Here is a 72,089-nt window from a genome sequence, read left to right as displayed (position 1 = left end):
GCAGTGAGTAGGAGCTCAGTAAGTGTTTGGTATATTAGCCTTAAACCATCAATGGGGACAGAAAAAAAGAGGGATAAAGAAGTAGGGTAGGTAGTAAATATGGATTTTAATATTTACCAGTTCCAGAGTTAAAGTGGCCAACTCTCTCTTCTCTGCCCAGCACCCCACTTTCCAGAAAAGAATGACTCTTTTCTCATCCCATGTAATTCTAGGATGCCTCCCCTTAACCACAGACAGTCACCCAAGCTGTGTACAGAAATCAAAGAATTGGACATATAACTCAACTATAGCTGATTAGAACCTTTTCTTGAAATGTGCCACCCAGTCACAGGGTGAGAGAGGGTTTTTCTTCCTTTTGTATATCAAGCTGGAAGCCTGTCATCTACTACCTTGTCCTCTGTGTGGGGACAGCATATGTGAAGTAGCAGAAGATGGCCAAGAAGAGCGGCAAGATGCACCAAGAAATAGAATCCAGGCAAACACCAGATCCAGATTTGCAATGCATATTCTGTTTCATTTCAGCTAGAGTTATCTGTCACTTGGAACCAAAAGGAGCCTGGCCTAATGCAATAAACTTACAATAAACTGTATAGTAAACCAAATTTTCTCACAGTTCTTTTAAATTCCCAAATTATCGCCTATGATTAACATTATTATTACTCCAGTTTTAAAAATCAATAAATTGAGGCTCAGAAGAGTCAAAATATCTTGTTTATTATCTCACAGGAAATGTGTCAAATTTACCTTGATATTCTGATTTCAAATGCAATGCTCTTTTCATTAGGCATTGCTGCTTTAGGTTGGAGTTAAGACTCCAGCTCAAATTTACAAAAGCACATAACATGCTATGACACAAATGTATATAAGGGTGACCTAGGTGAGCCTATCCCTCTGAGAATGAGGGCAGGAGAACAACAACTGTCCTCATTTCTGTGCAGAGTACAGGATGGCTTTTGCTCAGAGAAGAGCATTTTTTTTTCTTTTTTCTTCCCCTCTGGCTTTCAGCAGACCCATATGAAGTTAGTCATACCCAATGTTATACGCTGTTTCAGCATGAAGCATACTCCACCCTTGAGAGGTCATATTTCAGGAATGACGTGATTTGTGTGTATATAGTGGGGGATGGGAAGGTAAGGCAAAGAAGGAAAGACTATGTATATATATTCATATAAGGAACTGGGGCTTCCACTGGGTTGAAGCACCATATAAACACATTATTGTTAGTAAAACTGAAGACCTGGTTAAACTGGAAAACCAGAGGTAAAAAAGACTTTTTGTTTTTAAATATGGAAACAGAAGAAGCCATAACTGAAAATAAAGTGGGGTTCCTGGAGAGTCAGTCTCCTGTGTTTTTGGTCGGTGAAAGTCAATAGAACCCTTTCATAGCAAGCAAAAGTTGGCTACAGGGGCAGCTGACATTGGAAACATAGCACAGAGCTTATGTTTTGTGGAGTTTATTGACTGCTTCCCAAACAGAAGAAATAAACAGAGGACTGGGTTTTTAATTTTAGGATCTATTTGCACCCTACTAAATTAGAGAACCCAAATGACGTCTGCCCGGAGGAACTCCTGGCTGCACCAGTGCTTTCTTTCCTAGCTTGACAAAAGATGATTCAGTTCTAAGCAGGCACATATCACTCTCTTGGCCAGAAGTACCAGTCACTGGGATGAAACAGAAAATCATGCTGTTGCCATTGTGTTTGTGATAATGTTACAACTTTAGCTCTGCCAATTATTTAGTTTCAATTCAGTTTTAAGGAGTTTATGCAAAAAGTAAGTTATGTACTAAAAGTCACAAACCAAGTTTGCTAACCTGCGGCTTGCACTGGGAGCTTACAGCTTCCCCCTCAAAATTCCAAATTAAATTTCATTTTGAACTTTGTTTTATAGACACTTATTGAACATTTTCCAAATATATTATTTTCTTCTTTAGATAAAAAAAATTTGTTTAGATATTTTGTGAATATATTGCCTCTTTTTTAAAGATTTTATTTATTTATTTGAGAGAGAGGAGGAGGAGCAAGGGGGAGGGACAAGTAGACTCTGCATGGAGCACAGAGCCCAATGTGGGGCTCAATCTCAGGACGCTGACATCATGACCTGAGCCGAAATCAAGAATCAAGAGTTGAGCCCCCAGGCACCTGTATTGATTGTCTTTTAACATTGGAACGAGAGCTCAAAGAGAGTAAGGAAGTTTCCTGTATTTGTAGGGCTGAGGATAGTGCCTATTACATAGTAACTACACAGAAAACACTGTCAAAGAACAGAAAAATAACACCCAGACACACACCTGTGAAAGTTGGTGTGCTTGACTTTGGAATGATACATTTTTAGCAAGAGTTTCGCTCTGTATTGTCTTATGATTTCCATAAAAATTAATAGATTATTAATACAAAGATACAACCTGGTATCTATAAAGCAGCAACACAAAATGAACTATGGATTTTTTTTTTCTTCTCAAAGAGGCTAATTTGTATAAGATTTCATGTAGTTTTATAGACCTAAAGGCTTCCAGATGATTTGAACGTTGCCTTAAATATCTGGCTTACCCAACCAGAAATAAATCTTATTCTAAAAACAGCTAATAATTCCTGGATTTTTTAGTTAACTGCTTCTATGATTGTAATGTTGAAATGGAATGGTACTCATATTTCACTACCATTTGTTTTTTACTTATGTAGCAACATAAAAGTTAAAAAACAAAAAGCAAGTTTTAAGAGGCTGTATTTTATTGCAATCTCAGGAAGACTACAATTAAAACGATTCTTCAAAATAATGATTCACAAGTCTTCCTCCTCCTCAAAATGGAGGCACTGTGAAGAAATTTGCTTTCACTAGTTGAAGTAGGCTTTAGCATGCTTTCATGTTGTGGAGCCAGCTGTTTATTTAAATCCAACTAACTTCTTCCAAGACTCAGTTCATAAATTCACAATGTAGTATGTTTAAAACAAAGAATACTTCATATACCTGTATTATATATGTATTTGCATATGCCCTTTATTGTTATAAAAAAATACCATACAAAGTTTGGAGGCCAAAGTTACTAATTAAGAAAAATAATACTATCTTTGTATCTCAGTGTTCTTATCCCCAAACAGAAATAATATTACCTAGTCTATCTACCCCCACAAAGGCCATGTAAGGATTAAATAAAACTAACTTGCATTATAGTGCTTTTAGAATTCTAAATTATGGTATAAATAAAAGATACTACTGTAGTCAATAAAAACTTGAACTTTCAGATAAACTTAAGAAGAAAAAATTCAGGAAAATGTGGCAACTAGCCAAAATTTAATTTAATTAAAATATGTATTTATCAAGTATCACTATATACCAAACAATATTCAAGCATTTGAAATATGGTGAACAAAACACACAAAAAAACACCCTGCCTTTAGGGAGCTTACCATCTTGCTGAGAGATGCATCAGAGGGTGTGTGCTTAGAGAGTGAGGACATATGTTTAAGGGTGGCCAGAGAAGAAAGAGACAGTTATTTTCAGATTTTATTTATTTATTTATTTGACAGAGAGAGAGAGAGAGAGCACACAAGCAGGGGGAATAGCAGAGGGAGAGGGAGAAGCAGGCTCCCAGCTGAGCAGGGAGCCGATGCGGGGCTCAATTTCAGAACCCTGGGATCATGACCAGAGCCTAAGGCAGATGCTTAACTGACTGAGCCACCCAGGTGCCCCAAGAGACAGTTATTTTAAATCCTAAACGTACTGTTTCTCCCCCTTGTTTCTATGAGAGTTAGCCTAATTCGTATCAAATGGAGTACACAGGTTTTTACTTCATCATACAGAGGTGTATTGAAGGAAGGGGAGAAAAATGAGTTTAAACTTCAAAACCACTCAGTTCATTTGGTTAACTAAATTAACTCAGGAGAAGCCATTACGAGTCAAGAATTATGTGGAATTGCTTAACATTCCAGGTGAGAGTATCTGAGTCTTCCTGGTAGAAAAAAGGACCCAGGTGCACCTGGAAGGCTCAGTCGGTTGTGCCTGCCTTCAGCTCAGGTCATGATCTCCGGGTCCTGGGATCCAGCCCCGCATCAGGCTCCTTGCTCACCAGGGAGTCTGCTTCTCTCTCTCTTTCTCTCCTTCTGCCCCTCCTCACCACTTGTTCTCTCTCTCTCAAATAAATAAATTTAAAAAAAAAAGAAAAGAAAAGAAAAAAGGGCCTGGAAAAGAGATTAAAAGGATAAATAGGTGTAAAGAGTTAAAGCAACCTGGCTAGAAGTCCTTTGGGACAAAATATTTACTGAATTCAAATAATGGGATGCCTAAAGGATTATTAAATAACAGGAACTTATAATCAATTTTGAATCATTTTTGTTGTTTCAATTTGAATGCTTTCCATTACCCTAGACTAAGATAAGGTCCACTACACACGGAAATACTTGGGTTTTAAGAAACTTAAGTGATTTTTTTTTAAACATCTGTATTGGTATGGAGCAAAGAGGGGAGAATAGTCCCAGGAAATGAAACATGAGTGAAACAACTGGGACCAGGAACTGGGATCACAGAGTCACCATAAAAAATAAGATCCTAGAAATGCACAGCAATCTAAGTGAAAACACTGAGATACGGCCTATCATCTTATACATACAGAAACAATATAGATCTGTGGGCTTGAGCCAAGTTTTTACAAATATCATGCAGATTTAAATGGATGGCTTCAATTAGTATTTTTTCCAACATTCTAACATGTTGTTTTATTTTTTTTATATTTCATTTTATTTTTTTATTATGTTCAATTAGCCAACATACAGTATATCATTAGTTTTTTATGTAGTGTTCAGCGATCCGGGAAACAACATGTTGTTTTATTCCAATGGACATGACTTCCTAAACCAACAATTAGAAGTACAGAAGTAAAAAGCATTACGCCTTTAGATTGTGAGATCTACAGGTACCTTGGTATTGTGGGACCATAAATTCTGGAGCCAGAGTAGCAAGTAATGGGGTTGATTGTAAAGGAGACCCATTTCATAGTGATGGAAAGCTTTATATGGATCAAGGAAGAGCTTGGAACACCCCATAGGCAATAGAGAGCCTTAGAGATTTAAGCAGAGAAGTGATACATCAGATTTATGACTTAGTAAAACCACTTGGCATTATGAATAACATGGCTATAAGGTGGATGGGTATATAGTGAAAAAGACCACTCATGAATCAGTTTAGCAATAGGATTAGCAACCTTCCGGTTATCTAACACTTGAGCAGTTTCATTCAAAATTTTCTTCAGAGGCCTAGCATCCCTGCCAGTGTAAAGTACTGAGGAGCAAGAAAATGCAGCCAAAAAAATGGAAACTCAGATTCAAGTTAAAAAAGACAAAACCACAGGAGGATGACTTTGGTATTTTCTTTTAACTAATAAAAACACCAGAAATTGCTAATACCCACAGTTTTCCAGGAAGAAAGAATTGCTTTACATGGGGCTTTCCTGACAAAGTTTTCTTCTCTTCTACCTTTTAAAAGAGAGCCTTTGGGGCGCCTGGGTGGCTCAGTCGGTTAAGCGACTGCCTTCGGCTCAGGTCATGATCCTGGAGTCCCTGGATCGAGTCCCGCATCGGGCTCCCTGCTCAGCAGGGAGTCTGCTTCTCCCTCTGACCCTCCCCCCTCTCATGTGCTCTCTCTCATTCTCTCTCTCTCAAATAAATAAATAAAATCTTAAAAAAAAAAAAGAGAGCCTTTGGGGCACCTCATACTCTATAAATTCAGTATTTGAGTAATTATTTTAGTTCTATAAATTTTGTACAGAAAGTAAATTTCCCTTGTAAAAAAATTTTGCTATAGATTGACAATTGAGAGAGCCAGAAAATTAAGATTAAAAAACTGTAGTCCAATGTGTTCAAAAGAGAGAAATGAGGATCTTTAAGCTATGATAAACTGGAAAAAAATAATCATAAATATAAGAATACTGTGAATAAAACTGAACACAGAATCACCTAAGATAAACTTCTTGAATTTCCTACACAAAAGAGCTTTTTAATCATGTGCTAAAACTGAACACAAACAAAAAGAAGAAATGCCCAATAGTTAAAGATCAAAAAGAAGGCGTATCTATTCAAATGCTATTTCCTTTCAACTTCTCTGTCAGAGTAGTTAGAGAAAATGACTAAGAGGAAATTAATTCTTCCAATCCATGGACACAGAGTATCTTCCCATTTATTTGTTTCTTCAATTTCATTCATCAGTGTTTTATAGTTTTTGGTGTCTTTCATCTCCACAGTTAAATCTATCCCCAGTATTTAATTTTTTTGATTCTATTGCAAATGGGATTGTTTAATTTCTTTTTCGAATAGTTCATTTAGTGTATAGAAATGTGAGTGATTTTTCTATGTTGATTTTGTATCTTGCAACTTTACTGAATTCATTTATTAGTTCTCAAGTTTTTTTTATTGAGTCTTTAGGGTATTTTATATATAAGATCATGTCATCTATAAACAGAAACTATTTCACTTCTTCCTTCCCAATTCTAGTACCTTTTATTTCTTTTTCTTGCCTTATTGCTCTAGCTAAGACTTCTAGGACTATGTTGAATAGAAATATGAGAATGGGCACTCTTGTCCAGTTCCTGATCTTAGAGAAAAAGCTTTCAACCTTTCACCATTGAGTATGATGTTAGCTGTAGGCTTGTCACAGATGTCTTTTATTATGTTGAGATATGTTCCTAAATTGTTAAGGAGTTTTTATCATGAATAGTTGTTGAATTTTGTCACATGCTTTTTCTGCATCTATTGAGGCCATCATATAATTTTTATACTTCATTCTGTTAATGTGGTTTATCACATTTACTGATTTGTGTACACTGATCCATTCCTGCATCCCAGGGATAAATCCCACTTGATCATGGTGAATGATCCTTCGAATGTGCTGCTGAATATGGTTTGGTAGTATTTTTTTTTTAAGATTTTATGTATTTAGGGGCGCCTGGGTGGCTCAGTCAGTTAAGCGTCTGCCTTCGGCTCAGGTCATAATCCCAGGGTCCTGGGATCGAGCCCCGTATCGGGCTCCCTGCTCAGCAAGAAGCCTGCTTCTCCCCCTCCCACTGTTGCTCCCCTGCTTGTTCTCTCTCTGTCAAATACATAAATAAAATCTTTAAAAAAAAAAAAAGATTTTATGTATTTATTTGACAGAGAAAGAGCGCACACAAGCAGGAGGAACGAGAGAGGGAGAAGCAGGCTTCCCGCTGAGCAGGGAGCCTGATGCGGGACTCAAACCCAGGACCCTGGGATCACAACCTGAGCCAAAGCCCGATTAACTGATTGAGCCACGCAGGTGCCCTGGTTTGGTAGTATTTTATTGAGAAATTTTGTATCTACATTCACTAGGGAAAATGGCCTGTAGTTCTGTTTTCTAGTAATGTCCTCTTCTGGTTTTATTATCAAGATAATGCTGGCCTTGTAAAATGAATTTGGGAGTGTTCCCTCCTCTGATTTTTTGGAAAAATTTGAGAAGGATTGGTGTTAATTCTTTAAATGTTTGGTAGAATTCACCAATGAAACCATCTGGCCCTGACCTTTCTTGATTGGGAGGTTTGGGATTACTGATTAGTAATTGGTCCATCCAGATTTTCTATTTCTTCCTGATTCAGTCTTGGTAAATTGTATGTTTCTAAGAATTTTTTCCATTTCTTCTAGGGTGTCTAGTTTGTGGGCATATAGTTGTTCATAGTAGTTTCTGACAATCCTTTGAATTCATGAGGTATCAGTTACAATGTCTCCTTTTTATTTACAATTTTATCAATGTGGGTTCTCTTTGATTAGTAGTCTAGCCAAGGATTTGTCTTTTTAATTTTTATTTTGCTTATCTTTTCAAAGAAACAACTCTTAGTTTGTTTCTTTTGTTCTCTTCTCTATTGTTTTTTGGTTCCCTACTTCATTTATCTCTGCTCTAATCTTTATTATTTCCTTTCTTCTGATAACTTTGGGTTCATTTGTTCTTCTGGTTGCTTATGGCAAACAGGTTGCTTATTTGGGATCTTTCTTGCTTCTTAATGTAGACAGTAATTTATTTTCAATCCATTTTCTGTTATTCAGATTAGGTCAATCCTTTTGATATTTCCTCAAGTTAATTTATTTTATCCTCTGACATCTCCACTCTAGTACTGAACGCATCCAGAGAGTTATGTGTTCAGTTATTGTACTTTTCAGTTCAATAATTTCCATTTGGTTCTTCTTTGATGTTCTATTTTTTAACTGAGATTTATTTTTTTTTCAGATTTTATTTATTTGAGAGAGAGCACAAGCAGAGGGGAGAGGGAGAAGCAGGCTCCCCACTGAGCAGGGAGCCCGACATGGGGCTCAATCCCAGGACCCTGGGATCACGACCTGAGCCGAAGGCAGACGCTTAACCAACTGAGCCACCCAGGCGCCCCTTAACTGAGATTTTCTATTTTTTTTCATTTGTTACACGAGAATTTTTATTTTTTAATATTTAATATTTATTTATTTTAGAGAGAGAGAGAACGTGAGCAGGGGGAGGGGCAGAGGGAGAGAGAGAAGCAAACTCTGCACTGAGCACGGAGCTGGACACGGGGCTCAATCTTACGACCCTGAGATTATGACCAGAATGGAAATCAAGAGTCGGATGCTTAACCTATTGAGTCACCTAAGCACCCCTGTTTCATGAGAATTTTAAATTGCTTAAGTGCTTTTATGATGGCTACTTTAAAATCCTCATCAGATAATTCCAACATTTGATTTGTCTCTATGTTGCCACTGTCATTCATATTGTGGTATTTTCCTGGTTCTTGATAGGATTTTTTATTGCATCCTGGACTTTTTGATTTTGTAATATAAGAAAATGAAACACATACACATAAATATATTTGTGTTATGTCCAGGGATTTCATATTTATATATATTTATATAAATTATAATATATATATATATTTTAAAGATTTTATTTATTTATTTGAGAGAGAGAGAATGAGAGAGAGCACATGAGAGGGGGGAGGGTCAGAGGGAGAAGCAGACTCCCTGCCAAGCAGGGAGCCCGATGCGGGACTCGATCCAGGGACTCCAGGATCATGACCTGAGCCGAAGGCAGTCGCTCAACCAACTGAGCCACCCAGGCGCCCTATAATATATATTTATAAAAGACTTTCCTCCTGTTGAGGCATAGCACAAGGGCCAAGTAGGTATTTAAGACTAGCTTCTTGCTTGGTCTTACCACACCACCCCACACAAGTGGGATACCCACTAGTGCAGTACTATTTCTTCCAAGTAGAGGTATAAGATCCCTTCCCTGCTGGGCCCCACGCTACTAGAGGAAGAGAAAGGGAAAAGCAGAATACAAACTAGTCCTGCGTCTTACCATTTCACCGAGCCCTGCTGATGCAGGAGGCAGCAGAGGGGTGAGTAGTCTGTTTTGCATCATCTTGTTCAGTCTCCTTGATGCTAGGTGGCAGTGGAGGTTCACCAACCACTGGACCATACGGAAACTATCTGGGTGGGGTAGTGGGGGGATAGAAGCACTGCCTGCTTCTGCTGGATGGGGAATAGAGATGGGTTTCCCACTCAGCCCCATTGCCACTACCCTAGCAAGGAAACCAAAGCATCTACTGATTATACTAGTTGAGATTGGAAGGTCAACTGCCTGTCTGGGCCCACCAATACCCAATGGGGCAATCAGAATCACTGGTTTCTACGAGGCAGGCATAGTGAGGTACAGCACCGCTCTGAAACCATAAGTATAGGGTGGTTGTTTTGTTGGTGTTTCCAACAAAGTAGGGGAGTAGGGGAGATATTTTCAAAAACATGTTCTATTGTCAGATTACTCTTTCTTTTTTTTTAAATCTGCTTTCAATGTAATGCACCTACATCATGGGTATTCTTTTATTTTACACCTATTCTTTGTTTTCTGAGTTCTTCTAGCAATATCTTATCTTGCTTTATCTTTTACATTACACATCCAGCTTGTCTAAGGTATCTAAGCTGTTCCTTAAACAAGCAATGTTTATGAAAATTTACATATCTATCCTCTTCTGTTGAATATGTTTACAAAAAAATCTGATTGAAAGGTTGATATTGGCAAGTTTTTTCTATCTTCTCCATTCATAGATGTCTACTCATCTGCTGATACTGCAAGACAAAGTGGTTTATTGTTCTCTTTTCACACAACTTAATCTGTACACATTCTGTCTATGAAAGGGGTTTGCTTAAAAATGATTGTAAGAAGTGAAATGACATTAATAACTTTAAATATTTCAACCTATACTTATATCTATTTTTTTTTTTAAAGATTTTATTTATTTATTTGACAGAGAGAATGAGACAGAGAGCACATGAGAGGGGGGAGGGCCAGAGGGAGAAGCAGACTCCCTGCCGAGCAGGGAGCCCGATGCGGGACTCGATCCAGGGACTCCAGGATCATGACCTGAGCCGAAGGCAGTCGCTTAACCAACTGAGCCACCCAGGCGCCCCTATACTTATATCTATTTTTAATGGTGTTCCTGAAAATATGTTTTTATTACAAGAGCTTAATTATTTGTTCCTGATCCTCACTGTCATCTTTCCAAAAATGAAATCTTTTAGGTTTTATTTTATTACATAAGGTATAGAATAAATTATATGCACCTAGAACATACAAATACTTGTTTTATTTATTATTACAATAGTTGTGTTATGTTAGTTATGCTTATATTATTTTTAGGAATTCACTTGTACTTTACTTAGGTTATTACCCTATAAGTAAACATTCTTAATGCAAACAAATGGAAGTATTTTTCAATGAACATATACTTTTCCTTTCACTTATTCTGTATTAGGGTTTTGAAAATAGAAAGAAATATTTTTCAACATCTGTTCAACTATCAGTCCTTTCAATCTGATACTTTTTATCAAAGTGAAATAAGTTACTTGTTTCTTATGTATGGATAAATGGAAATGATAGCTAGCATACATTTATCTATAGACATCTGAAGAAGACTACAAAGGACAAGAACATGTTGGCTAAATTTTGGCTCAAAAATGTTGAAAACAAAGACAGCATTTCCTTAACTATTATGGTGGCATGTTTCCCTGGAAGTAAAACTTCATCTTGCTCTTGGAAGAACTGTATTCCTTCTAAGTGTAAAGAATTTGTAAGAAGTCAATACTGTTGATACTTTTATCTAAACACTTCTTTCATTGTATTGTGTTGTTTTAAAAATCCATGGAAGCAGGGGCACCTAGGTGGCTCAGTTGGTTAAGCCTCTGCCTCTGGCTCAGGTCATGATCCCAGGGTCCTGGGATCAAGCCCTGCATCAGGTGCCCTGCTCCACGGGGAGCCCGTTTTTCCCTCTCCCTCTGCCTGCTGCTCCCCCTGCTTGTGCTTTCCCCCCACCTCTGTTAAATAAATAAATAAATAAAATCTTAAAAGAAAAAAAAGTTTAAAAAAAACCCATGGGAGCAATGGTTATGTGGCTATGAATTATACATGAATATTTTCCACTTTGATTCATCATTCTAAAATTTTTATTTTTTATTTTTAAGGAGAAGAATTCTCAAATCCTTTTCCCTCTTTTTTTCTGAACTTTTCCACGTCTCCTCTTTCCCCCTCAACCCAAGTTTTCACATCTATGTTTCTCCTTTCCAGTCAAGTGCTCCAACCAGTGGGCAAGGCTGCCAGTAAGCAAAGATTTACTCAACATGTGAGGATGTGGAGGAATATTGGCTGGTGCATGCACGGGCTGGCTTTCTCTGGCAGTGCTACACTAACAGCTACTGTCAAATAGAACATCATATTGACCAAAAGAGCTGGGCAAGAGCCATTAGAACCAGCAGAAACTACCTGTGGCTTAGTATAATTTTTTACTTTTTTTTTTTAACTCCTTTTTTCCTTACAGGATTGTTATAGATCTTCAATTGACACAAGGAAAGTGCTTAAATGGTTTCAATAAGATGACTCATATAAAGAGGAAAGACAATTCAACATATGCAATAAAGATTATATTTATTAATAACTATTAGTAAAGAGCACATAAAGGAATTCTTATTCATATTCTCATTTTCAAATGTTTGCAAAATCTTCACATTTATTGTATTACATGCCAAATGCTATCATTTCAACACTTTATCACCTGTGGTGTTATGAGGCAATAGAGTGTGCACAGATAAAAAGAAATAATGCATATATAAGAAATAAACTATGTCTTCTGTTCATACTTAAATGGTTCTTAGTATGTATACACTGATGCATGTGTATTCTTGTACATAAATTCTTAAATGTGCCAATATTTATGGATACTATCCCATGAACAAAAAAATATTTTTAAATGATTAAAATGTGGCAATAACCAAAGAAACCCTGATTTATATTGCAATGTCTCCTAAAGGCTGTATACATTCAAAGTAGACCTTGCATTGCAATGGACTAACATTCCCTTAGATAATCATAGGTAGGTCCACACCAGGTCAAATGCTTTACTACCTCTTTTTTATATAAAGCAGTTAGTAGGTCAGACATTTCAAAGGATTACACTATTTCAACAAAGGAAAGGTATAGTGATGAGCTCTCCTAGAATATGTGCCAGACATACATTAACACCTAACTCTGTTGTATCTAACCTACACAAGCCTCCAGAGCAGCTGCACATACATTTCTTTTTGACATTACAGACAAATAAACCTGTCCAGACGCTTAATCTCTTCTGCATTCTCCCTGTTTTTATTTTTCTGTTATGTTTACCTTACTCTATTAACTGTAGGTATTCCACACTCCCGCCTAATTTAGCAGCCAAGAACTGATCCCCACCCTTTTTTGATCTTCCAGATCTTGGATTCCCCCGGCGCCTGGAAATTATGAAAGCAAAACTTGATGACTCACTGACTTTTGGTCCTAAGTGTCTGACCTACCTGTGTGACTGTAACAGCTCTGTTTTAGTTTGGCACCAACCAAATGAATGGAGGATTACCCTCCAAGTATAGCCAGATATTTAAAATAGTATTTACTATTTACAACAATGTGATGAGTATTTGTAGCAGACAGAGAGCTGGGAACTAAGTGAGAATATTATCTAAGTTCAGTGCACAGCTCAATGTTGAAAAACATATTTTCCTATGCTATTCTTTTTGGTACTGACTACAACTTGTTGCCCATTTATATCAAGTACTTCTCTGTGATATGGTTTATACATTTATGTCATCAAAGTCCTATTTAGATGGACTAGGCTTGGTTTTTAACAGGAGATAGAAAAAGAAAAGGAGCTCTCAAGGGGCTCTGCCTGAGGGACGTGTATGGAGGGAGGAGGGACATACTAGCACATCACAAAGTGCATATGACCTATGACCTCAGGTAATAGGCTCTAGGGATACAATTGATCCAGTTTAATAAAAAGGATAGAAATAATGGTAGCAGGAACTGCAATTATGATCAAAAGCAAAAGCACAGGGTGTTCAACATTATACCTGTGTTTTTCAAACTGGACTATCTAATTGACAAAAAATGACTTTTTACACTGAAAATATAAAGATGTGAGACGAATTGGGAAAATTCTTAAATATGAGTAGTAAGCCACAACAGACATTAAAATATATTACAAAAAAATTAATAAAACATGTTAGTACTGGCTAATAGCTACATAATCAGAAGATAGCAACATACCAGAAGATAGAGCCAATAGTTATATCAAATATTTATAGAAACTTTGTTCAAATACAGCAGCATTTTCAAATTTATGTAGAGAAGATGAATTAATCAAAAAACAGTGTTACAAAAAATGGATAGCCATTTGGAAAAATATAGCTGGATTTCTCCTTCCCTCAGCCCTTATACCAAAGTAAATTTTAGATTAATTCAGCATTTTAACATAGTAAGTGAAAACTTTCAAGTGCCTGAAGAAAACATTGAAGATATTTTTTAACATATGCTTGGAGTAAGATGACCCTTCTAAGCAGATGACACAAAATTCAGAAATCATTAAGGAAAAGATTTGATAAATTTAACAACATACAAAGTGTAAAAATGAAAAGAAAAATGGTAAAAGTGGTTTAAATTAATAAGGAAGTGTTAATTTCTTAATTAGAGTAGCATAATGTTAAGAGTTCACATGCATATATGTACAAATTCATAAATACATACAAAGACATGCGTATCTGTAATTGTAAATGCATACAAAGCTTAGTTGAATTTATAAAGGGAAATGGGGGTCAGAGTAATATATTTTTCATTATATAGCTTTCAAACTTCTATATTCTTTTTCATTGTCATCATGAGTTACATTACCTTTATGAATAAAGTACAATTTATAAAAATAAACATGTGTGACCTTCTGGTTCCAGCCATAGTAAAATAGCTTATTTTGGACTAATCCTTCAGCACAAAACATCTATAAAAGCGGAAAAAATTTATAAAGCATGGATTTGAAGGTTTTGGAAAACATCCAATATAGAAAGGACTCGAAGAGCTAACTTCCTTCAGAGAAGGGAATGTATAATGTGAGATTCATATTCTCTCTGGCCTTCCTTGTTCACTAAAGTCATTTTCCAAATATCAGACAAGGGAAGTAGAGCATAGGCAGGAAGTGCAAGTCTTGCTGCACTGAGCAGAGTGAGAGCAGATTTTGGAGCTCCCATACTGACTGCCATTTAAAGGGCAAACCCCAGGGGAGAAGGAAACCCCAGAGACAGAGTTCAAAAATTCGTACACAAATCTCCCCTAAATCATTGGCTAACTTCTAAACTGCACTGAGAGAGTAAGACTTAGAAAAATCTTTTTAAGTCTTAGTAGAGACAGCATGTCGGGGGCTAAAATGCTAAAGCAGAGATCACAGCAGCCACATGGTGTTGGGATAATAGCTGGAGTTCAAACCCTGCCAAGGTGAGTGGCTTTGGTAAGACCCAAAGCTTTAATCTGAGACCCCAGAAAGGCAACACTGTAATATTAAGGGCTACACCTTAGGAATAAAGACAAAAATAAAATAGCTCTAACAAAGACTAAAACCAAGCCTTAATAGGACCAAGGGGATCCACTAGTGCTCTGGCTGTTTTCCAAAAGAAAATTTAGCCCACCTGGAGGAAGATAACATCATTTTGAATTGCTACAATTTTGATCCAGTCCAAAGTATGAGGCATGCAAAAGGAAAATAAACAAATGACCAAAAATCAAAGAAAAATAAGAAAGAAAAAGAGAAATCTATGGGTGATTTCAATATTTTAGTTACTTGTTACTTACTAGTTAGGTTGCCAAAAAATAAAGAGAAAGAGAATATTTTAAGAGCAGCCAAAGAAAATCACACTTTGCTTTCAAAGGAGCACCAAAAGAAAAAAAAAAATTAAAACTTATAGTTTAAGGATCATCATTAGTATGGAAGGCAAAAGACAATGGAATATCTTTGAAGTGATCAAAAAAAAAAAGAGAATTCACCTAGAATTCTAACAAAAACATCCTTCAAAAATGAAGGCAAAGTAAAGACGTGTCAGATAAATAAAAACTGAGCAAATATACAATCAGTGGGCTTCACTACTGGATATGAAAAGATAGGCCCTCATATTGAATAAATATGACACTATATAGAAACACAGAATATCAGAAATAATGACAAACATTGGAAAAGGTAAATGCAAATGAAATTGACTACATCAGTGAAAAATAATAATGTCTTGTAAGGCAGATCACAAACATAGAAGTAAAATTTAGTACAACAGAAGCACAAAAGGCAGGAGTGGGGTAAACAGAGTGAAATTGTTTGAAGGTGCTTGCATTGAGAAGTGACAAATGTGTTAATTTAAAGGTAGACAGTAATACATAAAAAAATGCATATTATGTTCTCTAGAAATTACCACTGTAAGAAAAATAAGAGAGTTAAACTGTTAATGGAGAAGGAAAAAATGGAACTGTGAAAATCAATTTTAAAAAACTTTAGAAGGGAGTCAAGGGACCAGCATGGAGCTCCTCTGCCCTACTATTCAATTGCAAGCCCAATAGGAAAGTTGCAAGTTCATACTATTTGAGTTACTACTTCACTACACCAGCAGGAGGAAAAAATTCTTCTCTCCTCCCTACCACAGCCCAGCCAATGAGAGACAGTCCCAGCTCTGACAATGAAAAGCCCCTATAGTTGGAACTCCCAGTTTACTCCAGTGGACTTTTTGTTTATAACAGCCCTCACAATATCCCCCTTTCTTCTATGAACGTCCTTTGTTCTGCGGACTTGCCTATGGTTTTTTAGCTTGCTTGTCCCAGATTGCAATTCTCTGCTATTCCCCCCAAAAAACCTATTTTTTTCCGGTAAAATAACTGGCAGTTTTATTTATTTATTTTGACTTTTTAAGAGATTTATTCATTTAGAGAGAGCTGTGGGGAGGGAAAAAGGGAGAGGGAGGTAAAGTCTCAAGCAGACACCCCGCTGAGCGTAGAGCCCTACTTGGGCTCTATCTCACACCCTGAGATCAGGACCTGGGCCAAAAAACAAGAGTCGGAAGCTCAACCAACTGCACCACCTGGGCACCCCAACAGGCAGTTTTATTTTTAAGATTAACAGAATAATTAAATTAAACCTGACTCATCCAAAAGTAGACAAGAAAGGAGGAATATATACCAACCATAGGGGGTAAATATATTTCAAGGAAAAATATATAACCACAGGTGGAAAGAGCACACACAAACTTACTGAACAATGAATGCTTTGACTTGTTTGCATGTGGGGGGATAGCCCTCACAACATGACACTGATCAGAAGCAAAGTAGGGGGAGAGGAGAAGACAAGGGAATATAATCAAGAAGCCAAAGGAGTGCATAAGGGACTTACATGTCTAAGTGATGTCCCTTAGGAGTCCAGCGGGGCATTTGTCTGGTTACTGGAAGCCTCCTTTGCAGTAAATGACTTCTTCAGGGCATTCGTTGATGACAAAAATATCTTCACACTTTGTACTTATTCTGAAAAAAGATGTTTACATAAAGAGATTAGACTGTCTATACACCTAACGTAAAAGATGCTGGCTATGGGAGGGGAAATAATTACTTAGAGCACAGAATCCAGAGCCATATTTTAAGAGTTTGAATCCTGGCTCCAACATTTATTTTCTGGGTGATTTTGAGGAAGTTACTGAACTCCTCTTGTCATCCATAAAATGAACATGATAATAATAGTACTCTCCTCACTGAATTACAGTGTGGAATGTGTGAATTTAGGTAAAAACTACTTAGGACAGTGCCTGGCACAAATAAGCACTATGTGAAAATGGCTATTATTAGTACTATTTTTAAAAAACATTCAATAGGGGGCTCCTGGATGGCTCAGTCGGTTAAGCTGCTGCCTTCGGCTCAGGTCATGATCCCAGGGTCCTGGGATCAAGCCCTCCATCAGGCTCCCTGCGGAGCGGAGAGCCTGCTTCTCCCTCTCCCTCTGCCTGCCGCTCTGCCTACTTGTGCTATCTCTGTTAAATAAATAAATAAATAAATAATCTTTAAAAAAAAAAAAAAAAGAAAAAAGCATTCAATAGGCTTCTAGTTTATACAGAAATACTACTTGTCTTGTTGCTTTATAATGTCTTTGAGAGTGCATATGCGGTAAAAGATGTATTTTACTTTTTAAAAAATAAGTTCTCATGCAACAAATAAATATGCTCCTAAATTGACACATCTAAATACCCAATTAGGTTTATTTCTTATTAGTGTGGCACTCACCCTTACACATACAGTATTGGATTACATTGCAATGACTTGGTATTTTCTTAAGTTTGTGAGCAAGTATTTAAAGTATTTAGGCATCAGGACTCTAACATTTGGTTTGTGCTCTTATTCCTGGCTGTATCTCAGGGAAATATAGAAAATATGATTGGAAATACAAAGAATTTATTTGAAATTAGTCACAGCTCTATGTGACTTTGGCCAAGGTAGTACATATTCCATTTTTTTTTCCATCAGCAAACTGAGATAATAAATGGTAGTTAGATGAACTCGAAGACATTTATCTAACACAGCATCAATCTGTGACAAATATAAATTTATACACACACATAAACCCACATACAACATAGGCAGAGGTTATCCAACTACAGTTCTCAAAGGAGCCTAAGATTTTTTGTTTTGTTTTGTCGATTAAAACCCTATCAGAGTTATGGGACAATTTCCAGCACATCTGTTCTGGATAATATTACCATAATTATTTCCTTCCATTGAACATCTCAGCAGTACCAAAGCAATAAGCCAAGTAGAAGCAAAAATCTTATTATTAGGCAGTAATAACGGTCTCCAATTTTCTTCCTCTAATGTACGGTAACTGAAGTCAATTAAATACTTCTGGTGGAATTCTTTGAATTAAATAAAGGTCACTTATACTTAACAGCTATAAATGAACACTCACCTCTCAGCTAAGTGTAAATACAGGATCTGGCCTATTTTTATTACTGCAAGGTCCAGTCTGCCCCCCATCTGGGTCTGGGAAGTGGATAGAGCAGGCCACAGGCAGGGACTTCTGGGGAACACACCAAGCTGCCAAGGTCCAGAATGCCCCAAAACAGAGATGCCTGTTCCCCTGCAGCCAGATCTCACAGGAGCTCCTTAGTCTTGCCATCCAAGGCACTGTCAGCATGTCTGCTGATGAGGAACCTTGGAGACCTGACTCCCACAAGGCCCTATGCGCCAGCCCGGCACCTCTGGCTCACGTGGCCTTCCACGCTAGGCATGGGGAACGCAGTAGGAGGAACCTCTGGCCCCAGGAGGATGACTGGGTAGGCTGCGGTGGCCCCTGTTAACTCAGGCTTAGAGTTCCAGGATGCCTGAAGAAGGCACCGGAATAGTGAACTCTGCACGCGCGGTTCGTTCTGACTTGTCATCCAGGCTTCCTGAGATCTTCCAGAATCTGGGGAGCATAGAGCTAAGACAAGCCAAAGGAGAGAGGCTGTCCAGAATACCCGGAGCTACCAGGGTCCCTTCTCCTCCACAACAGGATAGTTAAAACCGCGAAAACCAGATCTCGCGATACCTCAGAGCCAAACCTCCCGTGATCTCAGAAGCTAGTGCGGCGACCGGGGCTAAAGGAGATGGGAGGCACCTGTGAATTACAATTGCTTACGTCAGCAGGACCTTACTCAGTATGATGTAATCACCTTTCCAGACTCTGAATCCACGAGAAAGTGGGCGTCCCCTGGTGCCTTTCAAAAATACTAACTGATCTAATTTAGCCTTGAATTCTAACAAATTAGTGAAAGGATCACATTATTTGGCTAAACTGTTTCTTCAGCTCCTGAAAATTATGGTGCCAGGGTTGAAATACCACCTAAGTGTTTTAAATCAACGTAAACAATATGACTGTGCAGTAAGTTAGTTTAAGCCCCAAATCTGAAGTTTGGTATGTTTGCAGAAATGATAGCTGTTTGTTAAGCTCGCTATGTTCTTCAAGAGTTTACAGTTCTTTTAAAAACATTTTAGAAATGCTAGAGAAGTCAATGTTTCAAAATACAATACTGAATAGAAAAGCATACATTATAATGAGCCAATTATCTAACAGATTAGGAGAGAAATCTTTCTGGAGAATTCGTCTTTGCTTGAAATACACAGATCACTTTTTTTTTTTTTAAATTTCATTTATTTATTTGAGAGAGAGAGAACACATGAGAGGGGATAGGGTCAGAGGATGAAGCAGACTCCCTGCCAAGCAGGGAGCCTGATGCGGGACTCGATCCCAGGACTCCAGGATCATGACCTGAGCCGAAGGCAGTTGCCTAACCGACTGAGCCACCCAGGTGCCCCGACAGATCACTTTTATTAGATGCAGAACATTAAAGAAATAATTAACACATGGTCTGGTAAACTTTCAAAGTTGCAATAATAATGTAAATACCATTTTATAAGCATTAACCTCTGTTTTAGATCCACATTTAGAATGTTTATCAATGATCTAGTTTCATTAGCTGTAGTATCTTCTGCTGATAGTACGCAACAATATTCATTTGTCCTCAAGAATAAAATTTATAATTGTTGGAATATTCATTTAGCGGTACTGACCAACCATTTATAGAATGTAAAAATCATTGTATCTCTGCGGTAAAGAGATAAGAATGTTACAATTCTCAAGGAGCTTATCCTTAAGTTTAAAGAACTAAATATAATACAAGGCAAAATCTAAAAATTAGTATGGTCAAATTAAAAGGACATATTAGAGAGCATTATTTAATTCTTACCAAGAGAATTGCATGAAAATTCCTAGAGGATTTCATATTAAGTGCTGAAGGATCAGTAGTCTAGCATGGCAGTTACATAGTTTCCCCAAGGTAAGTAACTGGAATGATTATATTAATAATAAGAACTAACAGATATTGGGGTGCCTGGGTGGCTCAGTTGGTTAAGCGACTGCCTTCGGCTCAGGTCATGATCCTGGAGTCCCTGGATGGTGTCCCACATCGGGCTCCCTGCTCGGCAGGGAGTCTGCTTCTCCTTCTGACCCTCCTCCCTCTCATGCTCTCTGTCTCTCATTCTCTCTCTCTCAAATAAATAAAATCTAAAAAAAAAAAAAAAAAAAAAAACTAACATGTTTACCACATACTATGTGTTTAAGTATGTTATATATAATATCTCAATTAATTCTTAGAGCAATCCCTATGAGGTATTATTCATCCCATTTTTCAGGCGAGGTAATTAAAGTTTGGAAAGTTAAGAAGCTTACTCAAGGCCACACCTTGTATAGAAAAGCATAGGTAAGCAATATGGAGCAAGACTATGGAGGTTCTTAAATGTTTTTATAAGATGATTAGGTTTTCTTAAATAATGGAAACTTATGGAAAAGAGTAATTCCAGTGAAAACTTTAAAGATGGATTGAAAAGGCATGGAAAGAAACAAAATAAGGCTCCAGGTGGAGACCCTGTAATACTACAGGAAAATTGACGGTGAATATCTAAACTAGGGACAAATATGAGAATCTTTATACTGACAAGAAAAGATGGGGCTTCCCTACTGCGGGGGGGGGGAGCAATGGAGAGCAGAAGATGAATCTGGGTAAAGTTTTTATTTCAATCATGCTATTTAAGAAGGTGTAATGTGTCTTTTGGGAAAAAAATGTTCTCACAAATCTGATTAAATTTTGATATTTTTAATCTACAAATGCTTAAGTTTTGACTACCCATATTTTGAATCGCTTAATTTCTGGCCAGTGCTTGATAAGTGATCAAGGTATCATTTTCTTTACCATTTGTTCTCCAGCAATGGTCTATATGAGCCTCTCCTTTCTTGTTTTTCTATTATCCAGCTTTCTTGCTTTTCCAGATCTCTGCATATGATTTATCTCCCCTTTATCTGCTCCTGAACACGTAATCATTTATTTTCTGAAAATATATGAAGTATTTACTGTCTTGTCAATTCTTTTATAATTACTTTATATCCTTCAGATTCTTTCTTCATTTTATTCAAATTTTCTCTTGATGCAATGCTCCTAAATATATGATTGTCTTCTCTTTCATATACAAATATCTAGTCAAGTTGACTCTACAGACTTCTGGTATTAAGGATGTTCTTTATATTGTCAATAACCCAAATTTAAAAGACTTACAATAATTTCGTTAATGTAAAATGATTTCTAAATCAAAATAAGAAGGGACTAAAATATTTTGAAACATGATTAATTTTAATACGTTTACAGGGAAAGAGTAAATTCACCAGCAAGAAAAAAAATATCAAAATTAACATTTTACAGGTTTTTAGTCTCAAAGCACAATACATTTTTCATAGAAACAAGTATATCACCATCACAGGTACAATAATATGGCAACATTTATACACAAAGCCATTTACCATTAATAAAGTCAGTGGCAATGGTGATGCAATACGTTAGTATATCTTTGTTAAAATTTTTGCTATCATACTTCCTGGCCTGCAGGAGTATTTGCCAGGATACAAAAGAAAAATGTGTGACCTCACTTTGAACAATACATAGAAAGCTCTGGCTGCCTGTGCTTAACCCTATATTTACTATATTATCACTAGGAATGTTTTCATACCACTACTCTACCATGGAACAATAGTTCATTCCATTTACTATTAAAGCCATTCCCAAGGAATCAAACATTTTAATAGATTCATTTGGATATTAAGGAATTAGTTTATACAAAATAAGAAGTGCAATATCAGGACATAATATTTGATATGCCTAAATTTAACAGAAGAGAAAAACTATACAGGTATTAAGTGGAAAACAATTTCAGATTATTTGGAGTAGGTAATGGCACAGTATTGAGCTGGGGGAAATGTGATACTATGGTTCCTTTAATTTTTAAAAAATTGATTATTTTTAAATGCACCAGATGATTTTCTGAAGGCCATTCACATTCAATGTTTAGATTCATTTTATTAGTGGCATATACAAAGCACCATATAAAATAACATGTGAAATGTAGAACAATCATGACTATGTAATTAACTATAGAAATAACTGCTAAGAAAATATAGCAATATTTAACACAGGATTTCTAAAACCATTACATATTCATTACTTTTCCCAAAGTTAATTATGTCCCATGTTTAATTTTTACAGATTTTATCTATCAAGATTTATATGCATTTGGCACTTTTTGGGGGGCTGAAAATAGTTGATATCTTCTGTACAGTAATGTTACAATTTTATACAAACTTCAGAAGTATGGCATTTGGAATAGTCTTTACGATCGTCTTCCAAGTGTTCCATTTCACACAACAGCAAATACTCTGAATGCCTTTCCTCCTGGAGGATTCTGTAAACTGCAAAAAAATACAGAAAGTATATTGATGTCATCTCCACATATAATCCTCCAAATAAATCATGCTTACTTATGACAGTCAAGAAAGCAGCTCTATGAATCCAGATGGCCAACTCTCTTAGGCTACTATAATTTATAGTTATTGGAAAGCTTGAGTGAGGATGACGTAATTCTTTAAATCTTGGTTGTATGCTGGGCTGCAAGTTTACTAAAATTTAAGGTGCACAGTGGTAATAATAGTATTTTATATATAACTTAACAGATTCCAGATCATGTTTTCCTGTATTACCACCTTTGATTTTAATAAAGCAGAGTTAGGCAGCCGTAATTCCATTTTACTGGGGGAATATTAAGACCCAGGTTTACAACTGACCGATATGGTTAAAAGTTAGCTGCAAGTTAAGAAGATAGTGATATTTATGCAATACTCTAGAGTAGTATTATTTTTGAGCACCTACTATGAATTTCCCAGACGCATAACAGATGCTAAATGCAAAGCTGTCTTTTTATAAAGATGGCACTCAGATGGTTATGTGAAAGGCAATCTAGATACCTTACACAGGACCATCCTTTGGTGTCCTTTATAGAAACTTTACTGTATGTACGAAACTTGCATTGGCAATTTTAAAGAACCCAGTAAATGTCTAAAAGTAAGGAACTTTTCTGTATCTATACAACATACATGAGAGTTAATGCTACTTCCCCAAGTACAAATGATTTCAAAAATCACTATAGGTTCTTTGCTCTTACCTTTTTTTAATACTTGATAAAGTAAGTCATATGCATTTTCCCAAACCACTGAAATATGTAATAATGGACTGAATAGTATGAGATGACCAGAAGGCATTCATTTATGTCATACTAGGTATCCAACTTCTAATCAAAAAGAGAATTTGGTTCTGGGAAAAATCAGACTCGTTTTTTTGCAAATACTTCGTCATATAACTGGATTAGAGAAATATTCAGTGCCCTGCTCACCTAGAAAGAATTACATATAAGAATATAAGAACTAATCTAGAAAGTCCAAAAGAGGATGAAAGAAATTTCCTTACTATAAAATCAATTAACAAAAGAGTGGTTCTGACTCATAATCCGATTTTCATGTTGATTTTTATAAGCCTGTAGGAGACAGGCTCCTCTGGTACTGCAGCTTCTCCCATCCCTAGAAGACCAATATTACACAGGGTTTAAAGGAAACATACTGGAGCAGCCACGTAACTCCAAACCCATACTAAAGTGAGTTGGTTGTAAAGTAAGCATAAACGGGTGTGTGTGTGGGGGGGGGGGGTGTAGAGAGAGAGAGGGGAAGAGAGAGGGGGGAAGATAGAGACTATAAATATATAAAATACAAAATATATATGTATACATTTTTAAATTTACCTTTCTGAGAAGATTCCATTTTGAAAAGAAGCAGTGTAAGTCTTTCTTTTGTCCACAGGCATGACGTCAACATAACCACCATGATTTCGCACCACCCCAGCATGTACTGCTGCTCTGCAGATACTGGACAGCTGAGGGGACAAGGAAAAACCCATCGTTATTAGGAAATTCCTGCTGAACTTGTCCAGTCTACTCTTCCACTGGACTGATATTCAGCAGTTACAGGTGGATGTTTTGTGCATAAAGGAATGTTTCAAAAGTCACAAAGTCAAAGCCCATTCTGAGGGAGTCTGAGGCAGATCCTAAGGGTAGCTACAATGGTAAAATCCCTTCACCATTTAATCTAACAAACATTTGCCTTTCCAAATAGCAGGCTTTTGCTATAGTGAAGCAATCAGATGCAAATTTGCTCCTTCTATCTCTTGAAGGGCCTATTTATCATTCTTAAATTTCAGCCTTTGCTAGTCCCTACTGGAGTCACTCTGACCAAATGTTCACAGGCTTATTACCTGCACCTCATTTATGTTCAGTTTGACTTACAAACAAATCATAGTTCTGTGTATCTTTACAGTCCCTTTTCCAAAATACAAGTGTGTATTAAATGGGGAGTTTTCTTCTAATGTAATCTATGCAGAGAAAATCTGCCCAAGGAGAAAAATATAAAGAACAATCATAGCTTCTTACCTATATTGGCAATGGCTATCACTTTGGTTTGAATGGTCTGACATAGTACTAGGAAAGTGCTACGATTACACTGTACCAGTTATACAGTCTGCATTGAATTGTATTTCTATGGAAGAGAAAATTATTTTCAGGTCCAACACTTTAAAATTATTAACTGGATTTCTGGAAGTCAACTCTTTTCCTTTGTCCCATTAAAGTCTTCTCCAGACTTTGATGTTTGCGCTTTAATCCTAATGTTCTACCAAAATTTGTCAATAGCTGAATACGGCCTGAGGAAATCCCACAAAATGAAACACTTGAACTGTTTCAGTATAAAACAATCCCCCTCATATCCGAGGGGTCTCTTCTGATCCCACTGGTGTGTTCTTTTTTTTATCTCTATGCACATGTGCATGACTTAATGTGCTTTTTTTAAGTTCACATAAGCATGTGCATCTTACATGACCTTGCTTTATTACTGTGCTCTGAACTTTGTGGCATCAGTCAGAACTTATTAGATCAGAGAGCCTGAATGCCAAGCTGTTTAATCCTTTTCATGTTTTTGTTATATCACAAAATACCATATATCTAAAGTCTTGAATCCTTACTCTAAAGAGGAATTTTATTCAGTTTAAAGTCCCTCATTGAATTAATGTTTGTATCCAATATGGTACATAACAGATGAAATTAAAAATAATTCTGTACACATTTCAGTATTTATCTTGCTCTGTTAAAAGAGTATTATCAGCATTTTCCCCAAGGCAATAAAAGTGCTTAGATATAACATTCACTAAATCCAAGCACTTAATATGTTTTGAAACTATTGTTTTGCCCATAACTATGCAGTCAGCAGGCATTCCTATTTGAGCTCAAAGGTCAGAAGAGATTTTCTTTTTATACCCGCACTTTGTAAGAATTAATATGTCACGAAAAGAAAAAGAATTTATCTGTGAAAACAGTGAAACATTTTTAATGAATGCAGAAATTAACTTTATTTGTAACAAATGAGAAAAGTTCAAAGCAATAGAATGTACAAGTTGTAGCTGTATAAACAGAAAGAGAGAGACAGAAGGAAATGTGGGAAGGGAGGGAGAGAAGATATCTTTCCATATCTTGTATTCAAAAAGATAATGTATTTTGTAGGGGGTGGGAAGATTGACAGTTAATTCTTGAATCTCTGACTCTGTATTGACCTCATAATAGTGATCCTTATATTTCCAACTTACTTTTAAAAGGATCTACATAATAATACATAATCACCTATATTTATTGCCCTAAGGAATATAAAATGACCTCAGGATATAAGTTCTAATAAAACATTAACTCTAGAAAAATAGATGGCTGATAGGTATAGAAGTGTATAGGATGCTTTGAAAGATTTTTCACCAGCCATGACTAAAATGAAAAGTTTTGGTGTTTAAAGGGACAATCTAAAAAGAATAATTTCTTTTGAAATCTCTGATAATTTTAGCTAGGCTTATTCATGTACACTTATTAATGTATTTTTTTTGACAAATATTTATGTGCAAGATTATTTGCTTAATTTCTGATGTCACTGTGTGCTCTAAGTTTGTTAAGGCAGGATGTAATTCTGTCTTGTTCACAGGCTGGCACACATCAAATTATTGATGAAAAAATGATGCATGAATAGCCCAGCTGTCGCCCTCAGGGAACTTCAAAATAATAAAAGAGGTGGAGAAACAATCATGACACTAACAGAATCAGCTACATGCTAAAAGGAAAAAAAATAAAGTTATAGGGGTTGAAAGAAGGACTACGTTATACATGTATTAGGAGATCCCGCAATACACTCCACAGAGAAAGTGGCAATAATTTAGGATGTGAAGAATGACCATGATTTTAACAGACAGGAGGATAAGAAGATAAGCACAAATATGAGAACTAATAAATTAGGATACCAGTAAGACATTTAAGCTGCAGATACGTATAGTGCAAAGCTGAAGCCTGGGAAGGACTCAGATGTGGAGAAAATTTCAGAGCTAACACTGAACTAAAAACAAAAACAAAACAAAACCCTGGACCTCAATGAACTCACCAATAGAAATAAGATGGTAAATACTATTTTAGACCTCTTGTCACAAACCTATTTCCATAGTATTCTATTGAATATGTGTTTCAAGAGTGTATTTCCTGAATTTGTTTTTGCATCTCTCTGGCTTAGAAATTTGTAATGGTTTCTAAATGTCTGCCACATAAAATCTAAACTCATCAGCATCCATTTAGACTCTCCATTTACATGTTTCAAGAGCCGGATCCCTCCATCCCTCGCACAAAATTGGCTGCAGTCCCTTTGAGATTCAATGCTCACCTGTTCCGAGCAAGCAAACCTATGTGTTATGCGTGCATCTCACCTGCTGTCACCTCCCTGTCTTTGTAGATGCTGTTCATCCCACCTAGAATGTGTCCCTAATCCAATTTATCAACCCACACTTGAAACCTGGCTCAAAGAGCACTTGTCCATATGCAAGCCCTCCCAGCTAACAGTCCTTGTCCAACCCAGTAATGTTGTCCATTATAACATCCCTCAAGTGGTGTCCTTTTGTACATATTTTAATGTGTTATCTGTCCTTGATTCTATGCTACTTTTTAAGTGCTCCTTTGCCACAATATGAAAGATATTGTTCATACATTATAATTTCTTAATTATCAAGTTTACACTATAAATTACTGAAGAAACAAAAGGAAGATTTTAAAAAAGCAAAATGAATTTTCCTTCAGAAAGATGACACTGGACTATTTCATAGGGGTCTGATGTACAATGTATGGGTAGGATATAAAGAAAAATTTAGTAAAAATAAATTATTATGCACTCGTATTTGCATAAGGATAGTCATTTTGTAGTGTTATTGCTGACTAGCTTCTCTGAGAATATGTATATCCACATAGAATCTGTTCCCTATTTCTATATATAAATGTACATACATTTAAATGTGTGTATACATATATATACATGAATACTGAGAGCTGAATAAATTAAGATACTTACATCAGAATAAACTCGAGTTCCAATTACACGAGCATAATGAGGATTTGCCTGCATACAGTTACGAGGACAGTAGACTCTGAAAAAATATATATATATAAATATTAAGTAGCTGGTTACTTTAGTCATTCTCACTAATAAGACCACAGACAGGCACACAAAAAAGTTAACAGCATTCTCAATCCTACTCATCTTTTTTTTTTTCTGAAATAGGTCAAGGTACAAGCCAGGCAGTAGATGCAATTGCTTCTGCTTAATTTACCCACTTCCAGCTTTTGGCACAAATGAGTTCTTTTCTTTTTTAACTTAATCAGGAAGCTTTCTAGTTTCTGGATTAAGCAGAAAGAAACATCAGGGTGCATTTCTGAGTATCTGGGAATTGGGACCCAATGTGTCTGTAGAATTTAGTAAACCGATAACTTGAAAAATGTGACTCATTGCCTCACACATCTCACAGTTTCTTTCTTCTGGTTTCACATCTTTGGTATCTCCTCTAATTTCATGGTTTTAATCATGACTATAAATTATTAGTCAAATTAATATCTCCAGTTAAGACTTCTTAATTCCAAATTTGTATGTCCTATTGCTTATTCAATATCTCTACTTAACTCTAATAATCATTTCAAACTTAGCGTGTTTAAAACCAAATTCCTAATCTCTTCCTCCGGCCCCCAAATCTGTTCTTTCTGTAGGCTTCCTACAATAAAGGGCAACTCCATTACTCCAGTTGCTCAGGCCAAAAACCTTTATTCTAGCCTCAATCCTTCTCTTTATCTCTCACACCTTACATTCAGTCAGCCAGCAATTTCTCTTGCTCATACGTTAAAATAAAATCAGAGCATTCCTAAACACCTCAGTTACTATAACCCTAGACTTTATGGTGTCTAGCTATAGGTTCCCCTGTGATCTCCCTGCTTCCAACATTGCTCCCTCCACTCCTGTTTTTCCCCATTTATATAAAAGCATGCCAATCCAATCATAACATTTCTCTGCTCCAAATACTCCAGTGGCTTTCCATCTCATTCAGAATAAATGACAAGATCCTTACAATGGCCAGTAAACCCTTCATATCTTGTTCCCCCCCCCATTACCGTTCTGACCCTATATCCTCCTCTTCCGCTTTCTCCCCCAGCTCCACTGATACTCACCTAATAGTTATTTCTCAAACATACAAAAAATAGGCTCTTCCTTAGGGCCTTTGCACTTATCTTTCTCTGCACCTGGAATATTCTTTCTCCAGATAGCCTGTTGCCTTACTGATATCTGATTGGCTTAGCTCATTTAAATAACATATCCAAAAGCCCTTTATTTAAACATGGGGTCCAATTATCACTGTTTAATCACATGTTTAAAAACTCCACTCTGAGAGTTTAAGAAACTATAAAGTGGCACCTTTTTTTAAGCAATGGGCTCTTCAAGTCACACACACACAGACACTCGTGCACTAAAAGGAAATTAAAAACTAAAACTGGAAAAAAACAGAATTCATTTTAGTAAATAGTACACCAGAGTCTCAACAAAATGACTACATGAAAATCATTGTGTGATGAAGGAATCAATGATTTTCCCAAAAGTATTCGAAAAAAACTTTAATCACAACTACCTTTACCAATTGAAAAAATTCCTTAAGATAGCTCTTAAGAAATAGCTGCATTTCTTATTTCTAAAACTTATATAATGTTGTACAGCTTATCTGTTACTTATAACATCTAAACTAGAACCATTTAAATATAAATAATAAATGAGTCCCAGTTTTTATAACTTTAAAGAGCTGATTTTTATAAAAGATGCTATTGGGGATTTCTATAGGAGGAAAGTTGTCCCCATTGACTGTGAAATTTCCCCCATGTGTTTGAGAGCAGTTGGGCATTCACTGCCCATCCTATGGTAGTAAAATCATCTGCTCTGCTCTTAGGATCACACTGCAGGCTCTACCTTGACTATATTTAGCACTTGGTTTGTGGAAGGCCAAGGTCGGTTACTTCAAACTGAGTTTCTACTTAGGCAAGTTCAGGTCAAAGAAAGACTGAAGGAGGTTTTTACTTGCTTGTGTTCTAATCTCTGGTTTTAACACCCTGTTATGTATTACTGAGAATGTAGATAGTGACCTGGTAAGCATTCCTTTATATATAATTTAGTTGTAAGTTTTTAATAAAAATGTTAACACATTTTAATGATACCTGCTTTTACATCTTGAACATTCAGTAAGTTTCAAAGATCAAGTTATTTATAGATTATATGTAAATCAGGATATGATTTCTGCCCTCCACCTCATGCCCCATCCCCAGGTCAGGAAAAAAAAATTTTCTAGTAACACACACAAACACATGATATTTACAAGGTTATGGAACTAAATAATAGAGACTGCTTATTTGGGGCTATTCTGCCTGCTATGGAACCTCTTAAGGACACAACTGTACAGGGAAATATTGTTTTTATTCATGCTCGTCTTGAGCTAATTTCCTTTCATTTATTTGTTCTTGGCATTTTCTCTGGAATAGATTTATGTCTCAACTTATTTAAGTCACATGAAATTCTGAAACAGATGTACCAACCACATGGTTCCTTAAAAGTTATAAACTGCTATATAAATCATACCATTATAGCATAATTTATGAAACTATTAAAAATTTTGTATGAAAAAAGACAACCCTTTGTTTCACTAGTCTTTAAAAGAAAATGGGGGGGGGTGGTTCCAGACTACTTAAGGTCAAATTATTTATAAATCATTACTTCTACCAATTTGTTATGTTGGTAACAGTAAAAGATAAAATTAATTTTTTTAAAGATTTTCTTTCTTTATTTATTTAGAGAGAAAGTGTACGCACAAACAAGGGGAAGGGCAGAGGGAGAAGGAGAGAGAGAATCCTAAGAAGACTCCATGCTGAGCACGGGGCTCAATCCCACGACCCTAAGATCATGACCTGTGCTAAAATCAAGAGTCGGATGCTTAACTGAAGCCCACCCAGGCACCCCAGTTAAATTTAATTTAAAAAATTTCTCTCTTGGAGGAATATTTTCCTTCCTGGAGTAACCAAAGAAATAGGAAACATTTATTAATATTTCACTTCAGTGATTTTTATTTCTTTTGGAACAATACTGCTATAAATTATTCCACAGATATTAAAATAACCATTTACTGAGCATCTACTAGAGGGAAGCTTTATCCTGGGGTGCCTCACAGAGATTATCCTTACTATTTGGTCCTCACAAGCCTAGTCACATGGCTGAGATAGGGCCTAGCATAATACTGTACATAGGGGGTATTTAATAAATATTCATGGATAATTCTAAAATTTTTTTTCATTATATCATAATGGTAAAATTTTTTAGCTTCACCTACCTTAAGAAGTAGCTACTTCTTATATTATCACAGTCTTTTAGTACCTTGTGAATAACCAGTCTCATTCTTTAAGTGAAACACTGCTTTAGTTTTAAAAGGCTAAGTGATGAAGCTTTTCCAAAATAAATAAACTTTTCCATAAAAAGCTCCCTCAATTTTTAGTAATTACAGGTTATCAATTACAATTCTACCTCTAAATCTTACTACTGGTTCTTAGAATTAACATGTGATTTCTTTGCATTAATGGAGGAAGTGTGGATAGAAGTTAAGAATGGATGTGAAAAGACATATTTCATTTTTCCTATGTATGGTTATGATGTGGCCATAATACTTCTAACAGTTTTCACCTTAGTGTGGTCAAGATAAATGAACTATTTTTTCTTTATTGTAGAGTAGAGAAACTCCATTATAATTTTTAAAAAGATAGTTTAAAAACAAAAGTAAAAGGAAGGCAGAAGATGGGCTTTTTGACTTACCAATCGCAATTAGATTTATCCAATTTAGGAACTGGATGGAAATGCTTAAAAATATGTTACATCATTATAGTTTTTGTGGTAACAACTTGTTATAGACTGTTTGTGTACCTCCAAATTCTTATGTTGAAGCCCAACTCCCAGTGTGACTGTATTTGGAGATGGGCCTTTATGGAGTTAAATAAGGTTAAATGAGATTATCAGGGTTCAGCCCTGATCCCAGGAAAGGAGAATCTTCTCTCTCTGTCTCTGTCTCTCCCCATCCCTACCTCTCCTGTCTTGTGAGGACACAGAGAGAAGGCAGCCATCTGCAACAAGGAGACAGGCTTCAGAAGAAACCAAACCTGTCCACACCTTGATCTTAGTCTTCCATCTTCCAGAATTAGGTGAAAATAAATTTCTACTTTTTACACCACCCAGTCTGTGGTATGTTGTTATATCAGCCTGAGCAGACTAAGACGGAAGTCTTCACAGCACATGTGAACATACAGAATACACCCAACAGCCCGGGTATTATGGAACAGCCAAAAGCACCCTGGCCTTTGGAGAAAGCACACTGGGAGTGCCTGCAGTGCAGGTAGTTTGTGACGACCCACCACTCCTTTCCGCTTTGCAGCTCAAGACCATACACCTTTCAAAGCCTTCACACAGCAGAATTCCAGGCAAGAACAGTTATCAGAGAGTAAAAGCCCCATGCATGTATGTTCACTGGTCAAGAAGAATGAGAAAATTTAGAAAACATTACCTTGGGCAATGTGAAGCAGGCTTATGAAATGGACAGAGCTGTTCCACAGTTGTTTCACAAGTGACAGCCTGGACTGAAGAATTGAAACACAAAACAATAAGCAAATCTTTGGCAACAATAACATGCAACATGGTCGTAAGAAAATAAGATTTAAAAAAGTGCTAACCTGTTACTTTAGAGACTGTGAAGGAATTAGCAGACTGATATTTGCTGAAGATAAAAACATAAACATGTCAATCATTTTTTAGATGTATCATCATCAACATAATTTCTGGTATTATTTAGGTCTATGAATACTTTGTTTCTTCTTAAACATTCTTACTTAAATATCTAAATAAGTAGTAGTATAAGAATATATCATCTATTTTATTCTAAATCTATATTACCTTCAAATATGAACCAAATCAATACCAACCAAATTAATCATTCTTGATATTGGAAAATGGTCTCTTCCCATGATCAATCTCAAAATATATAAATAACAGCATAAAACCACACAGATTTATATCTATATATTTGTTTCCTATTAAAATTAAAACTCTAAATATACTAATCCCCTGTCACCATAGAACCAAACTATTTAATCTCTCACAATAGTAAATACAAGGTAGTATTGTAAAAAGACTACTAAATCATAAGTACCTTAAAGGAATGTGTGTTATTCATTTTTTGTCCCAAGTGTCTAATAAAGTGTCTGTGATGAATGAATTCCTCCTTATTATATGCATCATGCATCATTAAAAAGCAGGAATAGAAGAATAGGTATACCATTATATATCAAAATTTTAATTGGTTTATTTATACCCAGATTTTCAGAAAAATATCTATTACAAAAGATAAAGCTTATTTGTGATAGTATTTTAATGACACACCTTCACATTTCAGAAGAGTTTTTGTAATAAACATAATCAAAAACTAAGTTCAAACAAAAAAGTAAATAGGATAAATGTTCTTTAATCCAACACCCAGTGTTTGGCTTACTAAAGCTAATGACTTTTATTATTCATTAAAGGTAATTAATAAATATCTGCAGAATTACTAAGTTAATCAATAAATGCTTCTATAAAGCTTTTACTTAAGAGAGTAATTGCTAATGACTGAAAACCACACACAAAGCCTTTGAACAAAATTGTATACATAGAATGTCATTCTACCAAATTTGCAAGGGTTTTTAATAAATTCTTTCTTATCATTATGAATCTTCTACTGTGGAGTTTCATGCAATTCTATAGTTACAAAGAAAAGAAACTATGTCGTATATCTTAAGAAGAAGCATTCCATATGAGGCCTAATGTTTGTTTTTTTACATAGAAGAAAGACACTAACAAAAAGTTATTTCAAAAGGCCATACTGTTCTAATTTCTATAGAGTATATATCAAAATATATAGTCTTCTAAAATAATGTTTCATATATTTAATATGAGAAACATTTCAAAAGTTAATGCTTTTATGTTAAGTTACATTTAGATGGACAAAGGTACATAATATATTACATATTTAAAGAACTTTTCAAAATGCTCGTAATTTTACCTACTAATCTAATTTATCTTACTAACAAAGTTATTGTTGCATGAAATAAACCATTTATCCATAAGCAGGGCAGGGAGAATATGCAAATCAATTAGCTTTCTCTGGGGTATTTTCTTTCATAGCTGAAAAAATCTGTTTTTTCACATCAAGAAAAACTGTAAATTTGTACATTCTCAATGAAACTCCAGAAAATGTGGAGCTTTAGCATGTTCTTTATAAGTAAAACTGTTCAATTTTGAATTCACATACTTCAGCTCCTTTTTGTCTTCAGAAATTACAGAGCTCAAATGAGCCTTGGCAATTACCAACTTCCATATAAATCCTTCTATGCTTGGCTCTGAAAGAATTTGTCAACTCATTATTACAATTTAAAATCATCTCATCCAAAAGATCGTTTGTGTACTTACCCAATTGTTTGAACACCATTTCTATTGGATTTGATGAAATAATGTTTTCTTCCTTGTCTAGTGATATCTACCCAACCGCCATCATTGTCTATTATACCATAATGAATTGCAGCTCTACAGATGCTGGATTGCTTGGAGAAAAAAGAAGGGAGCAAAGGATATTAAAATATTAAGAGTTCTCCATAGGACACATCTAATTACTATTTACATGACTTAAAATTAAATGAACATATCTGAGCAAAATATCTATACTTATATAAATTGTTATTTTTGCATTTAAAAAATCCAATATGTAACAAGATCCTATTCCCAAATCATTATATTTATAGTACTTACCATTTCATAATGTACACTGCCAATAACCTTAGCTTTACTATCCAAACAGCCAGCAGGGCATTCATATCTAAATGAAAGAAATTGGGAACAAATTTATTTTCTCTGAATGTCAGTGTAAAATGAAAATACATCATATTTTGCCCAGGTAATTTTGAGAATAATAACAAATATTACCTATTGCAGGTTGTTCCTTTGCACTGATCTCTTAATCTTACTTCACAAGAAACAATTTGGGCTGAAAAAAGAAAAAAATACCAAAATAATTTAGATAATGTAAAAGCTACTGTAGTTCATAACATATATTCTAATGTCAAGCTTTTGCCATTTTAAAACTGTCCCAATTAATAAAATATAGTCGCATATGCCATCTATGTAAACCCTAAAATTTGTGTAAATCATGCAGAGCTCTTACACATTTGCTGTGTGCTTATGACTTCATTTCCGTTACTATCATCTGCTCTTGTCCGAACATGGCTGTCATGGACTTGTGACTGCTGCCGTTCAATTTCATTTGTTTCTTCTTCTCGAGGAGGGTAATACCTGTCTGATCCTTCTGTTAGAGAGAATAGATATAAGAAACATGAGCCCACCTTAAATGTACACAAATCATCAAATAACGATATACCATTATATGCCTGGGTAACACTTAAAACTAGAAAACTAGAAAAATCTGTAGTTTTTTGGCTTAAGGTGGTCGTCTTATGTAATGCATTGGAGTAAATAAAATAAATGTATAAGGCTCTGAACTCTTGATTCGTCTTTGCTTCCATCTGGCTAACATTAAATGGAGTCATTTCTAAATTTGCTTTATATTTGAGAGTGGTATCAGGGATTGCCTTTCATAATGGTACCATGAAGTCTACACAGTGATCTAATGAAGTAAGGGCTTAGTGTATTTGAGTTTGTTTTCCCAAATGAAATCATATTTTTAAGAAAGTCGCTTTTAAAATTTTCAAAAGGGTCACATTTAAAATTCTCCCAAAAGGAAATTCAGCTTAAAGAAGGCGTGCCATGCCCTTTTAATTTACTACAATGTCAGTTTCCATGGAAAGGTTTTTCTCTTTTAGAAGGAAATCCAATGTGCAGAAATTTAAACAATGGAGAATTTATTTTTTTCCAGGTTGGCATATCAAGGGCTTAACAGTGGCATAATTTGGAACGGTATGTTATTTTCATGTATGTCCAAGAACTCAGAACCTAGAAAAGGGAAGTATGAATTCAGAGGAGAGTCAGTTTTAAGTAAAATAGTGGTCACTGGTGAAGGGGCAAGTAGGGTGGAGGTTTAGGGATGGAGAAAATGGAAAACAGACTCACACACAATGAAAAATTCTTCCAGGAATGGAAAATGGCTCATATAACAGAGTGAAATAAATCATTACTTCTTGTCTGCTCATTATAGTAATGAGCACTCAGTCATCAAGGGAAAAAAAGACATCTCTTTATGAGTACTGAAAAAGGGCTGCATTAATTCATGTTTTCTAAAACACTTAGTCTGCATTAATCTTCATTTGGTCATCATTAAGAAAAAAGTACAAGAGAATAGAAATGTTCACTTGGATGCCCAATTAAGAGCAGGATTTTCACAAAGCTTTGTCATATAAGTTTTCTCTTCATGTGCTGTAAACAGGATACCACATTTATATGTACATTTTAGCACATCAGATGCATTTCAGAACACTACTTTTACAACAGTTTTACAATAATATGATAGCTTTTTTATGGGTTATTTTGGCATGAGAAATTATATATTCTGCAATAAGGAGCACAGAATTAGTATAATTCTTTGAGCATCATTTAGTAAGATTCATGAATAAGTATTTTGGCAAAAACTCTTAAAGTGCTAAAAATAAACTATTAAATTGCTAAATCCTTCAAAAATGAAGACTCATAAAAATAACTCTAGTCTAATAATATATTAAGGTGGCTTTTTAAAAATGTAAATGTACTTATCATTCTGGGATAATTTCAAAGTAGAATTAGAAGTGGTTATCTGAAATAATGATGAAACTTTCCTTTAAATACATATTTGGTATAACAGACTTATTAATATTATATTTTTAAAATATTTGCAATGGCCTCAAAATAGTTTAAATAGAGTTCTGGGAATTTTAATATAATAATTAAATGTGCTTTTTTGCCTTTTAAATACAAATTAATGTAGAAGTTGGATTAAAATATAAATCAACCTGAATATTTTTTTTTAAAGATTTTATTTATTTATTTGAGAGAGAGAGAATGAGAGAGAGCACATGAGAGGGGGGAGGGTCAGAGGGAGAAGCAGACTCCCTGCCGAGCAGGGAGCCCAATGCGGGACTCGATCCAGGGACTCCAGGATCATGACCCGAGTCGAAGGCAGTCGCTTAACCAACTGAGCCACCCAGGCGCCCTAAATCAACCTGAATATTATGACACAATAGCACATACCTTTGTAGCACAGATTCTCTCTACAGCCGCCTCCAAAACTAGGTGGGCAAGCAGAACAGGGCCGTCCATGTTTATAGGGAGCATGGCCCCACCAGTTTCCCCTTAAAGAGATGATCCACTCTATTAAGAGTTGGTCTAATATAGCATAATTTATAAGACACTGTGAAATATTACTATTTTCTAAGTAATGATTTTGGTGTGTAGATATAAAACATTTATATCTTTCATCGCAGAGTCCTTTTAGTTACTAGGTTTATATATGAACTGCTGCCTCATTCTTTTGAAAATATTTTAAGTAATTTGCTATGCATATTGTTAAAAATTACAAAGTTAAACTTCCACAGAACACTAAGCTCTGTTATGGGATATTCATCCATATTCCATTTGTTTTAATGAAGAGATTTTAGATTTAGATTTGACCCTACATACAGTCTGTAATATTTTCAACATAATCATTCAATGGTCTTTACACAGGTGAAAATACATTTCTCAGTTAATCTATAGTTTTTCATCTCTAATAAATCCAAATTATTAAAACTATGTAATATAATGTAATGAGTAAAACTGAAGATATAAAAATGTAATTCCTGTCTTCACAAAAATCATATTTTCAATTTTCATATTCCTCTTAAGCACTGATTTTATGCATCAGACAACCATTTTAATTGTTGCCATATTAAATAAATAGCATTAAAACAATACACTTTAGTCAATAATACATACTGAAAATGAGAAAAAAAATTGAGAATATAAAGTTTCTTCATGTTGTTAGGAAAAATTTACATATAAAAGTAATGTTTTGTCTACTTACTTTGGGGAATAATTGCACACCAAGTAGACAGCTTTGGGCCATATCTGTCCCCAGATATTCATGTTATGACACAAATTAATGGCACAGCCTATTCTGCTACTTGTTGCCCACACCACCTATGTTAGAGAAAGGAAAAGAAAGGCTCAGAAAAAGTAGGCTGAGACAAAGTAAGACAACAACATATCTCAGAGAAAGATGTATAAAACTGAACTTGAGAAATGAACCTTTATCATCCAGGATGAAATAAAGCAATGTCAAAAGAATATTTTTCCTGAGACTTTGGGAAGTGCTTGATTCAATTTAAAGAAGAGTGCTACAGGTAATAACTCTATCTAGCTATAATAGGTAAGCATCTTCAAAATATGCATTTACTAAATAGTTCAAAAGTTACATCCTCACAAACCTAAATGCTGTGTTAATGTATCTATAAAGAGGCTTACCTAACAAAGGAACAGAATTTCTCATCTTAAACTGTACTGGAACAAAAATGTAGAGGTTCAAATGTCTTATACAATGTGCATTTTCATAGTATAACTGTTTATTAGGGAATTCAGTGCTGATCCTAATCTTGTCACATGCAAAGGCAGACAGAACAATTTGCTTTATATTCACTAATAATCAGCCATAGAGATTCTAGTAACTCAGATCTGTGGTGAGATTTATCTAGTTGTATTTACCCTTAGTGGTTTGATTTAGAGGTTTACAATTTACCCAATACCAACTGTGGACACTGAATAAAATACATATAATGTATGAAGTGTATTTATATATAATGTATAAAATGTATACATATATATAAATGCTGCACACATATAAATACTGAGTGTCATGGTAAATAAAACTATATTTTTTATTCTTTGGAAAATAAAAAATGATACCTGACTTTGAAGATGGTAAATTTCTCCCATGTGCATTTCCTGGGGCCAGATTAAAAATGTTTCACATATAAAATAATTGAAATAATGTCTTTTTTAAATTGATGTTTGGACTTTTCCTAGTAATCACTTTTATTGTTTATAGAAATTGGTAAGTCTATTCTACATAAATCAATATGGTTTTTAATAACCACACCAAATTACATAAGACTCACATTGAGTAGCTTAAATTCTGCCACAGTTACACAAACTCGACTTAGAAAAATGAGGTATAATGTACCCAAAACATACCTGTGTATAATGAGTACACACAGGACCGGAACATCTGAATGGACAATATGGGTTGCATTCATGTTCATACGGGTAGCTAAAGTCTCTCACTTCATCATACCATGCTTGTACATGAAATGTTGGGGGCCTGTATCTATTTGAAAGACAATAACCACCAAGAGTAAGTAAAGTGGGAGAAAATGTAACACCAAATATTGCAAAATAGATTGGTAAAGTTTGGTAGAGAAATATTCTTGTGTAAGTTATTAACGTTAAATACTTATGGCCATTACGTTACTTGTAATGTTATGTCAATGATTTAAACAAAAAATAAGTCTAAAATATTGCTGGTCATTCTGCTACGACATTTGTTTTTTTTATTATTTGTATTGGTGTGATCATTTGTTTTCCTTTTAGGCTCTAACCCTTAGAAAATTTTCAGTGCTGAATTAGTATTTCATGCACTTATGTTATCAAAAACAAAAAAGTTACACTTCACACTACCTTCCCCAGTGTGCTCCCAAGTTCTGTCCAATTGATGGAAGCAAACTTGCAGGTCCATGTTCCCACAAACAAGTTTCAGCCCAGGATTCTGCGGATCTTTCCAGCTCTACATCCCATGTCTATAGTTAAAAACAAAAACAACATTCAGATACAGATAATGTATTTGTTTGGAGTTTGGACATTTCTTCAGAATACAGTATGCTTCAGTTCAGTTTCTTCCATTCTTACTGCTTTACAAAGTCAACATCTTAGTCTGGGTTCTCACCATCTCTCACCTAGATTTTTGCACTAGTCTCCTAACTAGTCTCTTTGCCCCTATCTCTTATCCCTCCAATCTGCCCCACAAGTATTTAGAATTACCTAAGTGAGCACAAATATGCTTAGGGGATTGCTCCATCTAAACACATCCAACAAATTCCCACATACATAAAGTCCAAGAGCCTTGGTCTCACTGTTCCTTATCATAAAACATGCTGTTCCTTGCTCTTGCTGGCATTGTTTCCTCTGTCTAAAACATCCTTCTACCCGTTATTTGTCACACAGATCCCTACTCTTTTTTCGCAGCCCAGCTTTAGATAATACATTTTAGACAACCTTTCCAATTCTCTCAGATGTAGGCTATTCCCTCCTTGGGGCTCTTAAAACTTTGTAATACTTTTTCATTTAGCAGCTATTACAATGAAATGTTAGTATTCGTCTACATGTCTGTCTCTTTCACAAAACTATGCATTGCTTGGAGGCAGTCATTTAATTCACACCGGTATCTTTGGCCTATTTTTTGTGTTTTCTGTCTATCATATAGACAAGGTGATTAATAAATGCTTATTGAGTATACGAATGATGAATGAATCTGATTCCTATAAAAATACATATGCATTTTTATATGTAACATTCAATGAGGTGATTAATTTGTACTTCTAAAATAATTTACAAAGGAATATTTAAAATTACAAAATTATTACTGAAATTATCTCGTATGTCCTAGGTTTAATGTTCAATTTGTTAATCTGAAAAACAGGCAGTGTAGTAGCAAGTGTGGTTGTAAAAACGTAAGAGTTAGGCAGAGCTGGGTTCAGTCTTGGCACAATCACAGAACTCTGGGATAGGAAAATAGTCCTGGAACCAGAACATGAGGATACAACCTAAGGTGATAGCAATGAGGCTGGAGAAGAGCAGACAGACTGAAATCATGTTTCAGAATTTAAATTCCTAGAAGTTGATGGATGACTGAATGTAGGTCATGAGGGGGAAAAAAAAAAAGATGAAGATGATGAAGGTTACCAAATTGGGAGAAGAAAAATACAGGAAGAGAAATAGATTGTTGCCATGGAAATATATTTAATGTATCTCAGTGCAAATTTCTAGGGTGCCGCATGAGATGTCTGTGATATATGCAGCATGTGTGCCAAGGAGATAGTGGAAATAGATGTCTGGGATTCTGGGAAAAGAAATCTGTGCTGAAGATATGAATTTTGATGTTATTCACCCAGAGATGACTTTCTTCAGGAAGATGATATAGAATGAGAAGAGGAATGAAAAGAAAATTCTAAGACTACCAACCTTAAAAGGGAGAAAAAAACAATGAATTAGTAAAATAAACCAGGGAAAATGGGATCAGAAAGGTAAAGGGAAAACTGTAAAAGGATTAAATTATAAAGCAACGGGACAAGGATTCTAGGCATAGAGAGCAGGCAAAAGATCAAATGCCACAGAGAAGTCCAGAAAGACAAGAGCTGCTAAGTGCTAATTCATGATCAAGAACAGTTTCAGAACAATGCTAGGGAGAAAATCAGAACACATGGGCACATACTTGACTGGAAGGAGAAATTGGAGAAGGCAAGTGTGCATTACTTTGTTAAGACTTCAGAAAAGAAAAAGAGAGAGATGCAGAAGCTTAAAAAAAAAAAAAAAAAAAAAAAAACAGCCAGGTTCTAGGGAGAATTTGTAGTCGTGACTGTAGGCCAAAGGAAAGCACACTAGGGAAAAAGAAGCACCAAAATAATAATAATAATAATAATAATAATAATAATAATAATAAATAGAAGACAATAAGTAAAATAAAATAATGGCTTGAAGCCATTGTGGTGATTTTAAAACACTCTTCCCCACAAAGGTGGAGTTGAATTCTCTCCCCCTCCCTTCAATCTGAGCTGGATAGTAACTCCCTTTTTTTTTTTAATTATTATGTTCAATTAGCCAGTATATAGTAACTCCCTTCTAATACATAGAATGACACTGTGAGATTTCTCAGGCAAGGTTATGAAATACAGCCTCTATTCAGTCAGTTCTTTCTCTTTTAACACACACATCTTGGGACGCCTAGGTGGCACAGTCAGTTAAACATCCAACTCTTTGTCAGGGTCATGATCTCAGGATCATGATCTCAGGGTTGTGAGATCTAGCCCCAGGCTCCATGCTCAGCATGGAGTTTCCTTGGGTTTCTCTCTCCCTCTCCTTCTGCCCCTCCATACACATCTTAACAGACCTGAGCCAAGAAATTATAGTCTGGCTGCCCTGAAGACGTAGCTGGAAAGATATTGTAGAGCGATCACACAGAGAGTGAGAGATGCAGGAGGAATTTCGGTTGTTTGGGCTTTCCTAGCCCAGGCATGAGGCTGTCAGTTTGCAAGTCCAGGTCACTGCAAGCAAACATGTGAGAGGCCCAACTATGACCCACCAAACTTAGCCCTTAAAAGAGATCATAGGACCCTTATTTAAGGCCAAACTCTTGTTTTATACATGATTCTATAATCTCAGATGTTAGTTTTTCTAATGAAATTGAAGATGGGTGCTTTTTAAAGAGGATAAACAACCAGCTCCAAATTCACAAATTCACAAATATGTTATATTGCAAAAGTCTGCTTACATATCTGTTGTATAGAAATTGAAATAAAATTTAAAATGTATCATTCAAATGCTTTAGGCTAAGTTTTCTTATCTCTAAAATGAAAAATAGAAGATAACTCAGGTCCCTTCAAGGACTAAAAAATTCAGTTATTGAGTATGTACTATGGATAAGCTGTTTTTTATGGCATGGCAAGTTTTCTATGTAATGCACTAAAAATAAGGGGGAAACCATATCAAATGAACTATAGTAAGGCTAAAATAGGGACACATTATTTTAATATAAGAACTGAAGCAAAGGAGCATGCAACTAAAATTTACTATTAATATTTAACAAATATTAATTAGTGATAGTTTTTAAAGTAATTATCTATTTAAAGAATGTAATCAAGCATAGGTGTTTAGGTGAAGTTCAACAATACGAATTGAGAGGATCTTTAAAAAAACTTAATGAAAATATAGCTGTCCTAGAAGAAATATTATTGTGAAAACAGCATTGAATGTATATTTTTATGCCACAACATTATATTACATGTTTTAAGACCACCAGTAATTCATACCCATCCCATTTAAATGTAAGTCAGTCTCTATACATTTCTATTTAAGTTCAGGTTTGTAAATAAAATCAAGATGGCCTGATGGACTTTTTTTTCCCTCTCTGAACTATTCACCCAGCAATAATTTAAAGCCAAACCACACTTAAAATTACCATTTCTTTATAAAATGGGTACTTGAGGTGTGTATAAATGAAAACCACTCTATTTCCCAATTACATCTGTAAGCTGTTCCTTCTTAGACCACAGTGAAGTGTTCAATGAAGTTTTATTACAAAGAAACATTTAGAATACTACTAAATTCTTTGTCTCCAATGATATTTTTAAAGCCAGTTCAACAGGGAGGCTTTATCATTTCCTGTGTATGTGTGTGACTGTATGAGAAATCCTAAATGTTAACAAAGGACTGTCAAAAGTAAGCCTAGAAATACAAAGTAATGTTAGTACTGAAATATTATAGTGGTAGAAATTGGAAAGTATGTAGCTATCTAGACATGTACAGAAAATTCCATTGACTGTTATCCTCTGTGAAACATGAGTGAACATACTCAATTCATATTCCTACCAGAATACCTGCAATCCTGCTCTAATAATAGGTGATGACAGCTAGAAACCACTGAAGGATGTAATTTTTAACAGAGTTAATATTAGTAGGCTACCAGTAAGTTCTATCACTGTACATTAGGTAAAAATTGTCATTACTGATATTACTTTTCCTTTCTCTTTGATACTGAGAATAGTTTTGTCTCTTAAGAATGATTAAGTATTTTCAAATATATGTTCTTGACCACAGTAAATTTACAACTCTTTCCAGATTAATAAAATTTGAAAATTCATGTCCTGGGAAATGTATCATGATAATTAGTCTACCAAAGAGAATACCCTAGGTGACACTGAAGTAAAGTAGTTTTACAGACTTATATTCACCAACAAAGAAAATATATAAATGATTAAAGACATTTTAAATTGACCAGCTTTAAATGGTCTGACACCTTTAAATGCACAAGAAAATTATTGACTAGAAACTCACATAATTTCATAATTGTTAAATATCATTCTAAGTAGGAAGATATAGGATTGTAAGATTTTCTAAAATTTTATGAAATTCTACCTAAGTGTGATAAAGCTACAATAGGTCTTTTCAAAGACATGCTGAGAAAAATGTCTTTAAATAAAGAAGATAAACTTTTTCCAAAACAACTGGGAAATATAATTAATGTTGCAATTATCTAAAAATGAAAAGAATATCTAAATAATATAGAAATAATGTACTAATTCATTACACCTTTTTGCAAAATTGATACAGTTTTAATGGACTTCCAAGATAAATGCAAAAGACAAAACTGGTCTTTGACTATCATACTATTAGGTAGCCTAATCAAACGACAAGCATCTGTCCATGATACAATTTGCAATTTAATATGGACTTTTAAAACCTGTACTGCTTTCTGGCAAAGTAACAATATTATGAAAACACAGTGGTCTGAAAAGACAATTGTGTTGAAAGTCCAGTCTAGGCTAGAAACTCTGGTCTACTTCCTACCACTGAAAACTAGAAATAGCATGATGAAATTATTTTTAAAAATTATCTTAGCATTTGCAATAAACTTTGACAAAAGGAACTTCACATTCTTGTTTTGAGACATATATATCTGCATACCTAACTTGGAATACCACCCTTATATCTCCAAACCTACCTCAGTCCTGAGCAGTCAATGGCAGTCAGAAATAGTAACAGCATGATAGCTTTCAATGGTATTGAAAACAGCCTTTCCCTAGTTCTATGTCTTCTGGACATATGCAAGTAAGGTTATTAGTCATAAATTTTCCTCTCATTTTCTTGTATAGACAGAGTAAAAATAAGCTTGCATTTGTTCAAAGTACTTCAGTGAGTAATCAAAATACACGATACACCCTGGAAGAGTTTTCTTTCTTATTTAAATTATGTATTTTCAAATTTGTCTCTTGATTATGTCAAGTTTGGTTTCTGTTTCCTTATCTGTAACAACAGGAAGCTAGAATAAAGTCCTTCAATTACGTTCAGCTTTAAAATTCTATTATTTTGCACTTATAGTCTCTTATAGAATGCTCTGCATTGTTTATAAAACCCCATAAGAACTTACAAACTGTAAAATAATCTTTCTGATGACAATTAAGGGCATTTCTAACTAAGAAGCAAAAGCTATTTTGTGATTAAAAGATGGGCGGAGGACTTGAATAGGCATTTTTCCAAAGAAGACATACAGATGGGCAACAGAAACATGAAAAGATGCTCAACATCACTAACCATCAAGGAATGCATCTTGAAACAAAAATGAGATATCACTCACACCAATCAGAATGGTTCACATAAAAACAAAAAAAGAAATAACAAGTGTTGGAGAAGGTGTGGAAAAAAAAGGAACCCTCCTACACTGTTGGTAGGAATACAAATTGGTGCTACCACTGTGAAAAACAATGAGATTCCTCAAAAAAATAAAAACAGAAATAGCATACAATCCAGTAATTCCACTACTGAGTATTTAACCAAAGAAAACAAAAACACAAATTCAAAAGGATATATCTACCCCTATGTTCACTGCAGCATTATTTACAATATTCAAGATATGGAAGCAACTCAAGTGTCTATCAATAAATGAATAAAGATACATTATTAGAATACAATGGAATATTACTCAGCCATAAAAAAGAATGAGATCTTGCCATTTGCAATAACATGGATGAACCTAGAGGATATTATGCTAAGTGAAATAACTCAAAGAAAAATACCGTATGATTTCACCTATATGTGGAATCTAAACAAACAACCAGAAACAGAAACAGACTCAAATAAAGGGAACAAACTGGTGGTTGCCAGAAGGGAGGGGGGGTGGGGTAGGGGGGATGGGCAAAATAATTGAAAGGGATTAAGAGATACAAACTTCCAGTTATGAATAAAGAAGTTATAGAGATGAAAAGTACAGCATAGAGAATGCAGTTAATAAAACCATAATAACATTGTGTAGTAACAGATGGTAACTATACTTACCATAGTGAGCACCGCCTAACATACAGAATTGTCAAATCGCTGTTGTGCACCTGAAACTAATATAACATTGTATACCAACTACTCTTAAATTAAAAAAAAAGAATTAAAGCTGTATTGCGACTTACAACATTGCAAAACCAAAAAGGTTTCAGATCTTCCAATTATGAGTCTAGAGAAGAGCTCAACTGTTTCTGAATCATCCCTACTAAAGAAAGTTTTAATATTGTCCAAGACAGATATACTGAAACTTAACTGAATGTGACAAGAATATATTTTCAGTAAGAAGTTAAATCCAGGCTCCCTTCAGCTTAATCCCGAAAACACAATGGTAAAACCTTTGAAATAAGACATAGACTTCTACATGTAATTTTTCTGCACTGCCAAAAGGAACAGGATTTTTCAGCCAGCTAACACATTTTTGTAAAACTGATATAGTTTTATGGATTTCCAAAATATAACGTACATGTAAATTTTCTGCACAGCTAAAAGGAAGAAGGATTTTTAGCCAGCTCATGAACATAGTTGTTGAAGAAAACCAAAGACATGAAGAGTTACATCTTTCTAAATACCACCTATAAAAGATAATTCTTGCTGTGCCTTCACTTCTGGAAAAACAGGTTTATAAATTATCCATCATGTGTCAAAACTAAATCCCTCCCCAAATCACTGCTGTGTCCTATTTGAATCAGAAAGTGCAACCCAAAAATCTGACAGGATAAGCTGTCAACATGATCCTCTCGATAGCAATAACCCGACCTTCCAAAAAGAATGTTATTCTAAGCAAGTCACACACTTGACAGTTCACAAGATTTCAGATTTAAATTCCGAATATAATGCCGCATTATAAATTTTTTAAGCCACCTTCTTTGCTCCCTGTTGGTGGTATTATTCAGAATTACAATGAAGAAACTGACATCAGTGAAATAAAGAAAGAAGCAAGTCGATCAATGCTGAAAGAATGTATGATGTTTTTTTGTGATAAAGTCATCTGGTATAGAAAGCACTATGGAAATCTGCAGTAACACATTCCTTACAACTCAAAAATTTCCTCAGGTGTTTAACTACTGTGCCTCACCTGTCTCGAAAAGACTTTGTAGTACCAGGGAAAATGTACAAGGCTCAGATTTCAAAGGGAACACCTGTATTACTGCACAAAGAGGCCAGGTACTGAGAAAGTAGCATTACCTCCAGGCAATGCACTTCTGAGGGTCTCCTGGAAGTTACAGAGATATGAGGCAGAGGTGGCAGTATTTTACTCACAACACTTTAAAACAATGCCTTAAAACCTTAAAAAAAAACTAAATCCCTAGCAACCTGTAATTTAGGGAATTGCCTCTTCATTTCCTTAAAATTGAAATATTTCTGAAATGGAAATTTAATGTGTGGATAAACACACAAGATGATTTCAATAAACCCACAGTTTAAATATTATACAGAGATACTGAATGCATGACGCACGGAAGATTGCCCTTGTGAGACAGCAGAGCCATTAATTCAACACAATCCTTACATAGAAATGTCTACTGATTCATCTCATTCTCATCTCACTGCCAATGCCCTCCCCAGTCTGACCATAACTTAACTAGCTCACTTATATCCCACCTCTATTCAACAGGGACCCTCAACAGCTGACTCTCTGAAACTTTAAAGAGTTTATGAATCACCAGAAGATCTTTTTTTAAATGCAGATTCTGGGGGCACTTGCATGGCTCAGTCAGCTAAGTGGCCGACTCTTGATTCTGGCTCAGGTCATGATCTTGGGGTCCTGAGATCGAGCCCTGAGAAGGGCTTCTTGCTCAGCAGGGAGTCTGCTTGAAGATTTTCTCTCCCTCTTCCTCTGCCCCTACCCCCTCTCACTGTGCATGCACACTCTAAAATAAATAAATCTTTTTTTAAAAAAATGCAGATTCTGATTTGGCAGGTTAGGAGACAAATCTAAACTATAATATTTCTAAGATCTGGTGCTAGGACCATACATTGAAAAACCACACTTAGAGTTGCAAGGTTCTAGCACCTGTCTAGTTTCTTGGTCAACTGAATCCATTAGAGATTTTCCCCAAAAGGAACTGTCCTTTTTCTGCTCTCCTACCTAGTTACTTAAACTTCATCCTTTCACCAAAGTCCTATTCACAATCTCTCTCCTTTTGGAAGTCATTCCAACTACAATATTCCATTTATCATACTCTTCTCTGAACCTTCTTAAACATGTAATTTACCAATTACTATATATTCCCCTTGATCTGTATCCATTGTTTTGTGTCTTAATTCCCAAACTAAAATTCAAAATAAAAATTGTGTCTCACACTTTTTTGTGTGTTTTCCATGGCATCTAATATAAAACATAGCATAACATACATTACCAGTATGTACTAATCAGTTATCGCTTGTCTCACAGCTGGCCTGGAAACAATCAATAATTTGGATTGAAGATACAGGACCTAAGTTCTCTGCCTCAAACATACATGTGTGATATAAACTCAAATGAAAGGGTAGTCATAATGTACCTATGCTAAACAAAAGGTAAACCTCTAAAAAGCTAAACTTGGATTACTTTTGTAAATGTCCTATCTTTGTATTAACTTTGTGATTAATCCAAGGTGATGACGCCTTCATTATTTTTATTGTCATTTAAGAGAGGAGTAGCTAATAATCTTCAAGACTATGTTCTAGATGTTTGAGGAGATTCAGTACTTAAGGAAATCCTTTAGTAACTGAAAAGTACCATCTCTCAGTTCTTTAAGTCTCCATTTATAGCACTGGGTCAATTTATAAGAATTAACACCAGGTTTTAATTTATTTATAGCTCATACAATTTAGACAGATGCAAGATTGATCATTAACTCAAGCCTAGAAGAATACATGATAGGAAAGCTAAACTCTCATAATAAGTCACTCTATGTTATCTACTTATGTATTAGTTTATATTTATATTTCAATATAACTTGGGTTTTGAAAGTAAATATTTTTATTATTTTTTTAAGATTTTATTTATGTATTTGAGAGAGAGAGAGCAAGGAGCCCAATATGGGACTCGATCCCAGGACCCTGGGATCATGACCTGAGCTGAAGGCAGACGTTTAACTGACTGAGCCACCCAGGTGCCCTCAAAGTAAATAAAATATTAATTGCTTTTATTTATTGTACTTAGGGATGCTTTTCTAGTTTTCAGAAAGAAAGAGATGGGTTAACAAATGAAAAACTTCTTCTTAGGCAAATTAGTAATAGAAAAAGTTGATGGACACATAGAAACCAAAACTTAAAATTTAAAACCCTAACTTCAATTTAAACCAAATGCTAAAACCAGAAATATTTAAATGATTATGTTTACACAGTTTTAATGAAACTGCTATAGTAAGTTAGTCATTGTTCCTATAGTGAGAATTCTGTGTTAACTTTTCACTAAGAATTCCTATCTCAAGAATGATAAATTGTTTTCCTTCCCAGCAGTCAATTGGAGCTATGTAAACATGGTTTCCTGTTTTCCTTGGCTGCTAGGAAACTCAAAGCTAGTTTAATAACCACAGCAATCAGGTTTTTAGGTGTCCTTTAGTACTATGCCTTTAACTTTTTCTTCTTCAGTGATTAAACAATGACTAAGATGATGATTTTAAGAAATATGGTTTTCAAAAGTCCTTATTTGAAAATCTGCGAAAGACTATTGTGTTCAATATTCTTTGTTTCCACAAAGCCATTCTTGGTCCCTAAGTACCATTCTCTATGTCCCAAAAGGCTCAATCCTACATACCAAGTTACTTCAGGCTCTCTTGGCCCCTGGATTCCAATTGGATTTGGCTAATAGGAGACACAAACAGGAAGTCAGAGGGTGTGAGGTGTCTGTATTACCCTCACCAGCCCTATGCATTCCCTTTGAATCTTCTGCCTCACTGTGATGGTGACAGTAACCTGTCACACAGCCCTTCTTTCAGGCAACAGTCCTCGCCAGGCTGTGACATCACCATTCAAGCCTGGGTGCCCCCCATCCCTTATGGCTCACTTTAGTTCTGTCCACAACTCTGCATATAGACCCTCAATTTTTTTTTCCTGGTGAACTCTATTATTGAGGCATTGTTTCCTGCTAAAAAATAGTATTTGAGAATAAAAATATCTCACAGAATTTATATTACAAACTGCCTAACATATTACCTGATACCTATTAGATCTTAATAAATGTTTTCTTATTTCATCGTTCCTTTAAGAATCTGCTTAATTTGCTGTGATTTGCATAGCCTTTTAATGGAACACTGCTGATATTCATGTGACTAAGGAAGAAATTCAAATCCAAAATTTTGAATGACTGAAACACAAGATAATCAATCGTTGCCACCTAAAGTCCCAATGGAAAGGTAAATAACCCCCTTACAATTCAAATTCAACACAATATTAATTATACAAAGTTTAGAGTAAGTTATTCCTAGCTTTGCTTTGAGTCTATTAAGCAATAAACTTTCAAACCTAAAGACCGTTTTTCCTATTAAATTTCTAAGATAATATTTCCACTAAAACTCCCAACTACCTCCAAAGTTTAGGTAAGATGATATGTGTGTGTATCATTTATTCATTACATATATACATACATATATATATATATATACGATACACAAATACATAGAGGAATAATTTAAAAAGTGTTCACAAACCTCAAGTTTAGAAATCATTGTAATAACTTTCACTTACAAAAATCAAATGAATACTGTCAAGTTTTGTCAAAGGAAATGTTTCTTTTTATTTTTTTCTTTTTTAGATATGAATAGAAAGATGAGTAGGGTTATGATGCTCTAGTCTGTCTGATTTGCACTTGAACAAGGTTCTTTTCATTATATGTAGAAAAAATACATCCCCAAATATCTCCATATAGAGGCTTGGATCAGTTCTTTCTTTTTTTTTTAATTCAATTAGCCAACGTATAGTACATCATTAGTTTCTGATGTAGTGTTCAATGATTCATTAGTTGTGCACAACACCCAGTGCTCATCACACGTCACGTGCTTTCCTTAATGCCCATCATCCAGTTACCCCATCTCCCCACCCACCTCCCCTTCTGCAACCCTCAGTTTATACAGATCGTGGCTGTTAAGTACTTGCCTTCAAATCAACTGTACACATATTCTCATATCAACCTCTTTACTAAGAAGGTTCTCATCATCCAAATGCTCTCTTCCAGAATCCCCACCACACGACTATAACTTCTTCCAAATACTATTTCAAAATGTACCTCTTCTAAGAAGGCTTACTTGATTACTGTTTTATTCTGAAATTCTTTAAGATTTATATGCACTTTAAAATATATTAATTTGTACTTATTACCACATTGTGATTTACATCTCAAAAACAGTGCTCTGGCAAAAGTCTTCGCACTCTGATCCCTATATCTCCTGAAAGAGTCTCCATACTTGCTGAGGGGTCTAGACAACCTCACTTCATGAAATAGAGTTGTCCATAAACCAATGTAACTCTCAAAGTCACTGAAATCCAGTGCCAATTTAGCCACCTGTCATACTTATTAAAGAATGATTTTACCTAACCAAAATGCACTGCACTTAAAATTATAAAATAAAACATAAACACCATACTTCATTAAAAAGAATGTTTTTGCAATTTTTAAGAGCACTTTCTTGTCAGAACAAAATTAATGAAATCCTTTTGCATTCTACCCATTTTAGAACTGCTGTTGAAGACCTAATCATCTTTTCGTTTTTCATTTATTCATTACATTTTTTCCCATTCCAACTAGCATGAATTGAGCGTGGAGTATCTGTCAGCCACTCAGCTGGGGAATACAAAAATTACTAAAGAACAGGTCCTTCCCATAAATGAATGGAAGGTTAGGGAAAGAGACAGGATGCAAATACCAGGGGCAGAGGCAGATATGAAATGCTATTGGAGCCTGGGCAGTGCGTGGGAGTGCACCCAGCTCTGTATGGAAGGGTTTAGACAAAAGCAGATTCTTAAGGAAGAGGAGAAATTTGTTAGAGAGAAAACTGGGAGGGCATAAGGCATTCCAACATGTGCAAAGGTGATCAGGCTTGGCAAAATCTGTACAGCATCAAAAAAACCCAAGGTATATGGAATCATGGCATAGATGCTCATGTGAAATTAGTGATGCTTTTTATTTGTTTAGTTTTCTGTGTTCACAGAACTCTTGGTGAACAGACCTCTCTGCTCTCTCTTTCCAGGCAGATGTTCTGATGCTCTTATTCCATCTCAATCCAGAGCCACGCCCTCCCGGGACCCCATACTTCTAGCGCTTTGGTTTCCCTTCTCTGAGTAACATCTGATCTCACCATATACAGTCAATCATTCAGTATTTCAGATATGGATCAGCCATGTGTTGAGGAAATATAAGATACAGTTTTATGTTTTACTCCCAGAAACTTTATGGGATTGCCCCCTTCGCGGGATTACTTTATATTGTCTGAGGTACAACAACATACATGGGAAAGTCTATGAACAGGAACTCTCGTGCTCATTCCTGGGTCTTATCTAAGAGCTCATTACCCTTTTTTTCCTAGTTGCCCCTCCATACTTGCCCAGTTTGAAATTCCACTTCCTCCCTCCTCACTCACATGCCCTTTATTGTTTATCCTATCACTGACTACACCTCTCCTGTCACTATCCCACAAAACTGTGCCATTAGCTAATTTTAAGATTTCATTTTCCATTTCTCCTCCAATTACACTGATTTAAACATTAGGCATTGGGGGACTTTACTGTTCAAATGCTTTTATCTTTTTGGTTTCTAAGTACTTCTTGAAAGAGAGCGAAAAGGGGTTTCTGTTGTCCTGCATTAGTAGTTACAGCTGCTATCTTATAAAAAGGAAGAAGGTGAATATAATAGTTGAGGAGGGGAAAAAGAAAGAATCTGAATTCCAGAGTCAATGTTTCATGTCCTTCAGGGAGCCCAGAGTCTATTCAAACTGGGGTTCCCAGATAGTGCTGCCACATCACCTGGGAGCCTGCAGAATAGTGAGGTCTACAAAGACTTACTGAATCAAAATCTGTATTTTAACAAGATTCCCAGGGGATTCATATGCACATTAAAGTTTCAGCAGTGCTGGACTAAAGCATCCTATTCCCAAAATCATACCTAATGGCTTTTCTCTAATGAAAACACTTGCTCTCCTTAATTTCCTGATGATTGATTTCAAAATGTTCCTCGATTAAAAGCTTAAAATATAAAGCAGCATAGCCTACTAGAGAGATTATGTCCATATTCATATTTTGCTTTTGAGGTTGATCAGCTACCAATATAGAAAATATGCTGCCATTTCTCCAATAAGCTAGGTGTAAGTAGTTGACTTAACCACACCTTATTGATTCTGTTAACTACTTAAAAGAAAAAAAGTAAGTTTCACCAGATCATAGTTCCAGGTTCTTATCTTTGGTAAGTTTTAGTTACCCACTATTCCAAGTCACATATTTGGATTGGTCCCATAATTTAATTTTTGGACTTCCCATACAACTATCTGTATTTAGCCCATTCAGTTTGCAATCTGAACCCCAAATATACTATTTGGTCTGTATCTGTACTTGATCCGTATTATGTAGTATCTGAATATTTCAAAACTTGAACCCCACTAACTTGCCTTTAATCATCTCTTTCTCATCTCCAGAAGATGCCTAGTCAAATGTCTTCAAAGTTCAAGCAGGTGACATCACATAAAGTGGCTGAAAAAGAGCAATGTGACCTATGGCAAGTCAGAGCAGGAATCATTACTTTAAATCTCCCTGTTTTTTAGAAACATCTTAACATACTATAAAGTAAATCTTCTCTATATCTCTTGGATTTTTAAACTTAAAGCATTATGAACGAAATGAGCTGAAAACATCTCAAAACATCCCATACATTTGATTCCATATGGATCTTTATGCAGTATGTCCAAGATTACCACCTCGTAATGTCCTATCTTCATACCCTTCATTCCCACCTTCTCAATCTCTGCTGATGATCTTGCTTTATAATTTCACTGGGAAAAAATTGAAAGCATCCACATGAAAATTCGCTTCTCTTCCTCATCGAATACACCAAACTGTCTGCTTCTGAACCTATAGCCTCAGTCTTTCCTGTTACAATAAATGAGGTGACTTTGTAGTTATATTTTCTCCCTCCCATTGCCAAGTGCTTTCTCAACTTCTTCATTCTCATTAACCTACAAACATACTCTTAAAAAAATGAAAAAAAGCCCATATTCCCCTCTAGCAATAGGTAGTTTCCTTTCTTTAACCTCTTTCACAGCAACATCATCTTAAAGAGTTACTTGAAGTAACTTCCCTATTACCTCTCCTATTCTCTTCTTCCCACTTCAGTAAGACTTCCAGTCAGACCCCACCACTGAAATTACTCATATCAAGGTCATCAACAACCTCCATGTTAACAAAACCATTGTTGGCTTTTCTTCTTCATTTTACTCAGCCTCTCAACAATACTGAAACACTAACTTCTCCCTTGTTGAACTCTCTTCTGGCTTTTGGGACACCAGTCTACCCTGTCTTTTCCTCCAATCTTGCTGACCACTTTTTCTCAGCTTTCTTTGTTAATTGCTCCTCTCTGTTCAACCTCTACATATTGCAGGACCCCAGGGATCAATCCAAGGCCTATGACTCTTGTCCATAAAAATCTTCTCCTTGGATGATTTTGTTCGGTCAGTTAAGATGCTTCCTAATAACATCTATGTAATTTCCACATTTTTATCTCAAGTCCCACCTCCCCAATGACCATTAAAACCCAAATGAAGATGACATTTGGCATCACAATGAAGCTTGGCCAAAAAGATTCCTGATTTCATCCTCACCTACTCCTGTCTGCTTCTCAGAAAATGCTTCAACTATCCACCAATGTGCTTAAATAAAATCTGTGAACATCCCAGATTTCTCCTTATCTTTCACCCCTCACATTAAAGCTATCAACCAAATCATCGACAATGCCATCAAATCATACCTTGAAACGACCCACCTCTCCCCATCTTTACCACTATCACCCTGGTCCCAGTCACCATTCTCTCACACCCAGAATATAGCAATGGCTTCCTAACTGCCTCTCTGCTTTCAGCCTTAGCTATCCTTCAGACCACTCTCCATAATGTAGTCAGAATAATTTCTGAAATGGAAATTGACCAGGTCAATCCCTTGCAAGAAATTTTCCAATGGATTTCCATTTCACTCAGCATAAAATCCAAATTTCTCCTCACCTATAACCCAAAAGGGCTTCTGGCCCATGCTTATAAGTCTACCTCATTTTCTAACACTGCCCTCATTACTGAATAAAGTTCAGTCACACTAGCCTTCTTTATGACCCCTGAAAACCCCACTTCACTTCTGACTTAAGAGACTTTGTATCCAGTATTCCTTCTGCCCAGATCTCTGTATTTTTGTTTAGCTGACTCCTTCTTGTAACTTAGCTCTCAGCTCAAGAGACACCAACTCAGAGAAGTCTTCCCCAACTATCCAACAGGATTAGCTCCATCTCTATCTTTCTCAATCATCTCATTCTCCTTATTTTCATTAACTTATTGAACTTTATGTATCCTCCAGCATCAAGAACAGTGCCTGACACAAAAATGCTCAATCAGTATTTGTTGAATTAAATGCTTTCTCAAACACAAGTTTATCAATAACAAATTGGTTTAATCAATTATAAAAGCTTTCCTGTAACTTCTTAAAATTTTGAAGGCAACAGATACATAGGAAAAGAAGGAAAGGGTTACTTAGACATACTGTAATACCTGAACCAGACAATTCATTACCACTTGAATTTGTACATTTTCTTCCAATTAACTAAGATATTATATGTATGTATTGTACATAATAATATATGACATATATGTCAGTTTTATAAATATCTGGCTTTAATTGAATTAGTAAAAATCATTAAAAATATGAGAATTTAGGGGCACCTGGGTGGGTCAGTCATTAAACGTCTGCTTTTGACTCAGGTCATGATCCCAGGATTCTGGGATCAGCCCCGTTTCGGGCTCCCTGCTCTGTGGGAAGCCTGCTTCTACCTCCCCCACTCTCCCTGCTTGTGTTCCCTCTCTCTTGTGTTCCCTCTCTTACTGTGTCTCTCTCTGTCAAAAAAATAAATAAAATCTTTAAAAAAAATTTTAAAAAATATGAGAATTTAAATTTTAAATCATGTATAATTATTTGGTTGTATAAATTCCTAAAAGGACTGTGTAAGAGGACACAGCTGAATGATAGCAAAGAATGTTCTTTAACTCAATGTCACTCAATTATGATTATAAATTATTATAAATGATTATTTTGTTTTTAATGAAGGCATTTAGTAAAGGTAAAAAAAATACTCAAAGAAATTGCATTTTCCTATTGACCATCATTATAAGTGTGGGATATGTTTATTGAGTTGCATCTTCTAAAACTAAGTTAAAAAGTTTTGGTTAGAAAACAGTTAAGAGGGGGTGCCTGGGTGGCTCAGATGGTTAAGCATCTGCCTTCGGCTCAGGTCATGATCCCAGGGTCCTGGGATCGAGCCCCACATCAGGCTCCTGGCTCAGCGGGGAGTCTGCTTCTCCCTCTTCCTCTGCTTCTCCCACTGCTCATGCTCTCTCTCTATATATATATCTGTGTGTTTCAAATGAATAAATAAAATCTTTAAAAAAAAAAAAAAACAGTTAAGAGTGCAGATACCACCTGGCCCATAGAAAATGAAACACACGTGTTTGATGAATGAGTGAATGAATGTGCGTGCTCATTTTTTTCATCCCATTCTGCCCAGCTACCCTTGGACCACTATGACTTTACCCAAACTGTTTTATCAGACTTTCAATGTCACCTCCATATTGTTAAATTCAAGGCTCCTCATTTTACTTAATTTTTATAAGCGTCATCTAACAGAGCTGATCATCATTTCTGCCTTTCTTCATTTAGCTTCTAGGACATCATGCTCCCAGGTGTTTTTGTTGTTGTTATTGTTTTTTTTTTTTTCCTAATTTTCAATTCCCTTTGCTGTTTCTCCCACCTCTCTAACTCTACACCATAAAGTGTGTCAAGGGCTCACTTCTCAAACATCTCTATCTATACTCACTTCCTTGATGATCCCCTCTTTCTTCATGGCTTTAAATACTATCTAAATGCTGATAAATGCTAATTTTATGTTCCATGTTAGACTACACCACATTTGTCTAATTGCATACATGACAAATTCACTTGGATATTTAAGCTAAATCTTAAGTTTAATATGTCCAAAATTGAGCCCCAGCTTTCTCTACCAAAAGTTGATCTATCTACATTCTTCCCTGTATTAAAAATATGGTAACTCCAATACTTCTAGTTCCTCAGGCAAAAACTATACAGCCATACACCACATCCAAAATCTGTTAACTCCAAAATTAAATAAAGTCCTAATGATATACCCCATTATAAAGAATCTGGTGATTACTGGACAAGAACGAGGCCACCGTCCTGTTCTGCTTCTCATGCTAAAGGTCTCATCTTCCATTGTTAATAGAGGGAGTGAAAGAGTAGACTGGCTTTTTGGGAGAGGAGAGGAGAGAAAACCATGTGGGAAAACAGCAGGCATCCTTATCCTGGGAAGTGAGAAGGCAGAGGTTGGTTTCACCTCCTCTAATCTCTTGGAATTTGTTGGCAAAATGGGTATCAAGTAACTGGGTGACTTCTGGGATCTCTGTAACCATTAGGAAGCCACTACAAGTTGAAAGATACAGAATCTTCCCCATTGATCTTTAAACTAGAATAGAAACACCATCCATTTTCAAAAAACTGCAGCCAGGAATTGACTGGAATTAGATCTTGCATTAGATGCAGAAACTCCCAGCCTACTGGCTGCCTAGCTCACCAAGGCAATTTCAGTAATCTTGCAACACGGCTTCCTTGAACTTTTCAAGATTGATGTTATGATTACAAAGGGGTTTTAGTGTGTATTCACACTCTTGCCACTTCTCACCACCTTCGTGGCTACCAGTTATCAGTATTAGATGGATTATTGCAATAGCTTTGCCTCCCTGCTCACACTTTTGCCCCACCTTGCACCCCCTAATTTCTGTTCTCAACAAAGCCAGATGATTCTGTGTAAATTCAAGATCATACTATTCCTCTGTTTAAACAGTTCAAATGGTTTCTTACTGCTCAGACTGAAAGTGAGTTTCTACAATGATCTAAATCTGTCCTTCTCAGTTAAATTTCTGATCTCATTTCCTACATTACTTCCCACCCTCACTCTGTGTCAGCCACATGGGCAATCTGTTGAGTATGGTGATACAGGGTCTTCACACCTATTCCAGGCAAGAAAGAATGTTTGTTGTGTTTACTTCTGGGTCCTAGTGGTGCCTGCCATAGAGTAACCTCTGATATCTGCTGAATGAAGGAATAAATAACAATTTCAAAATTTTGTGGCATTTTCTGGCTTTGAGTGCTCCATTCTCCTCCTAAAACTACTTGTCTTCTCTTTCCTTTCTGCCACTTTTAGCAAGATAAAAAATATGCAAACATGGAACTTTGGGTAAATGAGTTATGAGGCCATCATTTCATTACCTGTATTTATTCTGGATATATGTAACAGGTGGCAAATAATGCCAGAAAATATAGATTTATGAGAATAAACAGAGCAACTCACAAGACAAAGATCACTCTTTCAGGTTTGGATTCAGGCTACAGACAGAAATAGGGCAGAAACCAGACTAGCTTCACGCTGTTTAGCAAACTAGGTTGTCTCATGTCCAGTTTCTATGATTATCTGCTATACTAAAGTACAGGAAAAAACAAGACCACTAACAACTTAACTTCCCATGTTAAACATGGCCTCAGAAAAAATCTAAGCGACAAACAGGAACCAAGTTATTGCAACATGCACCATGGACCAAAAGTACCACTGGTTGTTTGCCTCAGAGCCTCTGGTTGCCTAGCAAAAGGAGAGGTATTCAAATGTATTTTGTTCTACATTCGGGAAAGTGCTATGCCAAGGTTCTACCCATAGTTTCGCCCATATGTCAGGTGAGAACAAGCAGGCACAGCCACCAAACCTCCCAGCAGAGTGTCTGTCAACAGTTCCCTAAAAGACATGGAAATAGTTATAATAGCGGAAAATGGCTTATATAATTGGCCCATGTGTCCTTTTTCAGGTAAATTGTTCTGGCTGCTAAAGCACATTCTAGACTTATGTACACTTTGCATCACAGTGAACTACTTGGGATTTCAGTCTATAGTGTTTTAGGGGCTCTATGTTAAAAATTTGTAGCAAGAGGTAAATACCCATTAACTCATTTTAGTATTTGAATTCCAGAATATTTGAATATATTTATTATTATCTCAGTAGCTCCATATTACAGGATAATTTTTAATGTACTATCAATATTTTAAATATTGAATTATTTGAAACATTCATTCCTTCATCTCTAGCATTTCCAGTTTCTATGTCAATATCTCCAGTGTTGCTGATATCCTACCTTCCAGAAACGTTATTATTTTAATTCCTCTTTCTTACCTGTCCTCACATTTATCTCATATATAATCTCTATTTTTCCACCCATCCCCTTCATTCAACACATTTGTTGAACCATCAACAATATTCAATCAAAAAAAATATTTACTAAGCACTTCTAGGCATCAGGCACAGAGTTGTAAACAATAAGGTAGGATGCTTACCTATCTAGAAATTTAAAATCTTGGAAAGGAAAAGAGACATGTAACTATTTAATTGCAACAAAACAGTTAGACTTTCAATAAGTTTGAATAAAATATTTGAGGAGCACAGAAGTAGTGCTCCTTCTGTGGAACAGAGGAATGGGTGCACCAGAGAAAGCTCTGCAGAAAGACAACTTTTGAGCTTAGTCTTGAGTAAGAGATTATGAGGAAGGGACAGGAAGCACAGATATTCTGGGCACAGAAGAAACTGATGAGCAAAGAGGCAAAGAGACATGAGGAAGCACAACCATCTTTAAGAACAGTGAAAATAGGGGCGCCTGGGTGGCTCAGTCGTTAGGCGTCTGCCTTCGGCTCAGGTCATGATCCGGGGGTCCTGGGATCCGGCCCGCATCAGGCTCCCTGCTCGGCGGGAAGCCTGCTTCTCTCTCTCCCACTCCCCCTGCTTGTGTTCCCTCTCTCGCTGTCTCTCTCCCACTCTCTGTCAAATAAATAAATAAATAAAATCTTCAAAAAAAAAAAAAAAGAACAGTGAAAATAGTTCAGTGTGAACACAGATCAGGATATACACAAGGGAGTTGAGGGCCATGGGCAGAATTGACATGATGTGCCTCCTTTTATACATTAATCAAGGTGGGCTTCAACTTGTGAGCTTCCAGAAGTTAACAGAAGTTTTGCACAGCTGAGTAACAACCACAGATTTGTTTGAGGAAAAAGACAGATTTAGTAACAATGAGGAAGGTGGACTAAAATAAAAATAAAGTAGGAACAGACTGGTATAGTCTGTTGGGTGAGAAGCTGTAGTACCAATCTTGAGGTGAGATAATGAGCAAAGGTTAGGATGAAATGGAAGAGATGAATTCAAAAGACATTTCTGAGACAGGAGCTACAGAATTTGGCAAGTAACTGTGTATTTATGTTTGCGTGCATATGTTATATGAAAGTGGGAAGAAAGAATAAGAGCATGGCAAGAGTTGGGGGGATGGGACCAATTTTCTGTTTTGTGGCATGTTTTGTTTTGTTTTGCTTTGCTTACAGAAAACTGAGCAGATGTTGATGAGATCTACTAAGAATCCAGGAAAAGAAGTAGGATCATGGGCAAGGGTGGAGGGAAAAAGGTAAGGCAGTTCATTTTCTTTTCAGACATCTTAAGTTTGAAGTAACTGTGGAGTAATACCACAAGATGACCCATATTTCCAGTAAGAAATATGAAAATGAAGCTCAAAGAGAAGATTGTTACATAGAGATATAGATTAGCTATGGACTATACACCATCAATATACGGATGGTATTTAAAGTCAAAGGAGTACATAACATCCTGTAGGAAAGGAGAAGGCCAAAAGGAAAAACCTAAGAAACAAAGTTTTACAAGACAAGCTAGAAACAAGAACACGTTGATGAAATAACCAGAAAAATAAAACAACCAAATGATAAGGTGAAAGAAAACCCATGGAAAGGAAAGACCTGAAAAAAAGAAAGTATGTGCAACAGTCAAATGTCTTATCTCCTTTCAGCTTGTAGTTTTATTCTTTACACCAATTTTACCATTGAGAAAAGCAGTGCCCAGAATGGTTGCTGACTGTCAGGGTTCACATACCAGCAAGCAGCAGAGGCAAAGGTGAACCTGCTGCTATCGAGGGCCAAAGCTAGTTTTTCCTTTAAAAATCCATTGCCTCTTTCAGCAACAGTTTCCCTTGGTGACCCAAGAGCTCTAGTTTCTCAACTTACCCAAAATTAAATATGGGTAATCTTTCTTTTTAAAGGCTTGTCTAAAGTAAAAATCTGTAGGACTTCTTCATTTATGAGCTTTCAAAAAGAAAGCCAATTAGGGAGCCTTTCCAAGCATCACTGGTTTCAATAATCAATAATTCATTTCTCCCTTTCCTGATTCTGCCCCAGGTCTGTGCTTTCCTCAACCTACTCTTCTTCTAGAAGTTTCCCTGGAAGCAGCACTTGCCTGTTTCTCTTCCTCTAGTTGAGATACGCCCTCCACTCTTTGCCACAATTCAGGGTCCTGACCACCTTCCAGGAATAACATAAACCCCATCCTCCCCACTGATTAACTCTCACCATTAGGAATAGTCCATCATTGGTGCTCCCTTGGCATTATTCACACACTTTAGCAGAGAATTTTATGCCCTTGTTTACTTGAACATTTTCAAATGTGTCTATTCTTTCTTCTCAATCAACCTATAAGCTCTTCAAGGGAAGATGTGGTGTTCCAGAGTCAATTTTTAACCCTATTAGTTAAATGATGATAAGAGTAGGGGTAGGGATGTGATGTTAATAAATGTGGATGTGGTTGGCTGCCATTGGTTCAAGTACAAAGAGTACACTAACATGAGCACCAAGCGTAAATAAGGTAACTGGCTAGTGACATGCAGTGTACAAGTAGACAAAGTGGTGGCACTTCTAGGGTATTGCGGATTTTACAGGAAATAGCTCTTTAAGCCAAATTTTAATTTTGCTGTCTCAGAATAAATACACTTTTATTTTTTTTTAAAGATTTTTTTTTTATTTACTCATTCGAGACACAGAGATACAGAGAGAGAGAGAGAACATGAGCAGGGGGAGAAGCAAGCTCCCCGCTGAGCAGGGAGCCCGATGTGGGGCTCCATCCCAGGACCCTGGGACCATGACCTGAGCCGAAGGCAGACGCTTAACCATCTGAGCCACCCAGGTGCCCCAGAATAAATACACTTTTAAATAACTATTTGAATAAGTAACATTTTCACAAGGTTGATCAACATCCATACTTCTACTGCTATGTAATACATAAGTCAACAATATTTCACATAATATAGTATTGTTCTTTTAGACCTTCTCCTTAAATGTGTATTCTAGAAAACGTGTTCCAGTACAGTTGGGCAATGAAGTCCTTTGCAGCCCAGCTAATGGCCAAGACACAGTTCCAGTGCTAATAGTATCTAAGGGCAACACAACATAAACCCTGGCTGGTTTCTAAATCTACATTTCAAGGATAGAATGAAACCAGTGAAACTAAAAAGAAACTCCTATAAACACCCCAGACTAGACATCATACAATAGGCAGTTATTTTCTTTGGAAGTAAGACATGAAAACGAATCACAGAACTGTTCTTTCATTATTTCCATATTACTTAAAAAACACACAAATATTCTCAGGTTTCTTTTTGTGGGTTCAAACTCCCAAGTTCTTCCTTATTTTAAATAAAGCAATGGAATACCTATCCACATGAAATAAGCATAAGGTGGCCTACTTGGAAAGGCTCCATAATTGGCTCTTGCTGTTTGAAAGCTCACAAATGAAGAAGTCATAGAATTTTTTACTTTGGACAAATGCTTTAAAATACAAAAAAAAAAAAAAACGAAATGTGAGACATTACAGATGTCATAGCCTGCAAAAAATTTTTAAAAGAGCTAACAATTTCCTTAAATATTTTATTTAAACACTATGGGAAGACATAAAATTAACTATCGGTCATAGTCACATTTACTAAGACCTTACAATATGCCTGATAATGAGCTAAACTTTACATAGGTCATCTCATTCAATCCCCACAACAACCCTCTGAGGTGAGTACACATGCTAGACATGAGGGAACGGAAACAGAGAGAAATTAAGTTGCCCTAAGTCACACAGCTAATGGGTATCAGTGCCAGAATTTAAACCCAGACTGCCTGATTGCCAGGCCCTGATTCTTAACCTCTGATGAGTTCTCTTGAGAGCTACCTACTTTCTTCAGGGTAAATTTTTTTTTCTAGTGAAAGCTAAAATAATAAGCTATACTTTGTAATGGATAATGTGAACTTAGAACTTCCATATATCATAAAAGTTGCCTAGAGAATATCCATCGGCACTAATGTGAATACAGAAAGAAGAAAACCAGAATGCATTAAAATTAATACCCTACAACGTATCCAAAGGAGAAATGCGATTCTCAAGGTTCACTGTATAAACGTTGCTATCACCAATGATTACTTATCAGTTTTTGCTAGTACATTCCTAATTTTAGTGTAATAGATATTTGAAAATTTTTCTCCATATTTAAGGTATAGAGTAATACATTAATGAGTAATACCCTAATAGCCTTTAAAGAATAAGTTTGTGGGATGCCTGGTGGCTCAGTTGATTAAGTGTCCGACTCTTGATTTCGGCTAAGGTCATTATCTCAGGGTCATGAGATCAAGCCCCGCGTCCGACTCCACTTTGGGCAGGGAGCCTGCTTAAGATTCTCTTGCTCCCTCTCCCTACCTCTCTACAAATAATAATAAATAAAAATAATAATAATAATGTAAGTTTGTTTCCCAAACTTGTTACTTTATTCTAAAAATAAATATGAGGTTATTATGGATAAGTCACATATTTATTTTAATCTTTGTCCAGGCTTGTTTTCACATGTCAAAGTGCACAAATAAACCCACAAGAAAAAAAAGTCATTGCCAAAGCACTGCTTAACATAAAGCAACCACAGAAACATACCCTTTACAGTGGGTCATTTACATATTGGTAAGAAGCAAGGACCCATTGGAAAGTTATCAACAATCCAGAAAACTGCTTTAAATTATTGGTCCCTGATTTTTTCAGATCCACCATTCATAAGTTCCATCAGTTAGGAATTAGGAAGCAATTGTTCTACTAAGTCACTTAAAAGCAAATGTGTCAGCTGTTCAGCATTTTCAGTATAGGAATCTTCCTGGTAAGAGTAGAATTTAGGACTTTTAGTAGGAACATTGCATCTGAAGATATTTAATTCTACTCTGAAATTCAAAGAGCTCTTAGAATAAAGGGAACACTGATAAAAAAATATGCAGAGGAAGATACTCCCCAAGGAAATCTCTTTTTTTTAAAATTTCATACAGGACAAATGGTAAAGATTAAATAATAGCATGAGGGAATTTAACCAGGAAGACTGAAAGCATTAATAAACATTTTTTGTACATACCATTTGAAAAATTTCCTTACCATATACTGCATATTAGATGCTGTTGGATACACCTGACTTCGTAATTTGTTATGAAGGTCCAAGATACTCTGCATGTCATTGTCTGTGATGGCCCTTTTCCCTCTTTGCTTGGCCATCCACCACTCACCATCCTCATCCATGTACTTTTCCAAAAGTTTCTCCAATAAAGTAGCATTAGGAACTACCATGGCTGGAATTGCTCTAGCCATGAATAGCACTGTGGTTACTCTGAGCCACTCCTGCGCCGTACACTTCATAATGAATGATCTCAGGATTTCCCCGGGAAAATCTCCAAGACAGGCTCTTCCACTCCTTTTGGCTATCACGACATGCAGTGTGATTAAGGTGAAAATCGAGGCAGATACTAATTTTCTAATAACAAAAGTAAAATAACAGTTACAAAGGAAGTGTGACAGTTTGATTTGTTTCTATAATGCCAACAAATGGACATGCACTTTTTGAAATACATATCTCCAATCCATTTTTCCTCCAGAGGACTTTTCACATTGCGTTATTTTCACAAAATAAGCAACTATATGTACCAAGATAACATGCATGAGGCCAAAATAAATGGCAAAAGTAGCCCCGAAGAGTCCAAGTCTGAAATCAATTTCTGAATTGAAAGGCTTTAGATGGCTATATATTACATATAGCCTGCAAAGGGTATTATCTACCTACAGGGTTTTCTATCAGTCTAGAGGTCCATGTTTCTCTGTATTAAGGTATTATTTTATACCAGTGTCCTATATCCAGTTCGCAGACACTCAGAATGTCCACAACATGCTGAAATTGAGGTGCATGTTTTAAAGTACAAAATGTCATTCATTCATGTATCCATGGGTACATCTAGAGGGCCCACGGAACTAATGCCAAAGAATGGTCTGGGAGGAAGTCTCCTCTTAACCAGGCGCAGGGCAAGAAGAATTCAATCATTATTTCCTGGGAAGTGTGAGCCCAGCCTGTGGCCCGCACCCGATAGAGCTAACAGTTCACCACTAACTTCAGCTTTTCCTCCCACACGCCGCAGGCGCACACTCTTCATAACCCAAACGGAAAGCGCGCGACCGGAGGAGGAGGAGGAGGAGGAGGTGAAACCCACAGTCACTTGAAAGCACAAGCATCCGCAGATCTCCATCGCTGCAGCTTTCCAAGCAGCCCACTCACCCTCCGTGTCCGCCCATTCTCTACAAGTTGGCTTTTTTTTTTTTTAAGTGGGGTTTTGGAAAAAAAAAAAAAAAGTAGATGGGAAAAGGTGGGAGCCTAACGACGCGGCGATGAGTTTTAGAAATGCCCTTACCTCTCCAGCGTGAAGTTCCCTACGAGAGCGGAGCAGAACACCACGGCCGGCCTCCCGCAGCCGCCCCAGCCTGCGCACGCGACTGCACACACACAGTCGGGTCGGGAAGGACCGGGACGCGGCGCGTCCTGGGGCGACGAGGGCGCTGACTGAGGGTGGACGCAAGCCTGGGCCTTCGCGGCTCCGTTAGGTCCTGCAGCAGGCGAAGCGCTCCGAAGTTAGAGCCTGAAATTCGGGCTGAAAGGGAGCGGCCCGGCTAGCTAGCCAGGGTGGGCGCCCGAGCTCCTGCAAGCGCTCTCCGCAGGAGCAAGGGGCGGGGACAGGAGCGGGGCTGGGAAGCGAAGGCCGGCGGCGACCTCGCGCTCCCGCTCGGTGCAGCCGCGGTGCGCAGAGCAGGCGCCGAGCGCTTCCGCCGCTCCCGCGAGCTCCCGGGCATTTATTGCGGTCCCTGCGCGCGCACGTGACGTGAGCGCCCCTCCTCGCCCACCCCCACCTCTACCCAGCTTGGCCCGCTGCCTGCTGCGGAGCAGGGAGCAGCCGCTTTGCTTCTCCCCCGGCCCCGCGAAGCCTGGACGCTTGGCCTTTGTGGGCGTGATTTGGGCTTCAGAGGCCCGGCGTGCCGGTCAGGACCCTGGGGGAGGCGTGTGTAAGGAGGGCCCCAACTCCTCCCGCCCCTCACAGCTCCTCTGCTTCCAGAGGTCTTCTTCCTAGTTGCTTCCTGACGAGATGCTACAATGACTTTAACAACCCTTACAGAAAAGGAGGCGCCCCAGAGAGCATGCAGAGGGAGTAGGGATGGGTTAACACATCAGATCTTGGAGATGCAGAAGAGGTACTGGGGGACGGGATGGGGAAGGAAAGGCTTTTTCTTTTATTTTCTCCAGGAGATCACTTCTGTTTCCAGGACCCAGTGTCTAGAATTGAGAAGTTGTTCTTTTTGGCTCCATTAAAACTTTATGATGACCAGATGGACAAGGGGTTTCATAGAATGATGTAATGATCTGTCACTTGGGATTGTCTGACAGTTGAATCTCATTTCATCTGCAAAATATGTGGCATTCGCTTCCCAAGGGGACGAGAGCACTTTTTTTTCCTTTTATGATGATGTATATACTTTTGGAGTTGATATATAAAGGGCGCCCTAAATTAATTCATCAGTGCTATATTAACAGGAATTCAAAACCCAGCCCTAGAATTGATAGTGAAATGAGTACCAGTTTCCTTGTAGTCCATGTTATAATCTGGAGTAAGAAAATAACTATATTTAAATTCAGGAAGGCTCACCCTACTGAATGTGGTACTGCTTCTACAGATAGGGTTTTTTTTTTAATTAATTAATTTAATTCATTTACCTTTGCTTCCCTTCTGTAGTGAGCCATGATTTTAATTCTTTGTTTCTAAATGCTACATTGTATAGCATATGATCAAATGAAGTAAAACATTTTGATAGTAACTCCCAAATCATCCCAAGCTGCTACCTGTCTCTTTCCACAATGCAGTTACACTTTATCAAACCTAAAAACTGACATTTAAGCCTCAAGTGCACTTGAGACCTTGCTTCCTCTCACAATAAAGAAAAGGAAAGCATCACCTATCAGAAGGGCACAGAAGGTGAAAAATTTTGGTGCACATACGACTTTCATAGAAGGTGTAATTTTGCAACTTCATAGCAGTTTAAGCACAAAAAGACTGTTGCTTTGTACTTTTCAAACAGTTATTTATAACCCTTCTGCACAGGGTTCAGAAAACTGGCTTTCCCTCCTGGAAACTACAATTTTAATGTAGTATTGAAAAGTATGCTGAGTATCAAATAAAAAAATCTTAAAAGTAATAACATCACTTGAAACATTTTCAAAGTGAATTTAAATTGGGAAGAAGGGAAGTAAGATGATAAGGAACCGAAGTGAAATGCATTGACTCTTGAATGTTTCCATCATAAGCCTTCCTACACAATATATAAATCAGACACCTAAAGGCTTACATTAAAGAAAATAAGATTTGGCTTTAAGGTTTTATTGCCAAACTCTCCAGACAAGAAAAAAAAAAGTTTTATCCCTTGGCTCAGCATTTAAATTGGCCTCCAATTTGGTACTTCAGGTCATATTTTTATGTAAAAGAATGATTCAAACATTCATTATATTAAATATTAACATTTTGATAATACAGCTTATCATATCTGATTTAATATATATGCCTTATATATTATGCCTAATATATATGCCTGGCATAATATATATGCCAGAATATATGTTCTGAAGAGAAGTGACAATATTCTTGAATACTTAAAGATGATACTCTACACATTTTTATTTGTGGTTGAGAAATCTGTATGTAGACAGAGCAAACATCTTCTCCATGCTGAATTCATATAAAAATGACACTTTGGTTTGTGGGTAAGGATGTTACTTATAATTTTAGCATTACTACTTTCTTGTGGCAGACGCTGTTGATTGCTTAGCCAACAACCAGCCTTCTACCCTTTTCTCCCAAGCCTGCAGTTTACTGAGGGTGGTCACCCTCTCACATGCTGTCCAGCTAGCATCCTTGAAATGAATGTTGATTAACTAAAGCCAATCATCACAATTTATCCCTGGGCAGTGATTGATTTCACATGGACATGACATGCAACCCTGGCTACAGAAAGGATGGAAGAAATCTTAGGTATGAGGAGAAGGGTTGGCAAGGTTTTCTTTTGTGATAAAAAGAGATACAAAACAAGGAAATGTCCCTGCAGGTGCTGATAAGTTTGTGAAATTTAAAGATGTAGCTGTTATTGTGCAAAGAAGAGGGGTAAGCCTGAGAGCAGAGACCTATCAGCTTGGCTGAATGGATGGACAGATAGTGGCTAAGTCTCTTTGCCATTGGCCAGTCACTGTACACCTGCCTACAAGAGAGATAATAAATGTATTATGTAGGCCACATTGACTTGGGTATTCAGCTACTTGCAGCTCAAAGTATTCTAACAGACATATTCCACAAAGAAGATACCTTCCTCTGGCAATGTTATTTTGTCTATGCTGCTATCATTTTCTGCTATGGTGCATACTTAGGTGCTATCTTTAAATACATTCTTATGTGTTTTTCTATCCCTGCCCTTGCAAAAGTAGGTATGGGCATACCTCAGAGATGTTGTGGTTTCATTTCCAGACCATTGCAATAAAGCAAATATCATAATAAAGCAAGTCAAATGAATTTTTTAATTTCCCAGTGCATATAAAAGCTATGTTTATACTATACTGTAGTCTATTAAGTGTGCAATAGCATTGTGTCTAAAAAACAATGTATATCTTAATTTAAAAATATTTCTAAAAAATGCCAATGGCCATCTGAGCTTTCAGTGAGTCATAATCTTTTTGCTGGTGGAGGGACTTACCTCAGTATTGATGGCTGCTGACACCTTGTTAAGGAAGGTTGGGATGGCTGTGGCAATTTCTTAAAATGATGATGAAGTTTGCCATGTTGGTTGACTCTTTCTTTCACAAATGATTTTTCTGTAGCATGTGATGCTGTTTGAGAGCATTTTACCCACAGTAGAACTTCTTTCAAAATTGAGTCAATCCTCTCAAACCCTGCTGCTGCCTTCAACTAAATTTGTGTGATATTCTAAATCTTTATTGTCATTTAAAAAATCTTCACAACATCTTCACCAGGAGTAGATTCCATCTCAAGAAACCACTTTCTTTGCTCATCCGTAAGAAGCAACTCCTCATTCATTCCAGTTTTATCATGATGTTGCCGCAATTCAAAGACATCTTCAGGCTCCACTTCTAATTCTAGTTCTCTTGCAATTTCCGCCACATTTGCAGTGACTTCCTCCACTGAAGTCCTGAACCCCTCAAAGTCATCCATGAGGATTGGAATCAACTTCTTCCAAATTCCTATTGATGTTGATATTTTGACCTTTTCCCATGAATCACACACTTTCTTAAGGGCATCTAGAATAGTGAAACCTTTCCAGAGGTTTTCAACTAACTTTGCCCAAATCCATCAGAGAAATCATTACCTATGGCAGCTATAACTTTATGAAATGTATTTTTTTAATAATAAGATTTGAAAGTCAAAATTACTCTTTGATCCATAAGCAGCAGAGTGGATGTTATGTTAGCTGGCATGAAAACAAGATTAATCTCATTGTACATCTCCATCAGAGCTCTTGGGTGACCAGATGCTTGTCAATGAGCAATAATATTTTGTAAGGAATCTTTTTCTCTTAGCAATAGGTCATAACAGTGGGCTAAAAATATTCAGTGAACCATGTTGTAAACAGATGTGCTATCATACAGGTGTTGTTTCATTTATAGAGCACAAGCAAAGTAGATTTAGCATCATTCTTAAGAGCCCTAAGATTTTCAGAATGAGAAATGAGCAGAGGCTTTGACTTAAAGTCATCAGTTGCATTAACCCCTAACTAGAAAGTGAGCCTGTCCTTTGAAGCTTTGAAGCCAGGCATTGATTTCTCCTCTCTAGCTATGAAAGTCCTAGATGGCATCTTTTTTTCTAATAGAAGGCTGTTTTGTCTACATTGAAGATCTGTTATTTAGTGTAGCCACCCTCATTAGTTATCTTAGCTGGATCTTCTGGGGAACTTGCTGCAGCTTCTACATCAGCATTGGCTGCTTCACCTTGCACTTTGATGCTATGGAGATGGCTCCTTCCATAAAACTCTTAAAGCAATCTCTTCTAGCTTCAAATTTTTTTCCTGCAGCTTCCTCGCCTCTCTCAGCCTTCAGAATTTAGGAGAGTCAGGGCCTTGCTCTGGATGAGGTTTATGCTTAACAGAGTGTTGTGGCTTATCTGACCCCCTATTCAGAACATGAAAACATTCTACATATCAGCAACGAGGCTGTTTTGCTTTCTTATCATTTGTGTGTTCACTGAAGTGGCACTTCTAATTTCCTTCAAGACCTCTTCTTTTTATATTCACAGTTCAGCTAACTGGCGCAAGAGGACAGGCTTTTGATCTATCTCTGTTTTCAACATACCTTCCTCACTAAGCTTAATCATTTCTGGTTTGTTTGTTTTTTTATTTAAAGTGAGAGATGGTGATTATTCTTTCACTTGAACACTTAGAAGGTGGAGCAGTCAGAACACACACAACATTTATTAAGTTCACAGTCTTATATGGGCATGGTTCATAGCACCCTAAAAGAATTACAGTAGTAACATCAAAGATCACTGATCACAGATCATCATTAACAAACACAATAACAATGAAAAAGTTTGAAATATTTTGAGAATTACCAAAATGTGACACAGAGATAAGAAGTGAGCAAATGCTTCTGGAAAAATGGCATGATAGCCTTGCTTGACACAGGGTTGCCACAAACTTCAATTCGTAAAAAATTCAGTATCTGTAAAGTGCAGTAAAACAAAGCAGGAAAAAAAATTAGGCATGCCTGTGTATATTCATCTGTATATATTCTCCTATAGGCTTTCATCCACTATATGGTTTCATGACCCTCAAACCTGGATCTCAAGCCAAGGCACTGGTTGTTCTGGTAGTACATCATTGATAAACCCATCCTCCACTAGGGAATATAAGAATAGAATTCCTGTCTTGTTTTAAGAGGTGGAATCAGTGTAGTGCAATGTTTTAAAGTGTGGAATTTTAAATTAAGATGCTGGAGTGAGCGCCATGACCTGTTACTAGTTGTGGGACCTTGATTATGCTGCTTGGCCACTCTGAGCCCTTGATCCTTCCTCTTTAAAAGGAAATAATAATAGTAGCTATCTTAAACTTTGTCACTTTGTGTACTAAGATGAGTTAACGGGGGCGCCTGGGTGGCACAGTTGATTAAGCATCAGACTCTTGGTTTTGGCTGGGGTCATGATCTTGGGGTCATGGGATCCAGCCAGTATTAGGCTCCATGCTCAGTGCAGAGTCTGCTTGAGACTCTCTCTCCCTCTCCTTCTGCGCCCCCCTCTCTCTCTCTAAAATAAATAGGTAAATCTTTTTTTTTAATTTTTTATTTATGTATCTGACAGAGAGAGAGATAGCGAGAGCAGGAACACAAGCAGGGGGAGTGCGGGAGAGGGAGAAGTAGGCTCCCTGCTGAGCAGGGAGCCCGATGTGGGGCTCGATCCCAGGACTCTGGGATCAGGACCTGAGCCGAAGGCAGACGCTTAACGACTGAGCCACCCAGGCGTCCCTAGGTAAATCTTTTTAAAAAAAAGAGAGAGAGAGTTAATGCTTGGGAGTACTTAAAACAGTAACAAATAGAAAGTACTCAACAAGAGTTAAATATTATTATAAGAACTAAACTAGAGACTTTATATATGCTATTTTATAAACTCAATGGGGTTTAATCAAAGTACTGTGCAGTTTAGAGGTTTAACTTTTAAATCGAAGACAAGTCATAGACATGATGAAGACAATCTATAATATTTC

The 72,089-nt window shown here is 36.4% G+C and overlaps 1 protein-coding gene across 2 annotated transcripts; it reads right to left on the bottom strand.

Annotated features, from left to right (window-relative positions):
* Positions 1–21,529: 21,529 nt before the first annotated feature.
* Positions 21,530–65,745, bottom strand: CRISPLD1 (cysteine rich secretory protein LCCL domain containing 1). 2 transcript variants are annotated; one of them, XM_021688278.1, is made up of 15 exons: positions 65,702–65,745; positions 64,404–64,723; positions 39,422–39,540; positions 38,939–39,071; positions 37,773–37,888; positions 36,962–37,062; positions 34,950–35,090; positions 34,712–34,772; positions 34,538–34,604; positions 34,202–34,332; positions 32,431–32,474; positions 32,265–32,337; positions 27,707–27,782; positions 24,037–24,167; positions 21,530–22,657 (listed from the first exon to the last, which is right to left on the bottom strand). In XM_021688278.1, the coding sequence occupies exons 2-15, from the start codon at positions 64,659–64,661 to the stop codon at positions 22,606–22,608; spliced, it is 1,503 nt and encodes a 500-aa protein (XP_021543953.1). In that variant the 5' UTR covers positions 64,662–64,723; positions 65,702–65,745; the 3' UTR covers positions 21,530–22,605. The 2 variants fall into 2 exon arrangements, with proteins under 2 accessions (XP_021543953.1, XP_021543954.1); XM_021688279.1 differs by lacking the exons at positions 37,773–37,888; positions 39,422–39,540; positions 64,404–64,723; positions 65,702–65,745 and having other exon boundaries at positions 22,606–22,657; positions 38,939–39,062.
* Between the last annotated feature and the right edge of the window lie 6,344 nt (positions 65,746–72,089).

The sequence above is a fragment of the Neomonachus schauinslandi genome, chromosome 4 (assembly GCF_002201575.2).
Source record: "Neomonachus schauinslandi chromosome 4, ASM220157v2, whole genome shotgun sequence".
In the NCBI taxonomy this organism is placed as follows: Eukaryota; Metazoa; Chordata; class Mammalia; order Carnivora; family Phocidae; genus Neomonachus; species Neomonachus schauinslandi.
This window is presented reverse-complemented; position numbering and strand designations above follow the sequence as displayed.

Coding starts and splice junctions, on each gene's coding strand:
- CRISPLD1 (XM_021688278.1), bottom strand. CDS start 64,661: ATGAAGTGTACGGCGCAGGAGTGGCTCAGAGTAACCACAGTGCTATTC. Junction 37,889..38,938: donor TGTGTACTCATTATACACAG/GTATGTTTTGGG, acceptor TCTCTAACATAG/GTGGTGTGGGCAACAAGTAG. Junction 22,658..24,036: donor AATGGAATCTTCTCAGAAAG/GTAAATTTAAAA, acceptor ATTTTTTTGCAG/TTTACAGAATCCTCCAGGAG.